This window comes from Hakea prostrata, chromosome 5 (assembly GCF_041222555.1).
Source record: "Hakea prostrata isolate BN-2017 chromosome 5, UWA_Hpros_2, whole genome shotgun sequence".
NCBI lineage: Eukaryota > Viridiplantae > Streptophyta > Magnoliopsida > Proteales > Proteaceae > Hakea > Hakea prostrata.
In genome coordinates this window covers 47,847,419-47,918,251 of record NC_142604.1, presented here as the reverse complement: position 1 = coordinate 47,918,251, position 70,833 = coordinate 47,847,419, and the positions used below count along the sequence as shown (strand labels likewise).

The 70,833-nt window shown below is 38.3% G+C and overlaps 5 protein-coding genes and 2 pseudogenes across 5 annotated transcripts; 1 reads left to right on the top strand and 6 right to left on the bottom strand.

Moving 5' to 3' along the window:
- Positions 1-515: 515 nt before the first annotated feature.
- Positions 516-3,684, bottom strand: LOC149016249 (putative inactive receptor kinase At5g67200). Its single transcript, XM_089157378.1, has 2 exons — positions 2,080-3,684; positions 516-1,969 (listed from the first exon to the last, which is right to left on the bottom strand). Exons 1-2 carry the CDS (start codon positions 3,464-3,466, stop codon positions 1,413-1,415), a joined length of 1,944 nt encoding a protein of 647 aa, XP_089013504.1. The 5' UTR covers positions 3,467-3,684; the 3' UTR covers positions 516-1,412.
- Positions 3,685-13,047: 9,363 nt separating this feature from the next.
- Positions 13,048-13,488, top strand: LOC149016248 (S-protein homolog 5-like). Its single transcript, XM_089156713.1, has one exon. It carries the CDS (start codon positions 13,048-13,050, stop codon positions 13,486-13,488), a length of 441 nt encoding a protein of 146 aa, XP_089012839.1.
- A 246-nt stretch (positions 13,489-13,734) lies between these two features.
- LOC149016247 (secreted RxLR effector protein 161 pseudogene) lies at positions 13,735-18,665 on the bottom strand (annotated as a pseudogene).
- A 7,246-nt stretch (positions 18,666-25,911) lies between these two features.
- LOC149016246 (F-box protein At3g07870-like) lies at positions 25,912-28,806 on the bottom strand. The gene is made up of 2 exons (XM_089156156.1): positions 27,308-28,806; positions 25,912-27,045 (listed from the first exon to the last, which is right to left on the bottom strand). Exons 1-2 carry the CDS (start codon positions 28,581-28,583, stop codon positions 26,999-27,001), a joined length of 1,323 nt encoding a protein of 440 aa, XP_089012282.1. The 5' UTR covers positions 28,584-28,806; the 3' UTR covers positions 25,912-26,998.
- A 3,838-nt stretch (positions 28,807-32,644) lies between these two features.
- On the bottom strand, positions 32,645-33,850 carry LOC149016245 (putative F-box protein At3g25750). Its single transcript, XM_089156712.1, has one exon. The coding sequence runs from the start codon at positions 33,848-33,850 to the stop codon at positions 32,645-32,647; it is 1,206 nt and encodes a 401-aa protein (XP_089012838.1).
- Positions 33,851-52,924: 19,074 nt separating this feature from the next.
- On the bottom strand, positions 52,925-54,051 carry LOC149016244 (eukaryotic translation initiation factor 3 subunit D pseudogene; annotated as a pseudogene).
- Positions 54,052-59,609: 5,558 nt separating this feature from the next.
- LOC149016243 (F-box protein At3g07870-like) lies at positions 59,610-63,964 on the bottom strand. Its single transcript, XM_089157100.1, has 3 exons — positions 62,709-63,964; positions 62,409-62,458; positions 59,610-59,638 (listed from the first exon to the last, which is right to left on the bottom strand). Exons 1-2 carry the CDS (start codon positions 63,910-63,912, stop codon positions 62,412-62,414), a joined length of 1,251 nt encoding a protein of 416 aa, XP_089013226.1. The 5' UTR covers positions 63,913-63,964; the 3' UTR covers positions 59,610-59,638; positions 62,409-62,411.
- Positions 63,965-70,833: the final 6,869 nt, after the last annotated feature.

The window sequence follows — 70,833 nt, the reverse complement described above, 5'->3', positions numbered from 1 at the left end:
ACTAGAGAAGAGCGAAATAAAGTGTTGGAGAAAAGGCGGGACCGGAGGGGGCTTTTTCTATTCCTTCACCCCACTATATTATCAACCTTTAATTTTGCTTGGTAAATGCGCATGACCGTCAAACAAGATTTCAGACCGTTAGATTCGAAATTTCGGTTGAAATTAAATTTTGACTGTTGAATTTGAACGGCCGAGACATAAATTTTGATTTCGGTCTAACGGCTCAAAATGCTTTCCTTAACCATCCTACGCATTAAATGCACAGGACTTAAGTAAAATCCATCAACTTGCATATTTATTTTTCTCACTCCACTTTTATTAAAGTCAACAAAGGTACGGTAAGAAATTATGAGATAAGAACCAGACTGAGATTAGCTTTGATTCATGATAAAGTTAGAGAGAATCATTAAAGGTGACATCACCATATTCAACTAAGGCCTTAAAATGTCAAGGTTTCAAGGACTGACTTGATTCAAATTGAGACAACTAAAAGAGCTGTAGAAAGACCTTATAACCAATCCATGCATATTTGTTTTAAAATAATTAATCAGTACCCTATCTAATTCCATGCAAAAAAACCATGATTTTTCATTTATTTTTCCACCCTTCCACGTAGACTAGGAGTGCCAGTGCCAGTGCCAAACCGGATGACCCAGCCCAAACCAACCCAACCCAAGGTCTTAAAAACCAGGTTTTGAGTTGGAGTATCACAACCTTGGAACTGAGCCATGCAGACAACTGAAAGAATTAAACCTGACACCCAAAACCCGCACCATACCAATCTATATCTATCCATACCAATAAAAACAGATATCAATCCTAGGACTTAAAGACATCTATGAGGTCACAAATTTTCCACAATCTTGTATTATTATTATGCATACTAAGGCAATTCCAAATTGGGTGAAAACCAACAACCAAGAAAAGAACCCATCCATTCATCACTCCACAAATCGTAACAAACTCATTCCTAATCTCATGGAGCTGGCAACCATGAAGATTCCTCCTACCAACAGGCAACAACCCATCCATTCTTTATTCATCGAATTAATGATATTGATTTGGTTCGGTATCTGGGATTCATAAATTGAATTATTCCAGTACAGATGCTCGGTCACAATCTAATGATTGAATTAACAGGAAGTCTCATACCTTAAATTTCAGAATTTTCACAAACACGTCATGCCTCCTCAATTGACTCGAGTTGAGTTGACTTCTTGACTCATTGAGTTGATCAGATTTGAGTTCAAGTTTTCCAGCAATTCTGCTTAAGCTTCGCTGATGGAAATCGATGGATAGCTCAGCATTACATTCCGTTATGCTCTTTAGTTTCTGTTTCAAACTATCGTCATTTAACTGTAGCTGTGTATTGAGGAGTTGCTAAAGCGAGATCGGAGAAGCATAAACGTTAATTAAGAAAAACCCAGTTGATGTTCGTCGTTGTCTTCCATAGCCACTGTTTCCTTGATTTCCTGAATCATCTTCAACACTTGCCACATAGTTGGTCTTTGTTCCGGTGAATTCTGACTACATGTCGCAGCCAACTCAGTAAGCATCGCTAGCCGGCTCTCTTCTCCACCACCATCTTCTTCCCTCGTCGAATTCACCCATATATGAAGTTCCGTTGGCATCATCAGGGGATGCTGTGAAGGAGGTTTCCCTGTGAGAAGCTCCAGCAAGAGAACACCAAAGGTGTAAACATCAGATTTTGGCGTGGCCACTTTAATTGACTTGCGAGTCTCAGGTGCTCTGTACCCGGTGAGGTCGACTTCATCATCTCCAAGCACAGCGAGACAGTAATCAGTGAGGCAAGCTTCGAAGTCGATGCCCAGAAGAACATTGGTGGATTTGAGGTTGCCATGGACCAGTCTTGATGCTTGGTGTATGTATGCCAGTCCCTGTGCCACATCTTCTGCTATCTTCAAGCACGATGTCCAGTGCAATGGCTTTGCTCTTGTTGATCTTGAACCTGCTCAGATGCGAAAACCCACTCAAAACATGCAAAATTTTCCCCCAATTTAAAAATCAAACCAGAAAATGAGTCACTCGGGATGAACAGAGCATGGAAGATTAGATTACCGTGGATGAGAGAGAAGAGGCTGCCGTTGGCTTGGTATTCATAGATGAGGAGTCTCTCTTCCTTGGCCTGGAAATAAGCTTTGAGAGGGACGAGATTTGGGTGGCGAAGCCCGCCGACCGATTCCATATGTTGCTCGAACGTCTCTGAGCTCGCGGTCGCCGTTTTCGCAGCGTCCAATCGCTTGACACTCACAATCATTTGATTATCAAGTACGGCCTTATACGTTGTTCCAATCGATCCTCTCCCAAGCAGCTCCGCCGAAGCCCGCATCAGCTGCTCTAGAGTATAGGCATGCGGCTCCCCTGCACAGAACATCAAGCACCCACTCTTACCAACTTGCATCTCTCGCATTTTCTTCACCTTTGCTTCGAATTCGTTCTCTTCTTCCACCCGCATTACGGCAGATGCGTCACCCGTAGCAGAAAAATCCGACGCTATAGCCGGTGTCGACACTTTCTGCTTCGATCGCTTCCTTATCGCCACTAAGAAGCAAACCATAGATCCAACGAGAACCAGAACCGCAATCGAGAATCCAACGACTACGGTTGTGTTCTTGCGCTTCTCTCGTGATGCAGGAGGTAGTATAAGCCCTTGAACCTGCTCGTTCTGCCCAAGTGCCTCCGGTGGCGGCGGCACCGCTGGTCCGAAAAATGGCAGACGCGGACGGCATTCTTGGTGCACGATCTCGCCGCAGAGCTCAGGATTAGCTGCAAATGAGTTGCGAAAGCGCGAGAAGGTGACGGTGACGGGGACGGCACCGGTGAGGTTGTTGGAGGAGACATTGAAGATTTGGAGAGAGGATTGATTGAGCGGAGGAACGGGACCGTAAAACCGGTTGCTATCAAGCCGGAGATAGTACAGTCGGTCGACAGAGGTCAATCCAAGAGGAAGAACTCCGGTGAGGTTGTTGAAGGAGAGATCTAGGGTTCGGAGACGATGAAGAGAGAGTAAAGGAAGGGGGAAGAAACCGGAGAAAGAGTTATGGTCGAGAAAAAGGGCTTTGAGGTTAGTGAGGTTGGAGAGATCTGGAATTGCACCTGAAAGAGAATTATTCTGAAGGCTGAGAACTCTGAGCTGATCGAGACGATTCAATGTGTTGGGAGCAAAGGAACCAGAGAGCTCAAAACCTTCAAGGACAAGACGAACAACTCTACCTTGAGCGCATGTGACCCCAGACCATTCGCAGTAATTTGAAGGCTTAACAAGCAAGAATGGAAGCTTTCCATCCAAATCAGCCTTGGATTTGAAAGAGAGAAGAGCTTGAGCATCAGTTGGAAACTGTGATTTCTTCGAAATCGGGATCGAAACAACCACAGTAGCTGCTACTAAGATGGATAGCAGAGGTAGTAAAATAACAGAAGCGAAGGAGACGGTCGAGGAAGACATGATTGAGAAAAGCTAGGTTTACATTAACTGCATTTGGGTTTCTCTCTCTAGAAAGCAGCAGAAACCAGAGATCGAGCTTTCTCTCTCTCCGTAGCTCAGTGGAGTTGTGTGAGCGAGAGTGAGAGTGAGAGTGAGAGCTAGAGCGAGAAGAGAGAGAACGAAATTATATGACAAGTAGCTGTCGCACTGCTCCGCAAAGCACAGTCATCGGTCATGTGAGCGAGGACAACTGTGAAGTTTTCAAAGGTGTAGTGGAAATGGTTCGACTCTAGAATATCGCGCTTCACGTGTGGGAAGAGGATTGGAATCTATGTGTCGGTGGGTTCCACTATTCTCTTTTTTTTATTTTTTTTATTTTTTTATTTTTTATATGAGAACAAAAAGAAAGAAAAACAAGTTACAGCTTGGCGAGGCCTAAGCCATGGAGTAGAAATAGGTCAAACTATCTTACTCGTAAAAATAGATCCTTCCTTGTCAGGGAATCGGCACAACTATTGCTTTCCTTATGAATATGGTGGATTACACATTCAATAAACTTAGCCCTGAGGTATATGATATCACTCATAATCGGTTTGACTTTCGGAGGGCTAGGATGGAGACAATCTTCTAGGTGACGGGTAAGTTCTTGGTTTTCAATTTCAAAATATTTGTCATGATATTTACGCAATCCATCATATTATCTCTCAAGGTCATAGCCAACCAACACCGATTGGGCAGAGGAAGTGCCAATAAACAATCACCCATTTTATTTTGAATAATAAAATTCAAACCACACCTATTACCATCCTTCTTCATGGCTGCATTACTTTGACCCAACAGTTGTTTGGGGGAGACCAATCTGATTGTCTCTCCGGTCTACTTGCCACCATTTTGGATTTGATAGGATTCACTTGCAGATGCTCTCCGTGATGCCTTATCGCACGTTCAATAACCTGTTGAAAAGTAGTGCATTTCCTGTCTGCCATAGCTCCTAGATAATGAATTCAGCCAAGGATGTCATTTCCTTCATCAAGCCACCATCTCCAAATCCAAGAGATATCCACAAATTAAGCCATTCATGGAGCTTAGCTTCCTCTCCCTGCAGAATAGTATATGAGAGTTGATACCCAAACCATGATGCTTTGGCGAATGGGCATGAGAGAAATATGTGATCAATTCTCTCCTTTTCTCTACCGCATCTTTGACATAATGGGTTGACTTGGATGTTTTTGTTGATCAGCCCCTCTGATGATGCTAAACCTCTCCCATAGATCCTCCATAAAAGTTGTCTAATCTTTGGTGGAGCATCTATCTTCCAGATATAATCCCATACACACTTATCAACTTGCTTTCATAATCCACTAGAAGATGAAGATGGCTTCTCCCTCAGCTTATTTTCTTTCTTCAAGATAAGCACTTTATAAGCCGATTTAAATGTGAATTGACAAATTCTGGTTGCTACCCAAAATAGAGAATTGGGTTGAGGGAACAAACTGAGTTGGATTTTTAAAACTTCATCAGATTTTTCCTTAGGGATCAAGGCCTTGATGATGTCTACCTTCCAACTTCTATTGATATGATCAATCAACTCCTCAACCCATTCAACATCACAATCATGGGGTTTATGTGACTTGAGTTTAAACATGGGAAGAGAAGGAATCCAATTAGAGTTCCAAATATTGATACTTGTACTGCATCCAATTTTCCAACATAGGCCCACTTTAAGGCCCTCTCTTCCTTTAATTACTCCCCTCCAAGCCCATGATGGATTTTGGCCCAATCTTGCATTCATGAAAGAATAATTAAGAAAATAAATGTTTTCATCACTGAGGCCCATAATGAATTTGGTTCCATCCATAGTTTCCACACAAGCTTGATTAACGGTGCTTGGTTTTAAGTATCCAAATCTTTGATATAAGTCTTCTTTTGATTTTGGTAAACTCATTCTATCTAATGAAATCCAATGTATGCCTTTCCCCTTCTCATTGTTACTCCAATAAAGTCGAGTTGCTACTTTCCACAATTCCCTATGAGTAGACTTAGGCATCTGGAAGTGCGAGGCTGCAAAATTGGGCATTGCAAAGGCCACTGATTTAAGGAGAACTTCTTTTCCTCCTTGTAACAATAATTTGTTCTTCCAACTTTGGAGTTTCCCCTCAACTTTATCTTAAAACTCTCTCAATACCTTGATCTTTTAGCAACCCAAATCTATTGGCAAATCTTAATATTTTGAATCTCTCTCTCTCTCCTCCATATGAAATCTTTAGAACTCTAGAAAACTATCTTCTGAATTTGACATGTGTGTTTGGGCTAAATATGATTCTAGACTTCTTCTGGTTGATTTTCTGTCCACTTGCCCCGTAATATGTATCCAAACAAACTTTAAGGTTGGTCACTGCTTATAGTTTGGCTTCTGAGAAGAGCAATCAATCATCTACAAGTATCATGTAAGTTAGCATCAGATCTCTTCCCCTAATTTTCACTCCCTCAATGCCTCCCATCTCTTGTGCCTTGTTGATGATACCCGAAAGAGCTTGAGAACACAAGGAGAAAATGGCCGGAGACAAGGAGTCACCTTGTCAGATACCTCTATTGGGCTTCACTTCTCCCTTTTTTATACCATCGATTAAAATGTTAAAATTTGCATTGTGATGCACCCCTCCACAAGAGACACCCATCTTTGATTGAATCCCATTTTTTGAAGTACTCTACCAAATATACACCCATTAAAGCCTACCGTAGGCTTTTTGCATATCCAACTTCATAGTTAGGTATTTCTTCTTCCCTTTAGTTTTCTTCTTCAAGAAATGATATACTTCATGGGCAACAAGGATATTATCATAAATTTGTTTTTTTTGCACAAATGCCAATTGGGTGGGCTCAATGATTAGATCCATACATTTCCCCAAATGTGTTGCAATAACCTTTGTGATGATTTTGACCACTACTTTGCATAAACTAATGAGACGATATTGTTCAAGAATCTCAGGAGAAGTGTTCTTCGTAATTAGGCAAATCAAAGTAGCATTTAAATCTTCAGTTATCACTCCTGTTTCAAAGAACTCAATAATACAGTTTAAGACATCACTTTGAACAATTTCCCAATGGGCTAGTAAAATATTGAAGGAAAGCCACTTGGCCCAAGTGATTTTGTGGGGCCCATAATATATATATATATATATATATATATATATATATATATATATATATATATATATTTCACTTCTTCAAGAGATGGGGCTTTTGATAACTCATCATCCCACTCAAGTAACACTACCGAATTAAGATTTTCTAACACCCAATCTAAGGCATCAAGGTCAACATCTTCTAATATAAATAACTTCTCAAAGTAGTTTTCAATAATGTAAAAATTTTCATCATCATGATCAACCCACTCACCTGAAGAATTTTTGAGTTGAAGAATACAGTTAGATAACCTCCTCTTTGAAGGTGGTGAAAGCCTTTGTTCTTATCACCGTGTTAGAGCCATTTAACCTTATAGCTTTTTGAGCCCAAAGAAGTTCTTCCTTCTCCAATTCAACATCTAGCAAATTAATGATCGCTTTTATTTTTATTTTGAGTACACAGCTAGACCAACCTCTTAGAGTTTATGAAGTTCTTTCTTGAGGTTCTTGATGTTTGTTTGAACATGGCCGAACACCTCACGATTCCATTTCTGAAGGGATTCCCTGTAGTTATCACATTTTTGAATTATTTGTTCTGCATTCTTCCCAGTTGATGGATATTGTCAAGCTCGAACCACCACATCTTTACACATCGGGTGCTTGGTCCACATTGCTTTAAAATGAAAAGGTTTAATCCCTTTTGCCCTTCCACCTTAGATATCCACCACAATTGGATTGTGATCCAACCCAATCACAAGTCTAGCAAAATTAATAGATCTATCCCAACGGATGTGAATGTTGGCATTGCCTCTTCTTTTGTTATTCCATGTGAATATTGGGCATTTTCCTCCTAGATCTGCCAAACCACAAGACTTAGTAAATCTTCTAAACTCACTTGAATCAACATGGTTTTTAGAATCACCTCAAAATTTCTCCACCCATGTCAAGTGGGAGTTGAAATCCCTTATACAGAGCCATGGTTTGTCTCTACCCTTTGCCAAATCCTCAATTTTCTCCAATACTTATAATCCTTATACGGTTGCCATATACACGTGATGAAGAATTCAATTTTCTGCAAATTCTTAACATGACAATTAATAATATTTTTATCATCAAATAATATATCAACCTTCACTTCTCTAGACCAAAAAAATGCACGACCATCCGAAGCTCCAACTGAATTGTCCAACCAAAGATCATCCATCTTAATCAATTTACTAACTTCATTCATCCTTTTAGCCTTAGCTTTTGTTTCCATAATGAATAGCATTTCAGGTTTCTCACTCTTGGCGAAGTTTTTCAAGCTGTAAATTGTCAAGGCACTTACCAAGCCGGTTCCAAAGAATCAGTGTAATAGTCATAATTTCCAGCAGGATAGATTTGGTTATCACCTTATGCTTAATTAGGATTTAACTAATCATCTTCCTGCCCAACAAAAGTTATGATCTAAGCTGTTGAAATTTTCAGGTTCAATTTTTTTTTTTAAATAATTGGTAATTATAGTTTAGGATTTTCGACACTCTTTGGAGTACAATCCAAAAGCCTTATGCCATGATATAAGAAATTAGCTATTCAAAGAAGACCATCGAGAGAAACTCTCGTGGAGATCTGAAAAGAAGGTGGCATAAACCACCAAGATTTAGTAAAAAAAACTGCCAATAATCTAACATATTTTGAAGTTTATTTATAAACCTATTGTAAAGTATTTTTATATGTATTAAAACCAAAAGATTACAAGTATTTATAGAAACTACAAATGATAAAAAAAATTATTGTAAACCTCTTTGCAAAGTTGCTTGAGTCAATAACTCATTAACACACTCTCTCAAGCGTAACAGGTCGAGAACCGTTAACTTGTCACGAAGCTGAAGAAAACGAGAGCAAAGAAAATCTCTTACAACATAAGAACTTGATGAGTGAAAAAAAAAACCACATATCTGTTTGGCTTCTTTGGCCTAATAAATGATTTGATTTTATTAGCGCAAATTCAATGTCAACACACACATGTCAAACACACACATGACACTCATCTGTTTGGCTTCTTAAAATTCATATTAACTAGGGCAGTTTTCTTCTAGAACTTATACTTAATGCGATTACAGTTGTGACCTTGAGCTCAAAAATCATTGAATTGACATATTTGCTAAAACCATAAAGTTACAGCCTTAAAAAAACAAAATGAAGCAAATGATATAAATTTATTTTTGGGCGCGCATGTATACATAGCACTGCATTGACTAGTGAAATGCTTACTCTGTTTGAATCATTAAATAAACATTGCCCATTTTTCTTTTTTACTTTTGTGAAATTTCATATTTTATTTTGACTGATAAATAATTTCATATCTCACTAATAGTTATCAAACAGGTTCAAGTCTCCCCTATGATTTGTGCCGTTCTCCCCTTGGAGGTTCAATTCTTTTGCGTGGGGAAGTTGCCATCCATTAACCAGAGAACAAAAGGCTTTGAAGCTGGGTCTGTTTCTGCCTCACCAAAGTAGAACAGAACTCTTCTCCCATTTTTCTCTTTCCCTTCTTCCTGAATTGCTATCAATCTCTTTTCTCTATTTTTCTAGGCTCCGGGCTGATGATCAGTCTGGATTTCATTGTTTGACCATTGTGCTCTCCCTCTTGGTTGGTGAAAGCTGATGTGTAGGCCGTGTGCTATCCGAGTCTGTGAACTCCTTCAATCTGTAATCTGTCTTCAATCTATCTTCCCTCGATAATGGCTGGTTGGTTCTCAATCCAACAACCTTGTGAGAAATCAGTTTAAGCTTGTTAGGAATGAGTTTGGCTAGCTGTAAACCTGTAAATGTAACTACTAACAGCAATAGGTCTTGAAGTCACCAAAATTAATCTTGATTTGTCCCTTAGGGATTAAGGCGAGGCTGGGAGTTTTATGGCCTGATTGGTTACTTGAGTCTGGAGATTTTAAAAATCTAGAGATTTCAAATCTATGGAGTCATAGTTCATAAAATTACCTGTTTGGCTAGCCTGAATATTTTGAATGAAATCTATAGACTCATCATGAAAATACATCTATAGAGTCATTGTTCAAATGTTTAGCGTTTTTATAATAGAGATTTCACCTCATACCCATAAATCTATAGATTTAGGTTTTTAGTGTAAAAAAGGTGAATCTTTAGATTTCATGAATCCAAAAATTCACACAACCAAACGGTATAAATCTCCCATTTATGAATCCAGATGTTTGAAAGGGCCTGGTTTGGTTACATGAATCCGAGATTTCAAATCTCTGGATTCATGAATCTGAAAATTATACCCGTTTGGTTGTAAAAATCTCTAGATTCATGAAATCTAGAGATTCACATTTTTACACTAAAAACGTAAATCTGTAGATTTATGGGTAAGGGGTGAAATCCAGAGATTTCAAAAAAATCTATACATTTGCACATTTACAAAAATCACGTCGATCAAATAGTTTTTTAGGATGAATCCACAGATTTCATTCCACAACCAAACATCTAATTTTATAAATTATAACTCCATAGATTTGAAATCTCTAAATATTTGAAATCTCCAGACTCATGTAACCAAACAGGCCCTAAATTCATGTAACTAAATAGAGCCTTAGGGCCTGCTTGGTTACATACTTACATGAATCCAGAGTTTTCAAATCTCTGGATTCATGAATCTGAAATTTATACCCGTTTGGTTGTGAAAATCTCTAGATTCATGAAATCTAGAGATTCATCTTTTTACACTAAAAACGTGAATCTGTAGATTTATGGGTATGGGGTGAAATCCAGAGATTTCATTGCTACTATAAAAGCACTAAATATTTGCGCATTCACAAAAATCACGTCGACCAAATAGTATTTTAGGATGAATCCGTAGATTTTATTCCACAACCAAACAGCTACTTTTATGAGTTATGACTCCATAGATTTAAAATCTATAGATTTGGGGTGAAATCCATAGATTTAAAATCTATAGATTTGAAATCTCCAGACTCATGTGGGCCTGTTTGGTTACATAAATCTAGAGATTTCAAATCTTTGGATTCATGAATCTGAGAATTATACCCGTTTGGTTGTAAAAATCTCTAGATTCATGAATTCTATAGATTCACCTTTTTACACTAAAAACGTGAATCTATAGATTTATGGGTAAGGGGTGAAATCCAGATATTTCAAAAAAGCTATGCATTTGCACATTCACAAAAATTAACGTCGATCAAATATTTTTTTAGGATGAATCCACATATTTCATTCCACAACCAAACACTTAATTTTATAAATTATGACTCCATAGATTTGGTCTTGCAAAATATCATCGAAATTTGCGAAATAACGAAATTTCGGTGATATTTCAAAAATTTCAGCGATATATTACAAATATCGCCGATATATTGGAATGATCTTGATTTTTTGCTATATTTTGGCTATTTCTCGAGATTTTTAGGCGATTTCTCTTACGATTCTATAGTGAAATCTTTAAGATCAATGGATAATCTTACCAATTTTGTCCCAATGATTTAAAACTCAAAAGACAATGTGCCACATGTGTATAGGAAGGAGAATCTGCATAAAATAATTTATGGAAATAATTCAAATTAGATAAACATTTTGTAGTAAAATCTTCAAAATTAATGAGCAATCTTATAAATTATATCATAGTGATTAAAGCATCAAAAACAATGTGCCAAATGTGGTTAGGGAATCGTATATACATGAAAGAATTTATAGAAACTATTTAAATTATGAATGGATTTTGTATAATAGAAACTTCAAGGTCAACGAATTATCTTTCCAATTATATTCGAATGATTTAGACTTCAGAATGTAACATATTAAATGTAATTAAGAAAGAGTATTTACATGGAAGAATTTATAAAAAAATAATTTAAAATTATTAAATATTGACATCAAATTGAGGTATATACTAAATTTAGGTACAAAATGACCAAAAATACCCTTGAAATATCGATATTTTGGCGAGATTTGTCATATCGCCTAGTTCGCTGGATTCGCACCTTACTTTCATTTGAAGGTTATTGAAGAAGTCCGAAATGCCCACACAAACTTCACTTCGGTAATACTCCCCAAGTCTTTTTAAAGAATAAGGCCTGAATCCATCAGTGCCAATTAGAGGATTATTTCTCTTCTTTTTTTACTTTAGCTGACTTTTGGATCCAAACTAATTTTTATTATCCGCTTTTATAATAATAATAAAAATAATAATAATAATAATAAATCGATGGTAATTTCCTACATCAAACAACAAGTTGAATTATTAATTCAAATTTCATTTCTTGCCTTGATATTATCGTTCCCAAATTTCATATTTATTTTGGGTAAATTTTGTTTATATTAAAATTACCAAAGATTCCGGAAGTGAACAAAAAATGATTTGGGTCTAGAATATCACGCTTCACATGTGAGAATATGGATAGTTGGATTGGAATCTATGTTCTGGTGGATCCCACCATTTCTTTAAGTTGGATTCAAGCACACGATGGTTGCCAATTACTACCGGTTCCATGCAATCAGCGGTCACTGTGATGGGTACTATTTTGTATTTTTGTGTGTGGGATGTTTCTACTTGCAACCACCCTAAGCAAGGAAAGTTATATCGCCTTTCGGTTCATGACTAATCGAAATCGAGACCAAAACTTGATATGCGATATATCTCGCTATTTCTCGCTGAATTTCTGAAACATATCGATATTTTGTATTTCTTATGATCTTAGGCGATTTCTTGCAAAATTTAGGCAATTTTTCTCGCGATTCTACAACAAAATCTATAGGATCAATGAACAATCTTACCAATTCTATCCCAATGATTCAAGACTCAAAAGGTAATGTGCTAAATGTGATTAGGGAGGAGAATTTACGTAGAATATTTTTGGAAATAATTCAAATCAGGAAGACAATTTATAATAAAATTTTCAAGATTAATGAGCAATCTTACCAATTATACTCTAGTGATTTAGGCTTTAAATGTCAACCTGCCAAATGTGATTAAGGAAGAGAATATAAATGAAATAATTTATGGAAATATTATGGAAAAAATATTATGGAAACAATTTAAATTATGAAGGGATTTTGTAATATAATCTTCAAAGTGAACGAATAATCATTAATTATGTCCGAATCATTTAGGCTCAAAAGATAACATATTAAATGTAGATATGAATTAAAATTTAAATGGAAGTGATTTATAGAAAATAATTCAAATTTACCAAAAATTGACATAAAATTAAAGTAGACATCAAATTTGGGCTCAAAATGACCAAAAATATCCCCTAAGATTCAGGGTTTAAATTTAATGGTTATTTACCGAATAAAAATAAAATTTGGTTAAAGAATCTTTTCCTGACAATCAGATTAATTAATTACAATTTCGTGAACTATATCTACCAATAAAACCATGCACGAAGTATATAAAATACCATTTGGTTGTTCTCTTCTACCAAAGCATACTTAGAGGAAGAAGAAGAAGCAAGCATATTGACAATGACCATGGTGAGCGTTTCTAGTGCCATTAGGAAACAACATCAAACTTCGAAGCTTGCCATCACCATTACAATGTTGATTGTGATGATGATGTCGTGCATGGTGAACGCTCAGAAGCATGTTCGCATAATGAATGAGTTGAGTGAAGGGTTGATACTGACAGCTCATTGCAAATCAGCAGATAATGATCTGGGTGTCCATCAGATCGCTTATAATTCAAATTACGAGTGGGCTTTCCACAACAATTTCCAGGATACGACACTTTTTTTTTGTGATTTATCTTGGAGAGATGGATATCTCAGTTTTACAGCTTTTGATGCGAAGAGAGATAAAACTCGATGTAGTCAGTGCTATTGGTCTGGAAAGACGGATGGGATCTATGCGGTGGATGACACTGATGGTCATGAAAGTTGGACATTTGCATGGGGACCGCCGAAGTAAGGGTAGTAGTACTTATTGTTGAATTTAAGTAGTAGTACTTATTGTTGAAGTTAAGTTTATACTATGTGACAAAAATAAATTGGCCCTAACCAGACAACTTTTTTCAAAATTCCTTTGAGTACCATCTAAAACACTCATGCCATTCATGCTTGAAAGGAATTGGTTTAACTTTATTTATTTATTAATTTTTTGAAACATATAGACATTATTATATTATATAAATTAAGAAAAAAAATACAACAGGATTTACATAAGATGAAACTTCTTTTCTCGAATGTAGAGGAACGCAACTAGAATCCATCTAAAAGATGAAACTAAGAAGGATTTCAAAGCAAAAACTGAAAAAAATTGAAAATTAGAAATGGGTATATTCATATTCAATAATCCCATAGAACTTAACGCATTCTAAAGCAAAAGCAAAAGATCCATTCGCAACATCTTTTTTGAGCTCTCTAGTATGATAATTGATAATTTTATCAAGGCAAATCCAAATGTGACTCACTCAATCTTCTTCGCGCGGCGAATGATTCCGACGTCACAGGGAATTGAACTTCTTCTATTCTTTATTTATTTTATATTATTTTTGGTAGAAAAAAAAAAAAAATAAATTCCAAGCGTTTTTTTTTTTCCTTTTTTTTTTTTTATCTTTTTTGTTAAACTTGTCCGAGTTATTTAATCATTTATTAAAACTACGGGGAGTGTGTGGGGGACCTGGACCAAACCTGCTGGGGCCGGTGCGGGGGATTGGTTTAACTTTATTTATTTATTAATTTTTTGAAACATATAGACATTATTATATTATATAAATTAAGAAAAAAAATACAACAGGATTTACATAAGATGAAATTCTTTTCCTTGGCCTCCCAGATGAAACTAAGAAGGGTTAAGCAAAACAAACATCCAAGGCCTTTGTTGGGGACAAACATCTAGACCTCATGGGAGTTTCTATGGAGTTATAATTTATAAAATTAAGTGTTTGGTTGGGGAATGACCTCCGGATTCATCCAAAAAGTATTTGACCGACGTTGTTTTGTGAATGGCAACTTATAGCTTTTTAGAGTTTCTCCACTAATCCACCATTGACAACTTCTTCTTTTTTCCCCAATAAAAATAAATCTATTTAGCAAAGGCCCTTAAGACAATCTCTTACAAACATGATCATGGGAATGAGCACACAAATTGCCCAACTTTTTTTAGCTGGGGGGCAATCAAGGAACAACTTATCGTCACAACATTTGGCAAATACTTTTCCCCGAAAATAAATCTATTCAGCAAAGGCCAAAGATTTTGGATAATGGGAATGGGCCAAAATGCCCAACTTTTACAATCAATGAACAACTTATTGCCAAAATTTGGCGAAATACGCCATTTGTGAGACATCGAAGGGGCGAACCAAAACCCCTGTACCAAAAGTCTCGCCATTTATCATGATATATCCGAAAATATTGATATTTTCATTTTTTTTCTTCAATTTTTATGCTATTTCTTGCAATTTTAAAGCAATTTTTTGTACGATTCTACAATAAAATCTTTAGGATCAATGGACAATCTTACCAATTCTATCCCAATAATTAAAGACTTAAAAGGTAATGTGCTAAATGTAAGTAAGAAGAGAATCTACATAGAATAATTTTTGGAATTATTCAAATTAAGAAGACATTTTATAGCAAAATCTTTAAAATTAATGAACAATCTTTACCAATTATATTTTAGTGATTTAGTCCTCAAAAGTCAACATACCAAATGTGATTAGGGAAGAGTATATACATGAAATAATTTATGGGAACAATTTAAATTATGAAGGGATTTTGTGATAGAAACTTCAGAGTGAAAGGGTAATCATTCAAATTATGTTCGAATGACTTAGGCCTCAGAAAGTAACATATTAAATGTGACTAGGCAAGAAAATTTAAATGGAAATATTTATAGGAAATAATTCAAATTTTACCACATGTGGCCAAATATACTGAACTTGGGGGCAAAGAATCAAATCGGGAATTTGCCCTTGCTCACGAAACTGGTGAACGAGCCTTTGGTCTCAACCCACTACTTGCCTAAAAGTTGTAAAATGAAAATTTGAAAAACATTATATTTTCATATTCTTAAAATTTTCCTTTAACATGAGGTAAATATGTTTTTTTCTTGGGCTATGAATTGCACAAAAGGTGAATAGATACAGAATGCACAAATGATTGCTCAATTGGCAACAATCAACACCTCTTTATGAAGTCGATGGGAGAAATTCCGGAATTGGATATCGCATTTTGTGAGCTTGGTCAAGTATTACTTATGAATTAAAACTCAAAAACAATTTAAATAAAGATACAATATTGCAGTGTATACCCGTGCCTTACACAACAGTGTTTGAAATGATTCATGCATGCTTGATCATGTTCACTTTTCTAAGAGAGCACCAATCTTTTCATGCAAGCCATGTCTTTGGCAAGTTCACATCCCCTAGTTCTGGATCTTATGCTTAACATTGTTGTGGTTGTGACCTCGAGCTCAAAAATCAAGGTCGAATGTCAACTATTGAATTAGCATATTTGCTAAAATCACACAATTACAGCCTTAAAAAGTACAAAGTTAGGAAGTAAAATGATATATATTTATTTTTGGATTCGCCATGCATACGTATAAACATATCATTGCATTGACCAAACGTTCTTACTCCCTAGCTTTGAATCATCAAAGAAAAGTGCATTTTTCTTTTCACTTTTGTGAAATCCCACATTTCATTTTTCTTTTGATAAAATAATTCTATATCTCATTATTAGTTAAAGATTAGAACATGTTTGATAACCCACCTAGAAACACTTTCTGGTGTTTCTTATTTTGGTGAATTTACTCAAGTGATGGAATTGGACATCACAGAAAATCCACTAAGTGGTTAATGTCAATGAGGTATGGTACTTGTGTCAATTCATCATATTAACACAATACCAACCAGAAATTAAGAAAGAACTTACTACAAAATCAAATTATTTAAATGATAATGCATCCGATACAATTAGTACATAAACATTCTGCTTAAGCTATAGTTCTTAGAACAATAAAAATGGACATTCTCAGATTCTCAATTAGACTTAGATTGTGAAGGTTTATGTACCTCTAGTAGATAATTACGCATTGGCTACATGGAGCCAAGCACCGAAAAATAGTGCTTGGGGTCTAAACAAAGGAGAAATAGACACAAGAAAAGAAAAAGTAAAATGACAAAACATAGAAAAAGAAGAACACATAATAAAAGGAGATGAAAATGAAGAGAAACAAGCTCAGCCCACAAAGTCAAGAGAGTCACAGTTAAATGGAGCTTTCTAAGAGCAAGCATAATGCCAAATAGATATATGATTAGTTTAAACTAAATTTGGTTAATTGGAGTCAGCTTATATAAATGCTAATCATGCAGAGAATATCGTTTGATAGGCATTTGGTTTAGGCGTTGCTCCGATAAGTGATAAGTTTCGAGAAAGTCGCTTGAGGTGGTACGACCACATTCAATGAAAACCTATAAATGCCCCCGTATAGAAAAGTGATATAATACAGATTAAAAGAACTAGAAGAGCTAAGGGCAGACCTAAGATAACCTTATAAGACGTGGTGATAAATGATATGTATAGCTTAGGCCGTATTTAACATAACCTGAAAAAAAAACTGATTTTGAAAGCCAGAATCTATGTAACCGGCCCGTTTAGTTAGTACAAGGTTTATATTGTTGTTGGAGTCAAGAATTTCTTGTTCTTCCATATAAATTATAATAAGTTAATCATGTAATAATAAAAAAGTGTCACAATGCATGTTAGACCCCCCCACAACAAAAAAAACAAGAAAAAGAAAAAAAAAAAAACAAAAAAAAAACTTTATTTTTTCTTTGCCCTCCACAACACACAACACACAACCCACCACCCCCCAACCTTAATGAAACAACACACCCAAAAAAACAAAAAAAAAAAAAAAACCATTATATTATTAAATAATAACAAAACACAAAACAAAAAAAAAAAAAAACAAAAAAAAAAAAAAAAAAAAAACAAAAAAACAAAAAAAAAAATAAACTTTCCTCCCAAACACAAATAATAATAAACAACAACCCCCCCCCGGGGGGCCTATTTTTTTATTCTTCAAAAAAAAAAAAAAATTTTTGTGTTTATATATTTTTCCTCCCCCCCCCCGTACCCCCCCCCCCCCCCTTAGCATACCCCTCCCTCTTAAGCCCCTGAAGAAAACCTTTCAATCCAAGCTCAAGCTTCAATGGAGATGCAATGGAGAAGAACACAAGAGAGAAGAAACCCTTTTCTTGCAAAACCACAAGAAGAAGAAGACTCCAAAAGCTCAATCCCGTTTTTGGACAAAAACCCCTTTAGAAGTCACTAGAAACTCACTTTTTCTCTCTCCATTTACCTCTCCCAAGGCCCTTTTAATGATACCAAACACCTACCCATGTTAAACACTAAGTGGGACCCACCAAATTCAAATTTCAATTCAAACAAAAGATAAAGTGATTTTCATTACTAAACCCAACAATCTCCACCTTGATGGAAATCACTTGTCAAATCATATTTCTTGAAACCAAGAGAAGATAGACTCCAATTCAACTTCTCTCCTTGGACAACCTTGGTAAGCATATCCGCTACATTCTCATTTGTTCCAACTTTTAACAATTGGATCCTTCCGTCTTCAATGACTTCTCGAATGTAATGATATTGAACCAATATATGCTTTGTCCTCTTGTGATGTACCGGGTTCTTGGCTAAGTAAATTGCACTCATATTATCACAAAACAAATGCATACCTTTTGACTCAATGCCAATCTCACCCATCAAACCTTGAAGCCACACCGCTTCTTTACAAGCTTCGGTTGCCGCTATATATTCCGCTTCGGTAGTTGATAATGCCACCGTCGCTTGAAGCTTTGACATCCAACTTATTGGACCATTTCCATACTTGAAAACATACCCCATTGTAGATCGCCCCTTATCACGATCATCACAATAACTAGCATCCACATAGCCTTGAATTTGCTCTCCACCTTTGCTAAATGTGATAGAGTAGTCACTTGTGCCTCTCAAATATCTAAGCACCCATTTTGCCGCCTCCCAATGCTTCTTTCCAGGATTTGCCATAAACCTACTTAATACACCAACCGCATGCGCAATATCCGGCCTAGTGCAGACCATTAGAAACATCAAGCTCCCAACTAAACTTGGATAAGGGTATCTAGACATCTTGGTCTTTTCATCTTCCGTATTTGGGCTATCATTGGAAAATAATTTGAAATGTGATCCCAATGGAGTTGAAACCGCCTTTTCTTTACACTTGCCAAACTTCTCAAGAATTTTCTTCACAAAAGACCTTTGTGAAAGTGATAAAGTCCCATTCATTCTATCTCTTTGAATCTCAACTCCAAGAATTTGTTTGGTTTGACCAAGATCCTTCATTTCAAACCTCTTGCTCAAGCACCCTTTGAGCTCTTCAATTTTAGCTTTATCCTTGGACACCAAGAGCATGCCATCCACATATAAAACTAAAATCACATATGAACCATCATCAAAGAACTTAATGTATAAACAATGATCATATTCATTTCTTTTGTAACCAATACTTAAAATAAAGGAGTCAAAAGTTTTGTACCATTGTCTTGAAGCTTGTTTAAGTCCATATAAGGACTTCCTCAACTTGCACACGAGCTTCCCTTTGCCTTTCTCAACAAATCCCTCTTTCTTTCTCTTCTTCTCCTTTCTTCAAAAAAACCACCTATAATATTACTTTTTTTTCACCCCTTTTTTCTCCCCCCCAGTCATGTATAGCAACAAGTCCAAGCACCAATCTTGTAATACCCCCCGTATTTCTAACCCGAGATCCGTATTCCAGGTCTGAGAACCCGAAGGTCTAGTCGGGTGAACTTGTGGAGTATCCGGATTGAAGCCCATGATCCATACCCAGGACCCATGGATATTAATCCTTTATCTCGAAGAGCTTCGCCTTGGCTGGAGTTGGAAATTCTGGAAGTCAGGTGTTGTTCAGAGATGTCCGGAATGAAGGTAAGATCTCCCCCATCTCTTATTTAGGGCTAGGTTGGCCTTGGGTATCAAGCCCCTAGTAAAAGCACCCTTGTATGGCAAATTACATGGGGGTGGTTACTAGTGGCGGTCGCTTAACCTAAGCGACCGGCCCAAGCGACCGCCAGATCTGTTTTAGGGGATTTTGCCCTACTTTGCCCCCAGACTTCTATAAAAGGTAACCTCCGTCTCATTAACGATTACTTTATTCGTGGTTGCTTATTTGGGAGTTTAGACGGTAGCGGGGAAGATCCGAAAGAGTCTCCGGAGATCCGACGATGACTTGGAAGATCAGTTCTCTTCTTCTCTGGCTTTCTGGTGTGAGGTATTGAACTAACCCTTCGTTCTTTACTCTCTTTTCTCCGTTAGTTTGGTTTTACCCTTTTTCCCTCGTCTCTGTGATTACCCCTTGGATATTTTTACCCTCTTTTTTAATCTACTTGAGATGGAATAACTGTAAACGGAACCCTACTTCCGTGAGATGGTTAATCCAATCAAGGAGAGGGTTATGGGTAATCTATTGATGATAGTGGATTATTTTCTCTCACCCTTTTGGCTTAGGGAGTGTTTAATTCGAGACTTAGGATGAGATTACTCGAAAACCGGATTGAAATCGAGTAATCAGAAGCCTGAGTTTCAGATTGAAACTCACTGTTTTTGGGGCGGTCACTAGTGGCGGTCGCTTAACCTAAGCGATCGGCACAAGCGACCGGCTGGTAAACAGTGACCAATTGGATTTCGGTTCTGATTCAAATTGATTTATGTGACTTATATATTCTAATAACCCTGTGTTTAGGTGATTACTGTTTAAAAGAAAAGTCTACTAATAGTTATTGGATTCCATTTTACGGATGTTTCAGTTATATGCAAGTAATGACAGTCTATCTTATCTATCTACATATACTTGAACATGTTAATCTGATAGTTGTTAGTCTTAATTTCTATTGTTATATGCTGCTGTAGTTGTATTTATTTCTAATATACTATTGCTGTTTGCTTTGATTTCATAATTACCTGGTGAATTGTGAATGTTATATGATTATGGTAATTGGTATATGGTTATGATAGTTGGGGTGTTCCTTTTGGGATATCTTGGTGATGATATCGTAAGGTCAGTAGAATGGGACACATGCCTGCTAATACCTTCAGCACTATCATGATTAATTGATGACATTGTTAGGATGAGTCTAGATTGCATGGCTAGGTACCCCACATGCTACTACCCTTTCGGTAGGGGGATTGAAACTGAGTAACCCGTGATGACAGTAAGGTGACTTGGTGGTCCACTGTTAGTCATATAAATGGTAGGGTTGCATATGTTAGGGTTGGGCTCATGGATGTCCAAGGACTGGACCAGGTGTCGTGAGGAATCATGAGAGCATCCGCCCCAATAATATGTGGATGGCCATAGGGTTAAGGAGTAGAGTCCAACAGAGGTAGCCAGTCCGTGAGGATTCTTACTCCTAGGTTGCGAAGGATACTGAACCGAGTTGGTTGGTGCCATAGGGGATGTATCTCGGACTTCATGTAGACATGTAACCATTATGACCTTGCATTGGATTAGAAACCCCGACATGCGCCGTACTCATTTCCAATGGTCGTGGTGAGAGAGTGTGGACTTAACCCCTAACCATGGTTTGTGAGCCAGTGTGGACTTTCCCTTTTTCCTTGGATCCCTACGAGAGGTAACCAGTCCTTGCCGGATCGAGTGATGAGACTTACCCGAGAGGAGGGCTGGTGTTTATCTTAAAGCATGTCAGCTATTAGAGACTTGCATAGTTAGAAATCATAGCATCATTCATGTTTTGCATTCATTCATATTACTGTTGTATCATGGCATTGTTGGATGATGGATGAGATATATGATTGTTTCTTACTGAGTTCTTTAAAACTCATTCCTTTATTCTTTGTATGTTTTTAGCCTATACAGAAGAAGGATTTGTATCTGAAGATGGGCTGGTTCCTTATGAAGGAACCATCCCGTTTGAAGAAGATGTGGCACCGCCATGGGAGATGGAAATAGCATGTGCGGGAGTTCTGCGGGTGCATGGAGTGCGCTTATCGCACCGGTTGATGGTCAGAGGCAAAAGGTGGTCAGGCAGTTCGCACAGAGACTGGAGAAGAATTGGAGAACCCCTCACCTTATTAAACTGGAGTCTAAGTTCATTGACTTAGAGAAACAAACTGGAAAGAAACTGATATAAATACTTTTGAATTATTCTGCTGCCCTCATTTTTGTTTTATCCTTTATTCTTTATTTCTTTCCTTTGATATTGGAGCATTTTGGGCTCCTGTAATTCATTTAATTCAGTTATTGAATATTCTTTGCTCATGAGTATCTGTATTTGTCTTAAATATTGTTGATAGACTAAAACCTTGGATCTTGTGACGGATCGCACCCACGGGTTGTCGGGCGGGTAACTGAGATCGACGGGTGGGGTGTGACAGAGTGGTATCAGAGCCTTGGTTTTACGAAGTCAATAATAATTAATACAAGTGTTAGATGAGCAATCTGAGTCATAGATCCAGAAGTGACTCAAAAGAATTAGAGTGAGTAATAGAACATCTTTCGTTAGAAACAAACTGATAAAGTAAGTGGATCTTATTTTGAATAACTTACAATAAGTCAAGTGAAATACATTCTCACATTGTAATTATCAAGAAAATGCATAAGAGACAATAATATAAGTGCAATAAACATAACTGTGTTTCATTAATAAAATAAAGCTTTACATAACTTGGAGCGTACTCTACGCTTTATAAAATGTTAGGAAATGAACATGTGCTGAATAAAAACTACAATAAACATATCTAAACCCTAAGGTCAGTACTGAATCAAAGTGAATCAAAACCTAGACCTATCTACTGATGTGGTGGTAGTGGTGGAGCTAGTCTCATCCGGCGGAGTATGTCAAGGCACTCGCTATCCGGCCCCTCATCTCTACCTGCCCCTCGCTCGAACCGGGTCCATCCGAGTGAACAGACCCCTAGCCCAAGGTGGTGCGACCTCCGTAGTATCCTGAGTCCCGGATGTGCCTCCTGTCTCGAACTGGGAAGGTGGTGGCGAGTCTGCATGATCATCATCATCAGTCTCTACATCCATGTCCTCCTGCTCGGTTGGCATCTCTGGTGAGTTTGGTCCGCCCGTTAAGTGCATCTGAGCGACCAATCTGTGCCCTATCGTACCGCCATGCCCAACTGGGACAGCCTCCTCTCCCTCGAAGTCAACCCCGAAGTGCTCAAAGATCTGTGTCAGAAGCCGCCCGTATCCAAGGTTTGCTCCCCCCGGATGTGTCACTCGGTAGATCATGGCATTTTGGATTATGTAAGCCAAGTCTATCTGGTAGCGAGTGTACACTTGAAAAGGTCATCATAGCCTTGCATGAGTGAAATCTCACTCGATGACCTGCCTTAGGCGACAAGTTTCGTGCTATGATCCTGGAGATGATCCCGCATGAGGGATACAGCTCGGTCACTGACTCTACCCCGCTGCACTCCTGTGGGCAAATGCTCGAGAAGACGAGAGCTCTCTCCTCCCAGTGTATGACATCGTCTGACTCAGCCCCCGGCTCGAACCATCTCCTGTAGCCGTGGATGTATGGCACGTTTAGGATGTGAGCCAGCTCCTCCGTGGGTGAAGCGTATGTCCGTGGTCTTCACCCGGCTCTCAATCACTAGCCTCGTGTCGTGCTCTCCATCCATCTCTCGTGGAAGGAAGGTCGGGTTGCTGTAGAATAACCCGACTAGCTTGGGATAGGCATCCTCGTTCAAAAACAAGGTACTTCTCCAACCCACACCCTCAAATCTACTCTCGATCCGGAACCGTGCTACCTCCTGCAAGTCACTCTGCGGTCGACCATACTCGATCGTACGATGACCGAAGTGGCCAAAGTATAGCTCCTGTGCCTCCAGTGATCTAAAGTAGTCTGGATGGACTGGGTCATGTGCGTCACCTCTACCTCGACCACGACCTCAGCCGCGAATGGGTACTCTCCTACCTCCGCGGGCAGCCATCTAGTGAGAAAATCTGTTTTTAGGCGAAAAAGATGCAAAATGAGAAGCCATGAGATGTCTAATAATTACCTATTTGTGTAAAAATGCATAGTGAACAGTAGATCTATGCCTAGACATGTTATGAGGCGTAAAAGAAACATTCTTGCACAAAAGAAAACCTAAAAATAGTTAACACATTGTAGTTCTATCATGCAAACCATGGAAATGAAGGGTTTCATGAGATGTTTACCTGTGTAGCGTGTATGCGTCGCGTGGGAAGTAGATCCGAAGCCAACGGAGTCTCCAAAATACCTTCCTAACCCTTTGCACGAAATCCCCAGAGCCCAAAATGCGTTTTGAGAAGTGTAGAAATGAAATGAGACCCAAAAACCGTATTTGAAAAGTTGCTGTCGCGCGTATTTTGGGGGCGGTCGCCATCGGCGGTCGATTGATTTAAGCGACCGGCTCAAGCGACATCGGTCCGATTCTTGTTGCACAAAATTTTGGATTTTGGCTCTGTTTTGTTGATTTTTGGAATTTGTGCTTGCTTGCTTCTTCGTTTGTGAATGTTGGCCATGTTGTGGAATAATTTTGACTTGTGGAATCTTTTCCAGACTTAATCATTAAGTGTTGCTAATCTCTCGAATTCTTTCGCGAGAATGGTTCAATTAAGGAATCGTGCTGTTAATGGTCAAGATGAAGAAGAAGGTAGTGGGAATCAGAACCGTGTTGAGATACCTACAGTAAACACTAGAACTGAGTCTCCCCAAGTTGAAATTCCTTCCACCAGTGGGAATCCTCCACTGGCACCGCAAGTAGTCTCTATTCGGGATGTGATGAACATTCTCGAGAAATATGATGCATCAGCAAAGATAATCGGTTTACTACTATGATGCAAGGTTTTGCGACTACTCGCCAGAATGCTCGGGCAGCTCTTAATCCTAATGGAGTCGGTACTTCATGCACTGGTACTGTTGTGGACGGTTTTGCCCCTGGACCACATGCAAGGTTGATGGAGCATTTCTTGAAGCTTCGGATCCTCGCTTTCTTGGTATTTCATCGGATGCATTGTTCCCTAACAAGTGGATCCGAGAGATGGAGAAAGCTTTTCGCAACCTCCATTGCAATGAAGCTCGAAAGATTCTTTGTGCAGAAGCGAGAGGCTGCAAGATGAAGCGGATGCATGGTGGAATGCTACCGGACCTATTTTGGAAGCTTCGCACCCGGTTCTTACTTGGGAAATTTTCAAGGATGCATTTTGCAAGAATTACTTTCCCGAGTCTCAGAGAGATGCTAAGGAAGCGGAGTTCATGGCACTCACGCAAGGACCTAGTATTGTTCGGAATACCGAAGAAGTTTGAAGAATTGTTCTACTTTGCCCCCGATGCTTTCAAAGGTGACCGTGAGAAGGCAAAGAAGTTCTTCAAAGGTTTGAGGCCGTCACCGAAGACTTACCCGGCAATTCATCCTATTGTGGATTATGCTTGAGATGGTACGAGAATGCGAAGAAGGTAGAAGATAATGAGAGATAGAATTATCTCGCTCCGGTGTCTGTTTCGAACAGAATCATTCGGGTGACCGTAACCGGAGATTCTCTAGGCCTGCTCCTTATACTGCCCCTTCATTTCAGCCTAGAGGAGCTAGCTCCAGTTTCAGCTCTGCTTCGAGCTATGGTTCTAGTGGTGCACCGGTGCATCCTGTTGCAGGTAGTCAGGGTACTGGACCGATCTATGCTAACCCTCGTCCAGTGGCTAATAACCAGAGGCCTGCATATCCTTCTTCAGAGCTCTCCTGTGTGGTAGGGATTTGATCTCGCTTTAACTGTGGGAAGCAGGGTCATTATTCTCGCAACTGCACTCAGAAGCCGAATTCTCAGGTGTCAGCTTTGAAGCCTGTTTCGAGTGAAATTAAAAGATTACATTATAGACGGTCAAGAGGATTAGAGAAGAAAAAATGGACTGAAAATAAGAAATAAATTAGCTTTCTAAGTGAAGCTAAAAGATTTACCATCTTGATCCTACAAATTAGAAAATTAACTTTTAGCCTGATGAATTTTTGTGCAAGATTGGAAATAATGAGTGTCCCAATCCCCTTTCAAAATATACTTAGCTCTAGACTTATGCATCCAAAAAATATTCCTCAGCTTTAAGTATCCAAGATAACTGAGAGCCTATAAAATAATATCTTGAGGATCACACCAGGGATTTAAATCTTTAGAAGAGGCAAGCTCAAACAAGGAATCTTTAAGACGCTCAATATAACAAAAAACATCCCTATTCCAGAACAAAGAGCTTTGAGAAAAGAAACTGATTGCCAACCAAAGACCTAGCATTACATTAAAAAAATAAAAATAAAAAATTTGCGGGTGAAAAGTCCAAGCCACCTGAAAATGGAATAGCTTTTAAAAGATCTACAACTATCACCAAGAGAAAGGTACAACAAATAGTGATCAAACCAAGAGCTATAAGCTAAGAAACAGTTGAGAAAGGAAACAAAGACCATCAAAAGGAAGAAAAAATAACTGGGTCCTTGACCCTTTAATTTCTTTTTTATTTGAAGCCAACGAACCCTACATCAAGCCCCACATCCACACTCCCAAGTCTTAGGATTGGACCACCAAAAACCCTTCTAACTTCATATACATGTTCTGTTCCCTAAACTGCCCTTGGGTCCAGATAAACCTGAATCTGAAAATCCCAACTCTGATTTTTGAGTTTCTAAAAGCCCAAAATAAACGGGGTACCTGTTGGCCAAGGCTTCTGCAAGAACAAAGTCCGGAGGGGCATTTTTCCTACAAGAAGCTTCCCTTTACACCTAGATTAATTAAAAATATAATGATCCACCAAACAAACTGGCTTAACAGTATAGGACATAAGTTCATGCATCATTGAAATCAAATTGGAACTAAGCACCCCCAAAAAAAACTCCTGTGGATTGATTCAAAGACCTCTTAATGCATATTTTTCGATTTAAAAGGAGCTGATATCACCAACCGCAAAATCTCAGCTAAGAAAGAAATCCAAAACCTTCCTCTGGTAAAAAAGATAGATAAGAAATCAAACCTTCATCCAATGCAAGTTGTCCCAATGAAAATAAAAATCCCATTAACAAATTATCCATGATCAGAAATCAATATAATCTTTAGAAGCCATGGAACTTTGAGAGAATGTTATGTATAAATTCTTCGAATTTGTACTACAGATCACTTAGATTCTCTGATAAATTATCCATGAAAAACAGAAATCAACATAACATTTAGAAACCATAGACTCCTGACAGAATGTTAGGGATATATTCTTCAAACAAAGAGAGAACACTATTGATAACTACAGATCATTTATATTCACAAGGATTGATGACAAAAAACTAATCATCTTTCTCATCAAAGAACATACAAACTCAACACAGAAAACTTTGCTTAAGAAGCCAAGTCAAGCCATCTGACAATTGCTCACCAACTAATTAGTCACATTTGCTTTGGCTTCAGCTGCTTCAATCTTCTCCCCTGCACAACAGAGTTGTAAGTTCTGTTCGATGTGGGTAGGGACAAAGTGACGTTTAATTTGTTATAATTATCTATAAGAATTCAAATCTACAAATGGAGTAACAGGATGATTAAGAAAATTGCAATGCATAATTCAACGAGTAAAATCAAATCAAATAAAATAAGATGCAGTAACAAAATGTTTATATATTAATTATATAAAAATCTGATGAAGACCTTCATAATGAAAGGGGGGGGGGGAATAAGCAAGCATATCACATACCTGTACTGATTTTTTGTTTTAGTGAGCGCAAACTCTCCACATAGAAACTGAACTGTGGTAAAGGCATTTCTCTACTACTATACATAAATTCCTTGCACCTTTTTCTCTGGAGACAGTAGTAGCCTACACCTTTCATATGTGTCTCAATTAGCACCTTTGTGTCATCTATGTCTCTAGGTGCATAGTAGTGAAAAGGGCTTCCCAAATCGTACCTAGGGTAGATCCCATGAAGATCAATACTGTATTCTTTTACCCAAGTACCACTAATATGATCATTACCACTTCCGCGGTAGTAATCTTTAAACATCAACATGTCCATTTTGGAATCTATAGTACATGAAAGGCACAGCAACCCTTTCAACTCCACCAATTTGGGTTGTTGATAAGGTTGACGCAAAGAGCAAAGATCAGGACAATCTTCAGGATGTGGGAGTAATCTGAATTCTTCGCTCTCAACGTCAAAAACAATGATTGTATTATCATCGTCAATCATATCCCCGTCGTAGACATCATCGTCGATTTCGGAATCATAGTCGACCATCCAGTGGATGGCTCCATTAACAAAAGCTGAAGGACTTGAAGAGGCAACATGAAATGGAGAAACCGCCACTTCTCTCCAAGCCCAAGAAGAAGACGAAGATGAACTAGTAGAGCCCCTTCCTGTTCCCAAATTAAAGACTTGACATTTCGTCTTGAATACAGAGACGTCAACCTCCAATCCTTCTTCTATCGGTTCCATGTCAGGACCAATCAAGCGAACTACTTTATATTCGTCAGTTGACTGAACATATCCCAACCCCACAAAAGTAGCGTAAAGCTGACAAGGAGATTTTGGCAATGTTATGAATTCATGTGTACTCGGATTACAAATTTGAACATTCTTACCGTCATTGATGCAAACCAGATCAAACCGAGTAGGTATAACCTCCGGGAAATGAGTCTTAAACTTGACCTTAAAATTGCTAATATAATTCCCTTTTTTGTCCATGGATTCTACGAACATGGAGTGAGGACCCTTCTTCCTTAGATTGGGTGGGCTTGGTGAGAATAAGAGAAGTGGTTTGGATTTGGAATGCTGAGAATGAAGTTGAAAGAAACGAGGATCATCAGAAATCAGATAAAGCCATCGTTTACAGACACACCTGAATCTCAAGAGGGTCTTCACGGGTAGCTTCGTAAGCACATTAATCAGAACATCTTCTGACTGAAACAACCGATGACGGCTCCTCGATTTTGGACGTCGTCTCTCAATCATCTTGTCCTCCACGGCTTCCATGTTTCATCTACCAAGAACTACCCAAGCACTTCGACACGACTCAAAGCAAATCAACTAAAAAGTAACTGAGAAAAACAGTCGCCTGTGAAGAATTGACGACGCCAACCAAGAAAAAGGAACGACGAATGAACTTACGACTTACGAACCCTAAACCAAAATCGAGATTTGAGCGGGATTTTGCTTTCTGGCGGGATTCTAGATCCAACGGCTCCAATGACTGTGATTTGAGTTTCTCCTTCCTGTGTATAGCGAATGCAAGCTTAAAATGGTAGCGGTTGTGAAATTGCTCTGCTTTGTTAAGACTCTTTTTCTTCCCATTGACTCAAATACTTCCTAGTACGGGACTAAGGCTGTCAATTCTGTATCGATACTGTGTACCGTTACCGAAACCACACTATTTCAAAATTTGGTATGCCACGGTACACAAATTTGGTTTTGAGTTCGGTATGGTACAGTTTTCTTTTTAGTTGACATACTGTCGTATGTATCGAAACTGTACCAAATTTAAAACCAAGAGTGAAATTGTAATTTTTCGTTATAAACCTTTGAGCTCTAATCCTAATCAATTGAATCCTGTTCTTTCGTGTTTGTTTTTGACTCTTGATTGTTCTGTACTTCTGTGTTCATCATCTATGAGTCTTGAGTGTTCTGTTTTGATTTCGAGTCTCTTTAGTGTTTTTCGTTTTTAGATTGGATCAGTTGTTTTTTCACTTAGGGTTAACATGTTCTTCTGCAGTTATTTTTTTCATATTTGATTCTATTGCTGCATTACATGTTTGTTTGTTTGTGCTTTTGAAATACTTTTGATGGTTAATCAATTCTGCAGTTAGTTTTTGATCTCTTCCTGGTTTGGTTGTGTTCTAGTTTTAGTCTACCTTCCAAGTCTCTTAATTTGTCAGTTATTATTGTTAAACTGGAGTTTGTCAAAATTGGATCTGATTTTCATTTTTTTCTTCAATATAATTCCTCTACCAGTTATTTTCAGCAAGATTTTTTAATCAGAATTTCACACTTGTGGTTGACGATGCTCACCTTTTCTCCCCCTCCACCTACCGCTGTTTCAGTCTTTGAGGGTTCTTCCAGTATCTCTTAGGCTCTTTTTGGATCAATTCTCATTCCATTATAGGTTTCATTATTAAGTTGTTTGGCATCATTACGTTTTTTTTATTTAAATAATGAAAATCTTCCAAAATCCATAATACTTTTGTCTTATGTTGGTGAGATTTCATTCTCTTCATTTATGCACGTTACTTAAAATTTCTACTAAAAAGTTCTTAAATTTTTGGTAGTGAGGTAAATAGTCAATACACTGTTTTATAAAATCATACTTTTCTCCTTTCACTGCTCACTATTATTACTAATAATTTTTATTTGACACCAAACTTATTTTCATTCCATAATTTAATTTTGACAAAATTCACCAAACCATTTTCATTCTTGACCAACAATGAATTCTTGTACTTATTTATTTTAAATATCTGGTGAGATTGATCCAAAGAGCCTTAACTACGGTATCATTAAAATTGTTGATCAATTAGGGATCTCCCAGTATTTCTACCTCCTGTTGTTTCTTTTGTCCTCTTCAATTAATGGAAATTAAAAGAATCCACAAGTTTCTTCATTCCCACAAAGTGAACTGATAAAGATTTTGCCAGGAATTTCCCTATTTTAAAAAGGAAACCTCGGCATCCTCTACTGGACACTTTAGAACCTCCATACCCAAGTCTCATTGAGAGTTTTTCATGGGTTCCACTTAAACCTGAATTTGTATATCCATATCCAATGAAGTATGAAGATGTAAATGCTTATTCACTTCATGGAGATGGAAAATATACATATCTGTGAAGGGCAAGGACGGGTGTGACACATGGTTATTGACTATTATGCTTCATTTATAGCCATTATGGAATGAAAAACATCTCTTATTGGTTCTGGAAACATCATTTTTGGGTTACCAGGCTATGACTCGTACACCTACTTCACTTAGAAACAAGAAAAACTAGGTTCTGTGAACCATAGTTTTTAACTGGAAGAGAGGGATCAAAGTCACCTCTTAGATGGAGGGAGGGAGGAGAGGGAGAAAGGAGGAGGAGCCAAGGGGAATGATCTGGCATACGTTATTGCGCATTACATCTGATGAACTTTTCAGGGCATTTGGTTGTCTGTGTTGGTCAACCAAATGACTAGTCCATGAAAACATAGGTTTGCTTGAGCTTCAAATTATGATTTACAGTCCAAATCCGTGTGCTAGACTTTTTTATTGTTTAAATATTTTCTCCTGTGGAGTAAAGGTTAGTCTGTTGCAGCTTTCACTCTAACAGTATGATGATTGATTTGATTTCTGTATGATTTTAGATGGATGAAAGCCAAAGAGGAAGAAAGTGAGAATGAGGGTGGGGATTGTGGGAATCATCTCTTTACAGAGATATCTTCTTATTCTTCTTTGCTTGAAATTTTAATTGGCTGAAGTACATGAATAATGTCAAGGCTTTCGAGCTGCAGCTCCTACTAAAAGTTCATTAAGAGTATTTGTATCGAGTTGCAAACATAGGAGGTGTATATGTAATTTGCTTTTTTTAATTTCATATATAAATAATCGTTCTTTTCTTCATAATTTTACAATAATTTGTAGTCATGATATTGCAGTTCTGGGCATCATATAGGGACATGAATTGCGCTATGAGCAGTTTGTGACTAGTCTCATAATGTCCTGTATTGGTGCCGCCGGATGGTGTAGACAGTTGGAGGCACCACACTGAATGAATGAGCAAAAGATGCTAGCATATGTACCTTCAGCATTCGTGTTGTCAAGTGATTAGTTGTGGCCTTTGGCTTTTACTGAGATTGGTTGTGTTATTTTTATTGATCAAACAATTGTATTATCATTCATCTGATTCCAACCCATGATTTTGTTTTAAATGTTTTAATGATCTTCTTGGTGTTGAAGCATTAGGGTAATTATAGCTGTAGCTAGCTATATAGAACTCTGCTTGTCCATCCGGCGGTGATGATCAAGATAAACGCATTTTAAAGGAGAGAGATGTCACTCAATACATTGTTGCTTGAATCCTTTGTAAATTCTGTTGTCTCGACTCTAGGCACTGATTTTGCATCCATCTTGATTCAATTGAGATAAGAATCCAAAATCTGCTATGCAAATTTAAGACTAGAAGGTTCAATGCGATTTCAAGTTCCAACCAAACATGCTGCCTTTTTTCCAACACAGAAAGACAGAAACATTAGGAAAGAGAACACCAAGAGGAACTGCACAGGCGAAAGAGAAGACTCATGACTGCTCTTTCTCTCTCTACATTTTCTTGTTACCTATATATATGCTATTACTATATCAGATGAACCAATTACCAATACAAACAGATTCTCATCTTTTTTGAAACAAAGGAAACTGGTATTAATTCACCATGCTCCAAGCAATACATGATATTAACTAATACATCAGATTGATCAACAATGATCTAGAAATTAATTAGACTCAGATTCAGGCATGATTGATATTGGGGTAGTAAAACAGAATCTGGTCACCCTCCACTATTTATCAATACTCGAAGCATCCACACTATTATTGACAAGAATCAAAGTTCTTGTGGCTCTAAAGGAGATAACTCACCTCCTATGTGTTGCCCATGTGGCTTTCCATAATCAGTAGTTTCTGAAATTAGTTTTGCATCATTCACAAACACTTTATTCTTTACCAATCTTAACAGGTAAGTCATCAAGGGAACTGACGCTTACTTGAAGGGTAGGAAGGTAAACAAATATGTTCAGGGCACCTAGAATGTCAATAAGAACCAGTCTAACGGTTCATTCATTCAGTCCAATGGTGCCTTAGAAAACACCAAACTTTCAGTTCAACAAAAAAAATTGTTTAAATAAATTACGAAAATTACAACAAGATGAAATAAAAAATCAGAGACTGGGTCGAAGACAAGAAAAATCGAACAACTCCAGTTCACTACCTAGCAAGATGTGGGTCAGTGTTAATATAATATAAGAAGAAAAAGTTGTAGCTAGCTATATAGCTAGCCTTTGTCGATATACACAGATTAAACTGGGCTTGGTGTAATCCAGATACGTTTCTCATCAAAGGGTCCTTGAGGATAGGCTGGCCATGGCTTAGGCTGCTTGTCTGCCAAATCGAACAGACGAAGAGTGTAGTCACAAGAAATTAAAAGTGGGATGTCAATATCAGCATCCTGGAAATATACACAGTTACCTTTACATTCAGGGAAGTCACGGGCAGAGAAATATGAAGGTGGACTCAGACTTGGAAAATACACATGGTCACCTAAGCTCTTCACTTCAGACCACTCGGCATGATCTATATTTCCTGTGCTGCTGCTGCTGTTCTTCTGCCAATCTAACTTGTGAAGTGAACACAACATTCCACTAAAGTCGTACCATTGAGTGATAACAAACAAGTCATCATTGTCAGATTCAACCAGAACCTGCAAATGGAAGTAACCATTTAAATTAAGACCATCTAAATGAAGATATGCCGGTCTCAGTATCTGCTTAATACTAGTCTTAATAGTGGTAGGATTTCCATGACCATCGTCAACTAGTACTGCTTCTCTTATACCAACTTTTCCGCCAGATTCTAGTGTAATGATTTGTTGCTTGTAGAATATGACATCGTAAATTATGTTCAAAAACTCTCCTTCAATAAAAGTCCATTTCTTATCTCCAAATTTGGAGATAAACAAGAGACAAGTATCGACCCAGACAATTGTCATGAAATCCGAGGAAGATGGGCTTGCTGATAGTACTACCTTATTAACACGAGCTTTATCTCCTCCCAAATAATATATATCCAATGATGGAAGGTCTATGCGGGCTTTGGTGAAAGGATTGAAGAGGCCGAGGGACAACTTCCCTTCGAAAATCAGCCAACCATAGCAGGATGTATGAAGAAAATCCTGATTACTCATCTCCAAGGGGAACTCAACGAAATAAGATTTATTTTCGACAATGCTGAAGAATTCATAGGTTCTTGCTCCTCCTCCTCCTTGTTTTGGATCAAAAGGAAACATCATTAAAAGAGGGAACTGGCGAGGGAGTTGGTTGGGAGTCTCTGGTAACGCTGATCGCCATGAAACGCAGACTGCTCGTAACCGAATACGATCTGCATAGAGGGTGAGGCGCTTTGCAATCCCGTCTAACAACTCTTCCGGAAGATCAGCCCAATTTCCCGATGCTGCTGCCGCCGTTTTTCTCTTTTTGGTACAACCGGCTGCTGCTGCTGCTGCCATTGCCAATTCCATATATATATATTTAATTCTTGCCGAAGATCGCTGCTTGGATATGATAGCCGGCCGCCAACACCTGCAGGAAGATTAATCTTTCGTAGACTGGAGATTAAATAATCAGGTTGGAGGTTTTTGACGATTCGGAAGTTAACGATCGATGTATCTCTGGAGGTTTTACGGTTGAGAAGAGTTTATATAGGGATGAGAAATAAGGAGGCGTAAATTAGAAATACCAATGTCGACATTGAGTACAATTCAGACTAGGAAACTTTAATTACTATTCAAAACTTAAATTACAAATCGATGTTCTAAACTAACACAGAATCCTATGGCGAAAGGAAAAAAAAGCTTACTTGGATATCAAGAAAGAGCAAATAAGGAGGCGTGAATTAGAAATACCAAGACATTGAGTACAATTCAGACTAGGAAACTGACGATAAGGATAATTAGCAATTCAAAATTCAAGACTCAAATTACAAATCGATGTTCTAAGAATCCTACGGGAAAAAAGAAAAAAAATTACTTGGGTATCAAGAAAGAAAAAAAGATTAATTTAACATGATTGGGTAATATCAAAAGAAGGGTAATAGAAAAGAAGGATTTTTTTACTGGTGACCTCTTTTAAGTGGGGTGAAACTCTAGATTCCCGCTTAGTGCAAAAAATTATCCGTTCCTCAATTTCAACAAATTCGTAATCCACAATTAGACATTCTATTAATCAAGTCTCACAATGAGTTTTCTAACCAGCCTTACCAAGAGCTCTAGGAACTTTGAATAGTTATCTGAACAACGAGTTACATTTATCCACCATTAGTGCTAATATTGGCATGTTTGGGGCGATCAACGAAATAACTGATTAGTCCTAGCATTGTAGGCCTCTCTTTTTTTGCCTCTGAAAAAGAGTTAAGAAAAACTCGTGGTAACCATTCAAGCCGGGACGTTTTATACTGTAAAATATAATAATATCACAAGATGAACTATAAAACTCGATTCAAGAAGCCCTTCCATCTCCACCAATTCACTAATTTCAAAAAGAGAACAAAGAAATTCAGTTTCATTATAAACTTGCTATCCGTGTTTCTACCTTCTCTATTTGATCTATTTTCTAACTCTTCTGAAAATACAGAGCTCTTGTTGATTTCTCATACTTCGAAACTAAGTTTCCTATCGATCAATTCTTGTTTTCCTTTTGATCACCATCCAAGAAACTCTCTTTTTACTTCTATACTACTTGATTGGTTAGATAGTCGGCAAAAATGGCTATACATATTCCGTTCAAACGATTGTTGGAATTGGAGGAAATGTTTGGCAAATCTAAATTCCGGCAAAAATGGCTATACATATTCCGTTCAAACGATTGTTGGAATTGGAGGTAATGCTTGGCAAATCTAAATTCTAGAATCCAATTCGTTAGATATTGATTTTGAATTTCTTTTGCCCTACTTGATTCATGAGCATGATTGTAAAACTAATGATTTTTGTACTTCCTGCAACAAGAAGTCGTAGATTTCTTTTATTCGATCAATTTAAAGAATGTACATACATTAAACTTTTTTATCCCAATCCTTGTTTGCAGAAAAAGTGATATCCTTCTTCTTTTTTGATCTCCAATATAAATTTTCTATATTTTTTTTTTCTCTCTCAATTTAATTGCCAACCAGTTACAACCTATCTTAAATATAATTATTAGCCCGCTTCCATTCCTTCTCGACTAATTTCAGATAACATTTTCATGACACACAAACTCCTCCATTATATCAAATCCCTAAAAAAATCCAAGAAAATATTCGTGGGAATGAAACTCGATATGAGGAAGGCCACGACAGAGTAGTTTGGAAATATATTTTTTTTGTATTTAATATATTTTCTCTATTTTATAATAATTTTTTATTATTTTTTTTCTAACCGATAATCTTAAATATATCAAAGGTAAGGTGTCAATTGCGTACCGAAACAGTTTAATCGTACCGAACCACGCCACCTAAAACCGTAAGGTGACGACAGGGATCCTTGTGGGTGTTATCTGATGAAGACATAAATGATGCTCGGGTTGCTTGAATAAGAAACTCCCGAGAACTCTGTTCTTCCAGGTGAAGAGATTATAGTGATTAGTCTTTTCTTTCTTCTTTTGTGAACATGTATGTCTAGATTAGAGTAGACAATGTGAGTTACTGCATGGCTTTAGTCTCTAAGAATCTGAATTATCATTTGAAAGGTGAAGCAAAATAAATATCTTATAATTAATATCCTTAAATATCTTACCGATTTCAGTATTTACGCGTAGTTATAGATGAGACCTATAATCAACTTGATACATGTGAAGTGCTTGTTTTTAGCTATGAAAAGTTTAGAGAGCTTTACAAAATTTCTTTTGTATTGTTAGTGTTGTGGGGAGCTAGAGTCCCGAGTCCCCATCTCGGGAGAGAAAGGCACCCCCGTGGGCGGGTGCATCTCATCCTTGAAGAAGGTCCCGAGGGCCTCATTCGGGAGAGATACCTCCCTCTTGGGCAGGCTCGTTTCTTCGTTGGAGAAGGTCCCGAGGGCCTCATTCGGGAGAGATACCTCCCTCTTGGGCAGGCTCGTTTCTTCGTTGGAGAAGGTCCCGAGGGCCTCATTCGGGAGAGATACCTCCCTCTTGGGCAGGCTCGTTTCTTCGTTGGAGAAGGTCTCGAGGGCCTCATTCGGGAGAGATACCTCCCTCTTGGGCAGGCTCGTTTCTTCGTTGGAGAAGTGCCACACTTGGGAAAAATATCCAACTCTAGCATTTCTCAGAAGACTCTCTTGACTAAGTCAAGAAGAGTTAGTTACTCATAAACACTCAGCATATCTATTCCGAGAATTGGGGAGGTGAGTCATCATAACGGCGATATCAGGTGCGACAAAGAAGGAGCCGTTATTCCACTACTCCACTCACTCCTCAACTATCGATCCGGAATCTAAGGAATCGCCGCCTCCAGGTAACTTCTATATAAACCTACCTCCAACATGGAGAAAGGGAACGAGAACTTTCATCTGAGTACTTACTCATTACGTTCTTGAGAACTCTCTCAAGAACCATTATTGTTACTTAGGCTGATTTGAGCGTCGGAGGCGGTTCCCCGGCCAAAACTAGGCCGGACCGTTCTTGCTTTCTTTGTGTGTGCAGGCATCCCAGTTATTCCAACTTGGTTGGAGAGCTCTTAAGGTGGTCATCTCAATATCCGGCTCTCGAAGAAGTTCTATACGCAACAATTTGGCGCCGTCTGTGGGAAACGTCACAAAAAGTCATGACGAGACGTACCACACCTCAGGTGACAAGTTCTCAAATTCTCACTCGAGCGAGAGAACGGGAGACAGAAAACGGACGTGTTGAAGAACAAACTCTCCCTTCTCTAGATCGACAAATTCCTATTCCAGAGGAAGGTCAAGAAGGAGTTCCGGAGAATCCCCCGTTAACTATTCCAACTCCATTTGGAGAAGGCGGTTCGAGTCAACCTCCAATTCCAGCGACCGTGGCCGATTTGCAGAATATGCAAAGAGAAGTCCAACAACAAATGTTGGAACTCCAAGGAGTTGTTCGAGGCTTAGTCCATCAGATCGGGGTACCATCCGGACCCCCCAGAAATTCCCAAGAGGGACGAAGGCGTGAAGCCGTCCGTCAGACTCGGGATAGGCAACGCCCGACAAATGAAGAAAGGAGAAATCCCAGAATACTAAGAAGGCCAGCCGAACGAGTTGGAGAAAGATCTCAAGGAGTGCATATTGAAGAGCCACGTCCCCGAGAGGATCGGTCGAGGGGAAGTGTGTTCCACCGTTTGGCTGGGCTTAGGCAAACTCAAGATTTACCTAGAAAGGGGCGCAGAAATGAAGGAGTTCGGGAGCAAGAAGGAGAAAGTCACGAAAGAGGCCATTCTAGATCTAATAACCCGAGAGGGTCGGTTAGTCAATATGGATCTTCTCATGGACCAACTTCCCAATATTCTGATCTCGGAAGTGTTCGGTCTCCGCAAGTGCGTCAAGAGGCGCATGGTCTCGGGAGAAGATTAGATGCCATGGAGAGACGACTTGATGATCGGGACCTCGATGACGACTATGATGTGGTTGATAGAGAACCCTTCTCAGAAGAAGTCATGAGAGCACCTCTTCCACCGAACTTTATCATGCCGACATTCACTCCCTTTGAAGGTAAGTCCAATCCTCGAGAACATATTAGTTATTTTAAATCGGTCATGGCTGTTATTGGCCGAGAAGATGAGCTATTATGCCGAACTTTCCCGGCATCTCTCAAAGGCCCGGCGATAAAATGGTTTTCTAGCCTACCGCCAAGATCAATCCAAAACTTTCGAGAACTCGGGAGAAAATTTATTGCCCGATTCCGAAGTTGTATCGGGAGTAAGAAGACAGCAGATAGTCTTTTTGCCATCAGGCAAAAACCAAATGAGTCCGTTCGGGACTTTCTTCTCAGATTCGATAAAGTGGCTATTGAAGTCGAAGAATTGGATGATACAGTAGCGTACAATGCGCTATGGAGTGGAATAACCCAAAGACGTTTGCTCGAGGTATTACTCCAAGACAAGCCGAGGACTTATGGAGCACTTCTCAAGAAATGCCAAAAACAAGCAACGGTTGCAGAAGTTATCGAAGCCCGAGAAGAGTCCACAAGAGGCGTAAAGGACAAGAAGAATAATGGAGAAAGAGGTCAGAATTCAAATGCTCGGGCAAGAGATGACAAAAAAGGAGTTTGGAAAGAAAGAGACTTTACACCTCTTAATACTAAGAGGTCAGAAATTCTATTACAGATCAGAAATAACGACAATTTGAAGTGGCCGGGCAAGATAAGAGCCCGACTCGAAGATAGGAATATGACAAAGTATTGCCGTTTCCACAAAGACTACGGCCACCATACGGATGAGTGCAGAAATCTAAAGATCGAGATCGAGAAGCTCATCCAGGCAGGGCAACTTGAAAAATATCTTCAGAAGAAGCGACAAGATCGAGAGAAGTCCCCACCTAGATCAACTAAAAGACTCAGATCCAAAAGTCCCGAGAGGGCAGATAAGAATCCCGAGAAGAAACCCGACACTCGGGAGTTTTCCCCCATTTACATCGTTTTGGGAAATCCGACGGAAGAATCCATTAAGAAGGCGAAGCAAAAGGCACGATTCTTTGGATCGATGCAATTGCCAAGAAAACGAAGAAATGACTTATGCCCAGATCCAATAACCTTCACCGACGAAGATCTCAAGGGCGTCACTTCTCCTCACGACGATGCTATAGTTATCAAAGTGAAATTGGCAAACCGAGAAGTTCACCGAGTTCTCGTGGACACGGGATCTTCCGCCGACTTACTATCTTATGAAGCATTTAAGAAATTGAAGTTTGAGGACGAGATGATGACTCCATGCGGGACTCACTTATATGGGTTCGCCGGGTCGTCCGCCATATCCGAAGGGACTATCCAATTGGACCTAAGGATCGGGACTTCCCCTCGGGATGCAGTCGTCCAAGCAACATTCATGGTGGTTCGGGACCTTTCAGCTTACAACGTTTTACTCGGGAGACCAACTCTTAACGCCTTAGGGGTGGTGGTTTCTCCAACACATATGAAGTTGAAGTTTCCAACCACAGCGGGAGTCGGGGAGTGCTCTTCGGATCAGCGACTCTCCAGACAATGTTATGTGAATTATCTTAAGAAAGTCAAAAAAGCCGAGAGATCGGGCAATACAATGAGTATTGAAATTCGGGATGACCGGGATGAAGAAGCTATGCAGAGAGCCGAACCAGTTGAAAAGCTTGAGCGAATTCAACTTCATCCGGATCTTCCCGAGAGAGGGACTATGATCGGGTCCGAACAACCTACGGAATTCAAGGAAGAGCTCACCGAGTTTCTCCAAAACAACCTAGATGTATTCGCATGGTCGGCCGAAGACATGCCCGGAATAGATCGAAGAATTGCAAAACATAGCTTATGGATAAGGGACGATGCAATTCCAATGATCCAAAAAAGAAGGAATTTTTCGCTCGAGAAACATGCTGCCATCCGGACCGAAGTGGAGAAACTAGAGCAATCGGTTTTATAAAACCCATAGAATGCCCAACTTGGTTGGCGAATGTAGTCATGGTGAAGAAAGCCAACGGCAAATGGAGAATGTGTACAGATTACACGGACTTGAATAAAGCATGCCCAAAGGATTGCTATCCACTTCCTCGGATCGACCTTTTGATCGACGCTACAGCAGGACATGAAGTATTGAGCTTCATGGACGCTTATTCGGGATATAATCAAATTATGATGAATCCCAAGGACGAGAAGGATACGGCCTTCATGACGGATCGAGAAAGTTACTTTTATAAAGTAATGCCATTCGGGTTGAAGAACGCTGGGGCCACTTATCAGAGAATGGTAAACAAAGTCTTCAAAGACCAAATAGGAAGAAATATGGAAGTATATGTGGATGATATGCTCATAAAGAGTATCGTCCGAAGAAGTCATCTGGAAGATCTTGAAGAAGTTTTTGATACTTTGAGAACATACCAGATGAGGCTAAATCCGGAGAAATGTGCTTTCGGAGTTTCTTCCGGAAAATCCCTTGGGTTTATGGTATCCCGAAGAGGAATTGAGGCAAACCCGGAGAAAATCAAAGCCTTGCTCGAGATGGAGTCACCAAGGACGGTTAGAGACATCCAATGTCTAACCGGAAGAGTAGCAGCCTTAAACAGATTTATCTCACGGTCGGGTGAGAAATGCTTGCCTTTTTTCAAAGCTCTTAAAGAGCTCGGGAAGGCAAAGGATACCTTATGGACCGATGAATGTCAGCAAGCGTTCGAGAAATTGAAGGAGAAGCTCGGGACTCCACCTCTCTTAGCCCGACCTTCAACGGGAGAACAATTATTCACATACTTAGCCATTTCTCCAGCGGCAGTAAGCGCGGTCTTAGTAAAAGAAGAAGATACTACAGAAACCAGACTTAGTCGGAAGAATGGTCACATGGGCTATTGAGTTGAGCGAGTATCAAATTGAGTATAGAACTCGTCCAGCCATAAAGGGACAAGTTCTGGCCGACTTCATTCTGGAGAATAGCATGCCTAGTTCGGGGAGTACAAAATTCACCCGGTCCAGAGTTATGGACTTTACATGTTGACGGCTCAAGCAACTCTTCGGGGAGTGGAGCAGGACTAATGCTTATCAGCCCGGATGGATTCACTATTCATTATGCTTTAAGATTCAACTTTAAAACCTCTAATAATGAGGCCGAGTATGAAGCCCTACTAGCAGGATTAAGACTTGCCCGAGCCTTAAGAGTCCGAGAATTGGAAGTCCGAAGCGACTCGCAGTTGATCGTGAATCAAGTTCGTGGCGTGTACGAGGCAAAGGATACAAGAATGGCAAATTACTTAGCCAAAATTGATGATTGTCGCCATTATTTCGATCATCTAGAGATAAAGCAAATTCCGAGAAAGGAAAATGAAGTAGCAGACGAGTTATCCAAGTTGGCTTTATCCAAATATTCGACCTTAGGCTCAGCCGTTTATATTGAACAGTTAGAAATTCCTAGCATTCGGGAGGCCGAGGCGATGGATATTGAAGAAGAGCTTAGTTGGATGAGCCCAATTATAGCATACTTGAAGAATGATATCCTTCCGGAAGACGTCAAGGAGGCTAAGGCAGTTAGAAATCAAGCAGCAAAGTTCACCATTATTGAAGAACAACTTTATAAAAGATCGGTCACACAGCCTCTTCTAAAGTGTGTTGGCCCTTCTCAAGCTCAATATGCCTTAGCCGAAGTACACGAAGGAATATGCGGAGCGCATATGGGAGGTCGTGCTTTAGCCCACAAAATAATACGCCAAGGCCTTTATTGGCCGACTATTCAGAAAGATGCCGTGGACTATGTCAGAAAATGCAAGCAAGTCGAAAGACCATTTGATTCTCAATAAAGTCTACGTCTCCATTTCTGACATCCTTTTTCTTGAAAAGAAAGTTATAGCGAAGAAGACACAAGCATTTCTTACAAAGAGCCCAGGAGAGTTCTTAACAAGTTTAAGAACCCAAGAGTGCTCTTCAAATCAACGAAGAACCCAAGAGAGTTCTTGACAAGTTCAAGAACCCAAGAGCGTTCTTAAGAAGAGCCCAGGAGAGTTCTTAACAAGCTTAAGAACCCAGGAGCGCTCTTCAAATCAACGAAGAACCCAAGAGAGTTCTTGACAAGTTCAAGAACCCAAGAGCGTTCTTAAGAAGAGCCCAAGAGAGTTCTTAACAAGCTTAAGAACCCAGGAGCGCTCTTCAAATCAACGAAGAACCCAAGAGAGTTCTTGACAAATTCAAGAACCCAAGAGCGTTCTTAAGAAGAGCCCAGGAGAGTTCTTAACAAGCTTAAGAACCCAAGAGCGCTCTTCAAATCAACGAAGAACCCAAGAGAGTTCTTGACAAATTCAAGAACCCAAGAGCGTTCTTAAGAAGAGCCCAGGAGAGTTCTTAACAAGCTTAAGAACCCAAGAGCGCTCTTCAAATCAACGAAGAACCCAAGAGAGTTCTTGACAAGTTCAAGAACCCAAGAGCGTTCTTAAGAAGAGCCCAGGAGAGTTCTTAACAAGCTTAAGAACCCAGGAGCGCTCTTCAAATCAACGAAGAACCCAAGAGAGTTCTTGACAAATTCAAGAACCCAAGAGCGTTCTTAAGAAGAGCCCAGGAGAGTTCTTAACAAGCTTAAGAACCCAAGAGCGCTCTTCAAATCAACGAAGAACCCAAGAGAGTTCTTGACAAGTTCAAGAACCCAAGAGCGTTCTTAAGAAGAGCCCAGGAGAGTTCTTAACAAGCTTAAGAACCCAAGAGCGCTCTTCAAATCAACGAAGAACCCAAGAGAGTTCTTGACAAGTTCAAGAACCCAAGAGCGTTCTTAAGAAGAGCCCAGGAGAGTTCTTAACAAGCTTAAGAACCCAGGAGCGCTCTTCAAATCAACGAAGAACCCAAGAGAGTTCAATGGCGTTACACTCGGGACCTCGCTCGGGTAGCCACTCGGGAGTTTTCCCCACCTCTCATGAAAGTCCAAGTGAGACTCTCATGAGATGGAATTATTCAATGGCGCTACACTCGGGACCTCGCTCGGGTAGCCACTCGGGAGTTTTCCCCACCTCTCATGAAAGTCCAAGTGAGACTCTCATGAGATGGAATTATTCAATGGCGTTACACTCGGGACCTCGCTCCGGTAGCCACTGGAGTTTTCCCCACCTCTTATGAAAGTCCAAGTGAGACTCTCATGAGATGGAATTATTCAATGGCGTTACACTCGGGACCTCGCTCGGATAGCCACTGGGGAGTTTTCCCCACCTCTTATGAAAGTCCAAGTGAGACTCTCATGAGATGGAATTATTCAATGGCGTTACACTCGGGACCTCGCTCGGGTAGCCACTCGGGAGTTTTCCCCACCTCTTATGAAAGTCCAAGTGAGACTCTCATGAGATGGAATTATTCAATGGCGTTACACTCGGGACCTCGCTCGGGTAGCCACTCGGGAGTTTTCCCCACCTCTTATGAAAATCCAAGTGAGACTCTCATGAGATGGAATTTCTAAGGCGTCACACTTGGGACCTCACTCGGGTAGTCACCCTTAATAAAGGCAATGGCATCTCTCGGAGAACCAGGCTGGGGGCTTCTCGACTCGACGAGACTTTAGAGAAATGATGGCTATCATTCAAGACGACGCATTGGAATTTCTTCAAAAGAAAAAACCTTCAAAGAGGTATGAGAAAAGCATTCCATACACTCGAGAAACCGATCGCACGGAATGGGGGGGCTCTGTTGTGGGGAGCTAGAGTCCCGAGTCCCCATCTCGGGAGAGAAAGGCACCCCCGTGGGCGGGTGCATCTCATCCTTGAAGAAGGTCCCGAGGGCCTCATTCGGGAGAGATACCTCCCTCTTGGGCAGGCTCGTTTCTTCGTTGGAGAAGGTCCCGAGGGCCTCATTCGGGAGAGATACCTCCCTCTTGGGCAGGCTCGTTTCTTCGTTGGAGAAGGTCTCGAGGGCCTCATTCGGGAGAGATACCTCCCTCTTGGGCAGGCTCGTTTCTTCGTTGGAGAAGTGCCACACTTGGGAAAAATATCCAACTCTAGCATTTCTCAGAAGACTCTCTTGACTAAGTCAAGAAGAGTTAGTTACTCATAAACACTCAGCATATCTATTCCGAGAATTGGGGAGGTGAGTCATCATAACGGCGATATCAGGTGCGACAAAGAAGGAGCCGTTATTCCACTACTCCACTCACTCCTCAACTATCGATCCGGAATCTAAGGAATCGCCGCCTCCAGGTAACTTCTATATAAACCTACCTCCAACATGGAGAAAGGGAACGAGAACTTTCATCTGAGTACTTACTCATTACGTTCTTGAGAACTCTCTCAAGAACCATTATTGTTACTTAGGCTGATTTGAGCGTCGGAGGCGGTTCCCCGGCCAAAACTAGGCCGGACCGTTCTTGCTTTCTTTGTGTGTGCAGGCATCCCAGTTATTCCAACTTGGTTGGAGAGCTCTTAAGGTGGTCATCTCAATATCCGGCTCTCGAAGAAGTTCTATACGCAACAGTTAAGCTTTTCATCAATCAAATGCATGGCCGCAGCATGATGAGTACAATATGTTAAAGCATGAAACAAGTTCTATTTGTTGGATGTTCTTTTCATATAGCATGCTTTTGGCTTCCAAGTCTTTGCTTTTGAAGACAACTACAAAATAGTATTGTTTGATACATGAGCTTATGTTCTAAGGTTTTTTGGGCGTGACCTATTTTGGGCATGACCCTACCTTTAGCCTAGATGACCCTGTCTATTGCATGTATGACAGTTTGGTCACTTTCCGCTCCTTGGTTCGGTTCGAACCTTGTGTCTTCATGTAGTTGTGTCTGATTTTTCTTTTCTTTGTGTGTCTGTACTTTATTTAGTTCTTTGAATGAAGTGTTGTTTACCAAAAAAATACATGAGCTGGGTAGCAATTGGGGGTTGGGTTATATTCAGTTTATGAAACCTAACATAGCTCAATCTAGAATTGTATCGAGCTAGGTTCATGCAATTGATAGCACACAGCCGTACATTGATTCTTTGGTTTAATTTCTTTTTGGTTGAATTCTTTGCTTTAATTGAATTCACCCAACTGGGGAAGCTTCGTGAACCAGAATTCAAACTCTGATTAGAACTCTCAACTAAAATAAGATTTCAGTACCAAGTTCCACAAGATGAAGAGTCATAGTGGAAGGGTGGAGCTCCCACATTGTGAGATAAAGGTAAGGACCTATGGAGATCAATTGAATTCTGTTCAAATATTAGCATCGCCCAAAAAACAGAGAACAACAAACACATAATATAATCTCATTTATTTATTTTGGAGTATTTATGTGCATAAAACTAATTGTATGAATCTTGGTTGGTAAAGTATAAGTAGTTGTTCAAAGGTTCATCTAACATTGTTAGGTTATACATCTATTAAATGATTATAGTAGTCTATTTCATATTTGTTTTGTATAGTTGATCTATTAATCTACCATGATGATACTTTTTTTTATTTTTGTTAGATGGCAGAATCACAATCCCAATCAACATAACCAAAGGAAAGGGACACGGCAGGTAGTCGAAGCCCTAGTCCCACTTGTTCCTATAGACCTTGGTCACCCACTATAAATGTGGGAAAGGTGGTGACAATGGTCTTAGACCAACAAAATTTGCAGAAAATCGAAAAAAAGTTTAATAAATGACACCCTAGTTCTACTCATCCACTATGAGGTGCTTACATGGTTCGGAAATGAAATTGCCACAAGTCAGGATGCGGCTCACCCAGCTAACATAGGCTTCGACGATACAGACTTGGTTGACATGATACTAGGGACTGATGGAGAGGGAAGTGCTCAACGAACCCCGAGTGGTCAAAGGTCCACATCTCGAGGTAGGCCAGCATCATAGGCTCGGATTTTGCTTCGGTCCTGCGCATTTAATGTCATGACGATTCAGCCAGCCGTCCAATCACATCAAAAAGATCGTGAGCGTTGATGATTGTAAGAGTTGTTAAGTGAACAAATCGTTTGGTTTTTGGAGCTGACGAACCGAACCGAGCCGGACCGCTCCTCTCTCCTCAGTCCTCAGGCCTCAGTTAATGTCTCCTCTTATTTAGTTTCCTCATTCGTCATTTCCATTAATGGACTGTGGTAAACTCATATGCCTCACCGTACGCTTCCCCACTTTACAAAACCTCCACAAAACCCATAGAAGAAAATCAACGATCTAAAGGAAGGGGGAAAAAAAGAAAAAAGAAAGAAGAGTTGGATATACCGTGATTTAGATTCATGTTCATACCTGTAACCTGTTGAGTTCTTCGTCTACTTTTTGTGCAGAGACTGCAACTAAGGATTGGTGTGATTGTGAGGCTTCTTTTATTTGTGGTGTCAGAGGATTTGATGGAGGTCTCCCAGGTGGGGCTGCGCACTGTGGGAATTGTTCGAATTTGCACTGTTGGGGCCAATCCCTGAGCGTGGAATCTTCCCCTGTTCAGGATATTCGGAATAGATGGAGCTACTGCAATTGGAGCAGCAACAGTTCTGAAGGTGGAAGTTCTTATCTGGGCTCCTTGGCCACAGTGATGGGTCAACGAAAACGGTCACCTAAGCTCTTCACTTCAGACCACTCGGCATCACCTATATTTCCTCTGCTGTTCTCGTGCCAATCTAACTTGTGAAGTGAACACTTGGTTCTTCTTGTAGCATGTTCGACCAGCTGAGTAATAATAAACAAGTCATCATCATATTCAACCAGAACCCGCAAATAGACCTCAACCCCAAAGTAATGAAGACGCGGCTGCGGTATCTGCTTAATACTAGTCTTAATAATGGTAGGATTTCCATGACCATCATCCACTAGTACTACTTCTCTTATCACAACTTCTCCCTCAAATATTAGTGTAATGATTTGTTGCTTGAAGAATATGATATCGTGTATCTCCCAATATGCAAATCGTCGATCTTCAATTAAAGTCCATCTCTTATCTCCAAATTTGGAGATTAACAATTGATAAGGAAAATCGAGCCAGACAATTGTCATGAAATCAGAGGAAGATGGGCTTGCTGATAGTACTACCTTAGTAACACGAGCATTACGTCCTCTAGGATGGAAGTTCTATGCAGGCTTTGGTGAAAGGATTGTAGAGGCCGAGGGACGACTTCTCTTGGAAAATCAGCCAACCATAGCAAGATGTAGGAAGAAAATTCTTATTATCCATCTCCAAGGGGAAGTCCAGGAAATAGGATTTCTTTTCGACAATGCTGAAGAATTCATAGGTTGTTGCTGTTTCTCATTTTTTTGGATCCCTAGAAAAAATCATTAAAAGAGGGAACTGGCGAGGGAGTTGGTTGGGAGTCTCTGGTAATGCTGATCGCCATGAAACCCAGACCGCTCGTAACCGAATACGATCGGCATAGAGGGTGAGGCGCTTTGCAATCTCGTCTAACAACTCTTCTGGAAGATCAGTCCAATTTCCTGCTGATGCTGCTGCCATTGCCAATGCCATGTATTTATTTAATACTTGCCGAAGATCGCTACTTGGATATGATAGCCGCCAACGCCTGCAGGAAGATTAATCTTTCTTCAACTGTAGATTGAATCAGGTTGGAGGTTTTTGACGATTCGGAAGTTACGATGTATCTCTGATTTTTTTTTGAAGGTTCAAGAGGTTTTCGGTTGAGAAGAGCTTATACAGGGATGAGAATAAGGAGGCGTAATTAGATATACCAATGTCCACATTGAGTACAATTCAGACTAGGAAATTAAAGTACAATTTAAAATTCAAAACTTAAATTACAAATCGATGTTCTAAACTATTGGGGTAATCGTATTACAAATTCTTTAAACGTACAAAAATGAAATTGCAATACAATTGAGAGATGAAGAGCTTTAGCAAATCCGAAGAGCTTGTAGTTGTAACCGAACGAACCACCGATCGATGAGGTTGAGTCGCACCTTGAGTGCTGTTTTTAAGGTAATTGATGCACCCTACTACCAAGGGTTCTTCGCACCACCACCTCCAAGATAAAGCAACCTCCAACTAGAAAAAGATGTAGTTCTTCTAGTCCTTTCAAGGAGTCAAAAGCTAGAGCACAACACTTAGACAACTCAAGAAAGAAATGAACTTTGTAAAACAAATAATGTGAGTGAGGGGTGTCTCTATTTTCACATAATATGCAAGGAAGGGTTGGGTTTATATATGCCCAAACCACACCTCCTCACATGGGGAGAATCAATTCTCCACTAATGGAGAATCAATGGTTTGTCCCTCCTCCACTAATGTGAATAAAACCCCTTGACCTAACCTCCCCACTACTTGGGGAAGTAATTCTCATATTCACTTCTTTGGAATGAAACTTTAACCCATTCAAAGACCTTAACCCCCACTCATGGTAATGGCCATGAATGGTCATGAAGTTAAAATGAGAAATGAAGGTCAAGAGTTAGAATTTGAGTAATTCCACCATTCAAGTTAGCCCACTTCATCACCATGATCAAAACCTTTAAGACCCATGACCAATATCATGAAGAACCTCATAATCAAGGTCATGAAGGGCCTCCTTTACTCATGGTGCCTCATTACCACCCTTACCTCAAGGGTCCCACACACAAAACAATTAAATAAAAGAAATGCAAAAGTTAATTTTGAAACTTAATATATAGATAATATATATTTTAATAAAAAAACCTAACATAAACTAACACAGAATCCTACGGAAAAAGGCTTACTTGGGTATCAAGAAAGAAAAAAAAAATTTAATTCAGCATGATTGGATAGTATAAAATAATTTTTTTTTTACGGGTGACTCCTTTTTAAGTGGGGTGAAACTCTACATTCCCCCTTGGTGCAAAAAATTACCCGTTCCTCAATTTCAATAAATTTAAAATTTACTTATCACCCACAATTAGACATTCTATCAATCAAGCCTACCAATGAGTTTTACAACCAGCCTTACCAAGAGTTCTAAGAACTTTGAATAGTTGTTTGAACAACGAGTTACATTTATACACCATTAGTGCTTTTTTTTTTTTTGTGGGATGAAAAAAAAAAAAAAACCATCAATATTTTTGTGTTTTTTTTTTTTTTTTTTTCAAAAAAAAAAAAAAAACCCCCCAGCAAAACACCCCCCCCCCCCCCCCGCGTTTTTTTTTAAAAAAAAAAAAAAACACACAAAAAACTCTATTTTAAACCCCGTCCCCAACCCCCCAAAAATTCCTCCTTGCACATTATATTTTTATTGGAATGACCCTCGTGCAAGAAATGATGCATTAGTCTTCTAACACTTCTTTTCAAAACTAGACATTATATTCTAATAATTTTAATTAAACAGTACCTAATGTAGTGCAAAATCAACAAAGCCGCAACAAAATTAGTCCTCTTTCCCCTTTTGCCCAGATAATAGGGGCACAACTAAGCTCTCTGGCAAAAATATATGCAGACTAGTCCAAGCTCACCAACTGTAGAGCTTCCCACTTGTTCCTACAATCTTTCAGTATCTTGATCCTGAGGTCCAGAACCCATAACAAAGCAGTTAGATAAATGAACAAGAAATGCAGGAAAAGCGTAATACAAAAAAAAAAAAAATTAATTCAATATCAGCCAACATAGAAGCTCAAGAGAAGTTTGCATCCATCTAATTACCACTACTAATGTTTTTGTACTGAGAAGCAAAAACACTTCCTGAAGTTTCTGATCTGAGAAACAGTTTCACAGGGGTTTGATTGCAGTGGTTCAAGAAACATCTCCGGTACACAAATGGGCCTGTTCTCTGCAAACAATTTCTAATTTTACCTACAGTTACAATATTAGTCATTGGTAGCTTTTAACCCTACTAATTCTCATTGCATTTCATATAATGTCTAGCCAATTGGTAAATACGTTAATTGGACAAACAAATTACTTTCTACAGAAGAAGAAAAAATTTTATGCCATTTCCAGCCAGAGGCTTTATCCAAGGTTCAATTATAAATTGGTTATCCCTTTTGGCCTTGGAGTTTTGGTCTAAACCAGTACCAGTGGAATTCCTTCTCCAAGAACTTGCGAAATCTCCACCTAGTACTAAATATGAAGTGGTTCTGGAAGAGAAAACAAGAAGCCTATACTTCTTGAACTCTTCTTCCTTGAAGAGTGACACTATATCCCCTATGTTAATAGAACAAACTCCTTGAGTACCGAGTTTAAACAAGTGTAATTATGTTAATGTCTACAGGTCTAAAGATTGGAAGTGCCCACAGTGTCTACCAAAAAAAAAACAAAAAAAGTGCCCACAGTGAATCTATCTAGGGTATTCAACCTAGAGTAATTGCAAGTTAAGGATTCCTGAACTTCTCCACTTTACAGCATTTAGTATTCAATCTAATAAAAAATATATATCTAAAATTTGGGTAGATGCATCATGTATGCAATTTCGGATGGGGGTTATTGTGATGTTTGATTCTTTTTTCCAGCTCTCTCTTCCATTTATATTATTGCTTGTTTCAAAGAGGTTACATATATTGTTGCATCTGAAGGAGGGTTCGACTCCTCTTCTTGAAGGGGCTCTCCCAATGAGCTATAGGATTTAACCATTTGGAATACTTTAATCCAAAAGCCAGAGTAAATTCAATGAATGCCCTTAGATTAGAATTCTTACACGTGACAATCATTTGTCACTCATTGGGAGATATCCTCCAAGAAGAGGATCCAAACCCTCCGAAGGATGGTTACCTGAGATCTCTAAGAATGGATTCTAGTGTTCATATGCAATATGGAATTGGTTCCAAAAGTAATTATGAACACTTCATAGGGTGTTCTAGAATTCAGGTACAAGAACATATCCATAAACAGAAACAGGTATCCTATTAACTGAATAAGTTTACTGTACATTTGTTAAAAAAACAGGGAACTGGCAAAGGTAAGGACCACGGATAAGTATACACTATAGGTTTTGTTTATGGGTGAAACAAATTCAATAGAACAAGTGACATTGAAGGGTGGGAGGATGAGAGAGAGAGAGAGAGAGAGAGAGAGAGAGAGAGAGAGAGAAGCAAAAGGAGGAGGACGAATACCTGAAATGGCAGAAGGGAAACACCAATCTGCTAGCTGGGGGAGTTGTCGGACTGGAGTAGAGCCCTCATGCTATAGATTATGGATAACCCAAGGCCTTCAAAGGTTTCCAATGCAGAAGATGGATTTGATCAATAGGCTTCAAGACGAGGGTGTAAGAGAAGTGTTTTGAAGAGCCTCATTTTATATTTAGATGTGAAATCACCATTAGTCCTCATCCACTACAGATGAAAATGTAGTCTTCAGAGGCCCGATTGGCACAATTGGGCAATCTTAACTGCATTAAACAGACCCGTGAAGAATCCACATGCTCCTATCCAGGAAAAGCCTTGTTTTAAAACTACTATTGGCGTAAAACTACAAGGATTTACAACATCAAGACTCAAGATAAAGGCCAAACAACAAGGTATGGTGCAGATCCAGCCCCATATTGAGCTCTTTTTTCCTAGGATTAGGAGAAAAGAAAAAAATAACAATGTGGAAAACAGGACAGGGATTCTCCATAGTGACACAATAGACGAATAAAAAGGCATGTAGCGCAGCTTAGTAGCATATTTGTTTTGGGCACAAAATGTCACCGGACGTATTATTTAATTAATCCTTACAGAGGCTGATGCATGCTTTAATTAATCCCGATTAGATTTGATGGGGGAGTCCATGTAAGGGTTTAATTATAAAACCCAAGACCTATTAGAACTTCTATTTCAAGAAGGTCCAATCTCATTTTAAGTACAAGTCCAATTAGGACTTCAACGTTGGAAGGATCATGTCCCTATATCATCACATACTCGGACTCCCTTGAACCCTAAGACCTAGGCACCACATATTTTTTTTGGGGGGGGGGGGCGGGGGGGGGGCCCCCCCCCCCCCCCCCCCCCCCCCCTTTTAAAAAATTTTTCCCGGCCCCCCCCGACCCCAAGACCAGGCACCGCATATCTTCTAGTTTTCCCATCCAAATCCAATCAACGTTGGAAGGATCATGTCCCTATATCATCACATACTCTCACTACAAGTTTTATCCCATTCTAACACCCATAGACCCTAGTTCCCTATCTCTAACATATTCACCTAATATTTGAAAATCCACCCATAGCCCATAACAAAAAGTTGAAGCAATCCTTCATTGGAGTGAAAAGAAAAAAAGGTTGGTTTTGATACGATCTTGGAAGAACTGGGCCTCATTCAATTGATGCTACATCAAGGTTTCAAATAATATAGTCTATCCAAGGACCTGCCTACCTCCAAGCAGGTGGAACTGTGGGAGTGCGAAGAGGGGGACGGGGGGTGGGGTGAGACCTTACTAACATCCCAAGTTGAATCTTCAAGAATTCATAACATAGAAAGGGGGGGCATCCTTTTGTTTAAATATCTCCAAATCTGAAACCCCATCGTCCTTGGTTTCCATCACAGCTATATATAACACTAGAAAGTGAAACCATATCCTCAGAGTCGCCTCATAACACAAGAAAATATGGTGTCAACTGTCAATAATGATATATTTCAATCCTGACTCCTATGAATGGAGAAAGGGTCACAAAGTATCAAGCATAAAGCACCTTGTCATAGCATTTTTTATTTATTTATTATTAATTTTTTTTGGGTGGCAAAAATCATCACATTTCATTTATATGTAAAAACAACATTGCAATTTTTATGGAATAAATGAAGTATTCCTTCTTTTTCCCAGATGCATGTCATGAAATGAAGTGTAATATCATTTTCAATCCTAACAGCTGCAATAAGCCACACTAGTACAAATCATTCAACAAGAATGCAACTGAGCGTTGAATCTCTAGAGCAGAACAAAATTACACTGAAACTGCAAACTTAATTGAAAGGAAAATACATCCTTATGTGTTCCTATATAAATAATACTGCAAAACATGACTTCGTTCATTGAAGAGCAACAACAAAAAGTTTTTCCGACCAACTGAAAATTAAATGGCAAGGCAAGAAGCACAAGACCATGTGACATGTTGGCATTGAGCAATAATCTTTACAGAAAAAAATATTACCTGTTAGACTTGGGCTTCAATCTTCTCCTCCTCCACATTGTTAGCAGATACCAAGGCCTCCCCCCATTAGCATCCTCCTCAGCCATCGGCTGCACCTGTTCCTCCTCGGGCAATGGGTCTTCCTCGTTATCATTTTCAAACGCATCTGCAGGAACCTCATATATCCTAACTTGCAGCTTCGATGGATCTTTCACCAGAACATACTTTCCCTCATCCAACTTCATGCACAAATCCACAATGGACTTGACAATTCCCCACATGTTAGAAGTGTTCAAATTAATCTGGGTGGCAAACTCCCTCGGCTTATACCCAGCCACAGTTAAGATAACATCTCGAGGATGAACCCTAGAAACATAACCCACCTTCATCATGTCTGCACTTGCCAGCAGTGATTGGACAGTCCACTTAGCCAGTTTGTTGGCATTGTTCTTCAGCTCTGTAGCCAATACCGCCCCTCTTTGCGTCTCGAGCTTCTGCCTCCAATCAACTCCCGGATACTTGGGATCGAATTCATTAAGGGCATTCAAGGTCATGAAGGCCTGTTGGCCTTTCACATCTGTGGCACCCTCAAGCTCACACCAAGCAACAAGGTACATATCATCATCAAGCTTCCACCTACGGTAACGATAAGCAACACAAGCGACCTCTTCTCCCTCAGCAGCAAAAGGATTGGGTTCCTCAAATGCAACCTTATTACCATCCCTAACCAAAACCTGCTGCGAGAAATTCTGGTTAATGTAAGCGGCTTCAACACTCAAAGCATAAGCAGAATTGATATCTTCCTTAGCTTCGGGCAAGGGCTCCTGCGACGTCTCGTTAACGGACTAACCGATCAAGTTGAGAACCATCACGCTTATCAAAGAACAACTTGTTCGCAACACGCTGAATCACAATATCCCAAGAATAAACCAATCTGGCAGCGCACATCAAAGTAGAAAGAATTGTGTCAGTGGCAAAGACAGTGGCTTTATCCTCATTGGCGAGACGACGGATGGATGATGGGATCGGGATCGTCTGTAGTGGTAATCTTGAAGAAGTTGCTATTTTTAAAGCGCTCCAAGCGCTTCTTGTTCTTTGGATTGACACGATCATCATATGTTTCGGTCGTAAAATTCGAGAGCGCCACAGAAGAGGAGATTTAAACATTGACGATTTAATTAATACACATGCAAATTGAACAGAAACAATAATAGATTCTAATCTTTAAATATACACAGTCTTCTTTATATATATTTTTTTCCCTGTAGGTAATTGCAATGGAATCCTCACATGGATCTCAACAAGGTAATAATCCAATGAATGATCCCATCCACACGAAGGAAATAATCCAATTGCTGTGCGATCTTCCGATCCATTTGATGGTTCTTGGAGAAATCAAGCGCACATCTACCCCATACAACATTTCCGTGACAGGATTAGGTCAGAATGTGTAGATAGAGACACTAACACTTATCTTGCAGATCAGAACCAGCAATTGAAAATCTTCACCCTGCAAAAAACTTCATTGAAATCCAAAATAGGGAGCAGATGGGTTTTTGTTGCCTAAAACGAGCACAAAAGAATGACACCTGAAAAATGCTAGCTGAAATGACTAAGATTAAAACTCTAATCTGAGTCCAAGGTTAAATAGATCTAATTTTCTCCCCGCCCAAATATACCCGATTTAGCAAGAAACTCGCCACTGGAGGTTTCCTCGACATTGAATAAAATTGACCAAGTGGCCTTTTTACCATCACTGAGTCATTCTGTAGTCTAAAACAAGCAACAACTTCCTAGGATGATTTCTCTGTTCTAAAACTGAGCCACAACTCTTGTAATAATAACTCTCATTCGATCTCTACAACAAAAGAGGAAATGCTTCCCCTTAATCTAATTTAATGCTGAAGGAAACAGACACAGTAGATGCAGATAATAGATACTCGAATTAGAAGAAAAAAAATTACCTAAAGTTTGTTTTTAATATATGTTGGTAGATTTCAATTTGCTCCAGCATCTTATGCTTATTCTTTTAAGAAAGATAATTGGGGAAAAAAAAACCATAAAAATCATAATAGCCACAAAAACTCTTAGTTATCTATGTAGATTTTGTATGATTATTTATTGTTCTCAATCATGCATAATGTGCTAACGAACAAAGTAGTTCTAATTCACTAAAAAAAATGAAATGAAATGAGGTACTCTTAAAACTCTCATGTGATTCACATTTTTAATAAACAGCACAATTTAATTTTTTTAAAAATAACCATAAAAATTATATATAGAAAATAGTATATATATATATATATATATATTATATATATATTTCAAACTATAAAAGATTTTTTTTTTAAAATTGTATGACTTGGAATGAATTTATCTAGTTGAAAATTGGTTCATCTAATTTTGAAAAGTATTACCAAATGTTTTATATAGTTAATATAAGTAGAGCTTTGCCCCTAGGCTGAGGGAATTCGAACTTTGATCTCCTATGAAGGAAGCATTGTTCTTTTGCCAACTGAACCACCTTCGGGGTCGATTTACTTTTCTTGTATATGCTATTGTTAAACTCTCGAATCTCTACCCTAAGCTTCATCGATCAAGTGGTGTGGATGTAAACTAATTAGTAAAAGATTGAATAATTATTACTACCCCCTTGTATTATAGTTTTAATTATTAATCAAATTTTGTTCTTTATGAAATTATTATTGTCTCCCTCATTTCATTTCTCTCTTTCTCATTTTTGTGTTATTCTTTTTATTTGATTTTATATTCTCTGTTTCTTTATTTCTTCTGCAATTTTTGTTATTTAATTTTGTATTGTGATTTGTGAATAAAATATTTATAGTTAGTAAGATAACTAACCCATTAGTTTGCATCTCTTACCTAAAAAAATTTGGTTTACATCTCCTGCCAAAGAAAATTTTGGCTTGCATTTAACTTTTTAGTGTTGAAGTCATGTGTATATAATTTTTTTTGTATTGTTGCTTTAATTTACCTATATTTTGTCAAAAAAAAAAATATCATCATCAATAATTTTTAAAAAAATCTTCAAATATGTGTGGTTCCCATGAAAAATATGTGGGCCTATTCCTTAATATAATAAAACAATTTAGAGGTGGGACCATCAATGGGTCTTATAAGGGCCCACAAAATATGTGTGGCAAAAAAGCATTAGTGCTTCCCCAATAGGAAGGTTATCTGGCTTTCATTCTTCGGCCCCCCACTATTGAATCCTGGGTCCGCCCCTGAAATGCCCCTTGTATTATAACTTAATTATTATTTCATCCCTTATACTTTCTTAAGTTACCAACCCAGCCTTAAACTTTTTCTCAAATTACTAATATCTCCAGTCATTCAACTCTATTAATTAATTGATGACATGACAATTTTGTATTCTTCAAAAGACCCAAAATAACCTTGAGGTTTTTTATATTTATTTACCCTTTACGTCGTCTCATCGGGATCCGGCTCTTTGAAATCCAAAACGACTAGAATATAATGGCATAATAATATTCCATAAGATTTTTCTAAATATATTGCCTTTTGATTTCTTGATTCTAACAAAAGTCTAGCACTCAAAGCTGGTCTGCCACACACAATTGCTGACCCCAAGATCAAGTCAAAGTGGAATCGATAACCAACTTCTAATTAGGATAATTAACAATAAAGCTCAATTCTACATTCAGATTGTATTGTACCAAGTACCCAAAATATCTAGGTGTTGTCCCGTATAGTTTTAATTTTCAAAACTCTGTATGTTCCTAGGAGATCAGTTGTACTTGCAGGTCACCTAACTCAAAAGGCACACTCTTTGGCGGATGAGAGAGGGTTTAGCCTCTTTCCACTACGGTTAGAGTTCAGTTCGGCTTAGTCTTTTATTCATCTTGAATAAACTTACTAATTATCCTGGAAAAAAAATTAAAGCAAAAGGCAAAAATGAGCATTGCATATTAAATAATATTTAGAGCAAATTGCACTAGCACCCCTAAAACAAAGGCCTTAAAGCACTGACACCCCACTTTATATTTAAAAAGCATAAAGACCCTAAAATTATATTTTCATTAGATATATTTGTCTAATTTGTCATTGGAAACCTTTCAAACATTGTTTATTATAAGGATATTTTTGAAAATAAACAATGAGTTAACTATTTTTAGTGATAAATTTAACAAATATATCCATTGAAAATCTAATTTTTGAGTCTCTCTGCTTTTTAAACATAAAGTGGGGTGTCAATGCAATTTACTCTAATATTTAATACACTTTCCATATTCACCTAAAAGATCTATACCTAGAGAAGGACCCATTGAACAGACCTTTGTTTTACCAACAGAAGAAATAAAAAAGAGAATAGACCTTTGCTTTATTACCAAAAAACAGTAGACCTTTTTCAAAAAAAAAGGGAAAGGTAATTTTTTTTGGAACCGCTTCAGTGTAATTATGTTATTTTTAATTCAATTAAATGATATTTTGCATTTATCTTCTTGATAGTATTTAAAAATAATTAATTAAAAGCACGATTTCAGTTTCATTTTGATGTATTTGTCTTCCCTGCCGTTTTCTTTAGTCAATTTTTCTTCTTTCAAAAACATTGTTGGAGCATAAAATTGGATCAGCAGGAAGCATCTGTCTAGATCTAACGATTCCAAAAATAAATTTGGATAGTGATCTGCTAATTGGATTATGAATTCAAAATTTGGGGTCACCACATCCAACCTGTTTTCATATCCCAACTGCATCAGTTAATGAGGCAAGACTTGGCTGGGAAAAGGGAAACATAAACTAGAGGAACCAAGGTATACGTACATGTTTACCCCAAAAAAGAAGAGAAATATACACATAACAAGTTCTACTAATGCCACAATTGATACCACGAATTCTACAGGTTTTACCTCCCTAACAATTTCAAGAATTCAACAACATATACAACAAAAAAAAAAAATGCCAGCCTTCAAAAACACAGCTTTTAGCATTTTTCGTAAATTGGGAAGGAGAAAGAACTGGTAATCAAAGAAAGGAGGAGAATAAGCATTTGTTATTATTGGTCACCTTTTTGGATCTCTCTAATCACCAGCTCCTCCAACCAAAACTGAAGAAATTTGACTGTCCTTGCTATCCTTGCTATCCTTCCCACCATTAGAACCATTTCCATTTCGATGACCTGCCAATTCTTTGGTCTCTGTAGAAGATAGAGATGGCGAAGGGGGGAGAGAGAGGGTCCCAAGTCTTCCTCAATTGGAAGGGTGCGATTTGAACCCTCCAAAGCAACACCAAGAACAATATTTTCTTTTAAAGCAGCATGGGATATTGGAGGGGGTGCAACTGATGACCTTTTAGTTTCTTGCTTCACTGATGAGTTGGTTGCAGCTGCACCTAAACCTGCCTTCTTAGATTGCTGCTTGTCTGAGTTGGTTCGGACTAAACTTTCTGATGCTGAAGCCGGAACTTTTTGGTCAGTTTTCGATGTTGCTGCACTACTAGGTTCAACCTTGGGCGTTGGCATCGATGAAGCCTTATCATCTGCATTAGAATTAGACATGGATGAAATTGCAACCTTAGAATCTATGTTGGAGTCGGAAGCTGTCACCCCAACCTTAGTATCTGCCTTGGACCCGGAAGTTGACGTTGCCTCAACCATAGCATCGTCCTTGATCTCAGATGTTGATGATGCAACCACCTTAGAATCACGTTCGTCATTCAAAGGCACCGAACGAGTTCTTTTATCATCACTGCCACCAACTCTTTTTGGAGGCTCTATCAATAGGAGTGGCCGGTTAGTAGCTGGTCCAAGGCGATGGCCGAAGATTGTATCCCCAAAATGGAGGCCTTAAAGCACTGATACCCCACTTTATGTTTAAAAAGCACAAAGACCCCAAAATTAAATTTTCATTGGATATTTGTCAAATTTATCACTGAAAACTATTAAATCACTGTCTATTTTAAAAAATATCCCTATAATAAACAATGTTTGAAAGGTTTTTAGTGATAAATTGGACAAATGTATCCAATGAAAATCTAATTTGGGGGTCTCTGTGCTTTTTAAATATAAAATAAGGTGTCAATGTTTTAAGGCTTCTATTTTGGGGTGCCAATGCAATTTGGTCAAATTGTAATATTGTATAAGTGGGAAAGAGCGAGAGGTACCACCATACATTGCTTCAATCTAATAAAAAAAATATATCCAAAATTTGGGCTGATGCATCATGTATTCAATTTCGGATGGGGCTTATTGTGATGTTGATTGTTTTTTCCAGCTCTCTCTATCATTTATATTATTGCTTGTTTCAAATAGGTTACATATATTATTGCATCTGAAGGAGGGTTCGGCTCCTCTCCTTGAAGTGGCTCTCCCAATGAGCTATAGGATTTAACCATTTGGAATACTTTAATCATGTTGTATTACCAAGAACAGTAAGCTCTGTGCATAGTCCACAAGTGAAAAAGTGCTGTCCAACATCATTGGTGATAATTGCAAGAGCTGTTGCACTAGATGTAAAGGTCTGGGGATACTGGGTTTAGGTAACAAAAAGTTCCAACTAGGAAAATCTGATATAATCTGCATAATCTTCAAGCCTAACTTTGCAGACGTTCAAAGCCCTTCATGAACTGCAGCCAACAAAATGTCAACCAACTGTCCTCATCCCAGATAACTGACACTAGCCATTGCGTAAAATATTAAAAAAAAAAACAAAAAAAAAAAAAAACAGCCCCCAGTAGTTGCCCAATGCAGTGGAATTCCTGCAAGAAGAGATGGATCAAAATTAACTGCCAAGGTGGAGTGGGGACTAAAGTTAAGCAAAGCTTCGCAGGATCACTACAAGCAAAAAGATCAGGATCAAAATGCAAATGTTATTCGCTTGATAAAACCCTACATGGGATAGTCTGTAGAAACTTCTCTGCATCGGTTTGCCATTAGCAAACAAGGTCTTATTTCTCTGTTTCCAAATATAATAGCAAGTGGTCGTAACAATGGCAAAACTTCAGTTCAGAGAAATATGATCCAGTTATACAAATACAAATTTCAAAACAAGGATGTGAACAAGATTTAACTGTTAATAATTCAGGTCAAATCCAAGAGGACCAGCAGCACAGATTCTCTTGATCCAATGGCAACTAAAGAAAAGATGCAAAATGGTCTCAGCATCCAATTACAAAATGAACAAGAGGGGTCAACATTACTCCATCGTGCAACAACAGACTTGACAGGAACCCAGCCACCGAGATTCTCCAAAATAATACCTTCAATCTTGGAAAACCCTCTAGTTTCCAAATAAATTTACCCCACCATGCCTCCAACTTAGAGAAATGAATAAGAATAACCAAGGATTTATCCTGAGTCTTGGTAGAAAACCGACCATTAGAAACTACAGAAAACTTGCAAAAATATTGAGAATCAGATACAGGCATTCTAGAAATAGCATTAGCAAAATGAAGAGGAAAAACAAGAACCAAATTATCAGTCACAATAATGGTTACAAATGAAAGTGGATACAAGATCGGAATGGTTAGAATTGGAAAGACTCAAAGGAAGAGTTCTAGTAGGGATATTGGGAATCCAAGGATCAGTCCAAACACAACTAGAAGTACCATCTACAGTAACCCTAGTAACTCTATCCCTGAGTAAGTGAAAGACTATCCAAACACATGATCCTCTCTTCTTTTGAGTTTAAGGATATGTTGAAAAATAAATAAATAAAAGTGAGAGAGAAAGAAGAAGAAGAACGAGGAACATATTTTCCCCTCAAAACCCTGGCCCAAATGGATTCAAGTAAAATTTGCAAAAACCAAGTGCACTATGAGTGATGGCAAGAGAAGGACCATACCTAATAAGAGCCGTGTGTTTTTCTTACCAATATTTGCATTCCAAAAACCACTAGCATTAAAGTCCAACTTAGAACGTACTTGTTTTGGAAGCATAAAAAAAACCATAACGAGGATGCAATTGAAGATAAGACATACGCCCTGTAAAACTAAGACAAGCTAGATTTCCATGTATCAACTTTAGCAAAGACTTTATCAATCAAAAAATTAAATCATGTAAGCAAGAATTAGTAGAGAAGAGGAATGTTCCCAGGTACTTCGAGGGTCCATGAAAGGAATACCTATTGTTTTACAAATATAACCATAAGATTTTGAGAGACATTAGTACTGAAAAACACCCCAATCATCTGAAAATTTGATCTTCTATCCTAATAATGCTGAGAACAGATCCAAGACAGCTTTAGTAGATAGGAAATCCTCCTACAAATACTCTACAAAAAATAAAAATGTCATCTCCAAACAAAAGGTGAGTAATCTCCAGTGCTTGCCGAGCCACCTTAATTCCTGAAGCATCGAAGTTCATGCTAAACTCCGAGAATTCAGGAAAGAACCAACAAAAAACACCATTCTAATGGTCATAGGCTTTAGATAAGTCAATTTTAATAGCAGCATACCCCCACCTTTCCCTTTTTCTTACTCTTAAGAAAATGGAAAATCTTATGCACAATAGTAACATTATCAGTCATCTATTTGCCAGGTAAAAAAGCACCTGAAGAGGAAGAGAAAACAATGCAAAAAATGCTTGAGACAATTAGCAAGGATTTTTGCCAAAACCTTATAGACCATATTACATAAGCTAATTGGTCAAAAATCAGAAACATGGGAAGCATAATCAGACTTTGGAATGGAACACGGTAGGATATGATCCATTCTAGGGGTAAGTAACAAGAAAAGAAAAGATATTAGAATTCACAAGGTTCCAAATTTTTTGAAAGATAATAGATTGAAAACCATCTGGACCAGGGGATTCAAAAGTATCCATACCAAAAAGAGCTGTCTTAATTTCTGAAACCGAAGGAATAGAAATAAGCCTAGAAACATCATGAGTGGCAATACACAGCCCAATAAGGCAGTCAACATATAGACAGTCAACAGGATTAGAGAAGAACAAATAGACTGAAAATAAGAAATAAATAAATTAGCTTTCTAAGTGAAGCTAAAAGATAGAAATCTGACGCCTTTCTCGGGTAAAAAAAGATAGATAACAGATGAAACCATTATCCAATGCAAGTTGTCCCAATGAAAATACAAATCTCATTAACAAATTATCCATGAAAATCAGGAATCAAATCCCATTAACAAATTATCTATGAAAATCAGAAATCAATATAATCTTTAGAAGCCATGGACCTTTGAGAGAATGTTGCATATAGACTCTTCGAATGTGTACTTCTACAGATTACTTAAGATTCATAAAGAGTGACGATGACAAACCAATCATCCTTCTTTAATAAATTATGCATGAAAAATAGAAATCAACATAACATTTAGAAACCATAGACCCCTGACAGAATGTTAGGGATATATTCTACAAACAAACAGAGAACACTATTGATAACTACAGATCATTTATATTCACAAGGATTGACGATGAAAAACTAATCATCTTTCTCATCAAAGAACATACAAACTCAACCCAGAAAACTTTGCTTAAGAAGACAAGTCAAACCATCTAACAATTGCTCACCAATTAATTAGTCACATTTGCTTTGGCTTCAGCTGCTTCAATCTTCTCCCCTGCACAATAGAGTTGTAAGTTCTGTTCAATGTGGGTAGGGACAAAGTAACGTTTAATTTGTTATAATTATCCATAAGAATTCAAATCTACAAATGGAGTAACAGGATGATTAAGAACATTGCAATGCAAAATTCAATGAATCGAATCAAATCAAATCAGATGCAGCAACAAAAATTTTATATATTAACTATGTAAAATCTGATGAAGATCCTCATAATGAAAGGGGGATATAAAAAGTATATCACATACCTGTACTGATTTTTCGTTTTATTAAGCGCAAACTCTCCACATAGAAACTGAACTGTGGTTGTGGCATTTCTCTACTTCTATGCATAAATTCCTTGAACTTTTTTCTTTGGAGACAGTAGTAGCCTCCACCTATCATATGTATCTCAATTAGAACCTTTGTGTCATCTATGTCTCTAGGTGCATAGTAGTGAAAAGGGCTTGCTCCCAAATTATACCTAGGGGAGATCCCATCAAGATCAATACTGTATTCTTTCACCCAAGTACCACTAATATGATCATTACCACTTCCGCGGTAGTAATCTTTAAACATCCACATGTCCATTTTGGAACCTATAGTACATGAAAGGCATAGCAACCCTTTCAGCTCCACCAAATTGAGTTGTTGGTGGGGTGCTCGCAAGGAAAAAATATCAGGCCAATCTGGAGGATATGGGAGTAATCTGAATTCTTCGCTCTCAACGTCAAAGGCAGTGATCATATACCCGGAATCATAGTAGACCATCCAGTGGATGGCTCCATTAACAAAAGCTGTAGGACTTGAAGGGGCAACATGAAATGGAGAATCCGCCACTTCTCTCCAAGTCCAAGAAGAAGACGAAGATGAACTAGTAGAGCCCCTTCCTGTTCCCAAATTAAAAACTTGACATTTAGTGTTGAATACAGAGACGTCAACCTCCCATTCTATCGGTTCCGTGTCAAGATCAATCAAGCAAACTACTTTATATTCGTCAGTTGACTGAACATATCCCAAGCCCACAGAAGTGGCATAAAGCTGACAAGGAGATTCCGGCAACGTTATGAATTCATGTGTACTCGGATTACAAATATGAACATTCTCACTGTCTTTGATGCAAACCAGATCAAACCGAGTAGGTATAACCTCCGGGTAATGAGTCTTAACCTCAAAGCTGCTTACATAATGCCCTTTTTTGTCCATGGATCTTACCAACATGGGGTGAGGACCCCTCTTCCTTGGATTGGGTAGGCCTGGTGAGACTAAGAGGAAAGGTTTGGATTTGGAATGCTGAGAATGAAGTTGAAAGAAATAAGGATCATCAGATATCAGATGACGCCATCGTTTACAGACGCACCTAAATCTCAACAGGGTCTTCACGGATAGCTTCGAAAGCACATTAATCAGAACATCTTCTGACTGAGAGAACCGATGATGACTCCTCGATTTTGGACATCGTCTATTAATCATCTTCTCCTCCTCCACCGCTTGAAGTAAATCAACTAAAATGTAACTGAGAAAAACAGTCGCCTGTGAAGAATTGACGACGCCAACCAAGAAAAAAAGGAACGACGAGAACTTACGAACCCTAACCAAAATCCAGATTTGAGCGGGACAAATGATGCAAACTATGAAACCATGAATACTCAGTCTCTCAATTTTCAGAATAACTTAAGAGTGCGTGCTTATGATCATGATAACGTGTCTTTATATAGTTTTCTTATTGGTTACTGGTGGAATTCTTATTCCTGAGTTGTATCAGGAATAGACCTCTTTTAGGTTAGTTGAACTCCGTTCAAATTGTAATGACTGAGTTTGATCCGGATTCCTCCTCTTTCCTCTTGTGACTCGGTTTGGCATGAATCATGGTAATATGGTTGAACCAAATATTCGACCAAACCAAGATTCCACGATCAAACCCCGGTTCAACAAGTCCGACCACAACACCTGGCAGCAAAGGGAACCCTCTTCCTCTTTCTCTCCTCTCCCATCCTTCTAAACTCTGTCATTTCTCCAAATCTAAGTTGGGATTCTGTTGCTCTCTCTTATTAAGTGTGTCAATTGGTACGGTTTTGGTAATTCGGTATGGTACCAACTTTAAATATCGAAAACTAGAACCGTACCATACCGAATTTAAACGGTACGGTATGATTTCGATATTTAAAAAACCGGTTCGGATAATTTTGGGTATTAAATTGGTAGAAAAACGGTTTAAATACGGTATCTAGTGCAGTACAGTTTTGGTACGGATAAACTTATGCCACTATTGTTATTAGTTCATTAAGATCCTGATGAAGTCGTGATCATCCAATCAATAGAATTTGAAATTAATAGAAATAAAGCAAGTAAATTTAATTAATAAAGACAAAACAAGTAAATTTAAGAAGAGGAGTGAATGATAAAACAAAGAAATAAAATAGGGAATTAGGAATAGAGTAAAGGTAAAGTGTTTTAATTGTAAAATTACAATTTATATCCCTTAATTTGGTACGGTTCCAGTTCGGTACGGTTTCGGTACATACCGACAAGATGAGTACCTAAAACCAGAACCGTACCGAAGAAATTCGGTTTCGGTACGGTACGATACTGTGCAGTTTTAGACGGTGCGGTTCGGTACAGTTTAACGGTTTCAGTACGCAATTGACACATTTATCTCTTATGTCCTTCCCTCTCACTTTGTAGGGGAAATTTCTGATATCCCCTCATCCCATTCAAAGGATTATTGGAAAAGCAATCTTTCCTCTTCTAAGCAAATACTCCACTAAAGCCTTTCAGCATTTGTCCCCTCAACCTCTTGTCAAACCTTCTATTAAGAAGTGGTGGCGCTTTCTATGAAGGCATGCACCCATTCTTTTCAGATATTAACCTTTTCTTTTGGAGACTTCTTCAATAAGGCCTGACTTTTCGAATCCAGATCATCACCCGTTGGGTGTGCTCCCCGGGTTTTACAAAATCGGTGGGCCCCCTAATATATATTCCATCACCCACCCCCGCTCTTGTGGGAGATCCGGACTCGACTTTTCGTGGCTGATTCTGGTCTCTGCTCTTTATGCCTTCAACCAAAGAATCTTATTGACACCTTTTCATTGATTGCTCAGGGGCACTACACGTATGGTTCTCTAGCCCCTTTGGCTTTTGATACTTTTTTTTTTTTAACTCTTAAAGGGTCCTGCTTCAGTGATGCGCAAGATTGTGCCTATGGTCGACATCGAAATTTCAACCTTCAGTTTTGACCGTCCTTTTTGCATGAGTGGGTTTTCATTTTTTTGCGAAATGGACAGTCAAGATTTCGGTCTCAACCATAGGTTGTAGGCAGGCAAAATTAGGATTCAACATTGAGGGGCCGAAGATCTTGCTTTGGGTGGGGGTGCCCTTTTGGCCGGGGTGCGGGTCCACCTGGGGTGGCGTCTCTGTTTTCTTTTTTAATTTTTTTTTTTATTATTGTATTTTTTTATTTTTTTTGTTTTTTTTTTTTTTTTTTTTTTTTATTTTTTTTTTTTTTTTTTTTTTTATTTAAGTAATTTTAATTATTAAATAATATTATAAAATTAAAAAAAATATTAATTATATATTTTTTTTTTTTTTTTTTTTTTTTTTTTTTTTTTTTTTTTTTTTTTTTTTTTTTTTTTTTTTTTTTTTTTTTTTTTTTTTTTTTTTTTTTTTTTTTTTTTTTTTTTTTTTTTTTTTTTTTTTTTTTTTTTTTTTTTTTTTTTATTTTTTTTCTATTTTAATAAAGACGTGTCCCTTTCTTTTTTCAATTTTTTCTTTTTTTCCTTTTTCGTCCTTCTTATTTTTCCAAATACCAATAATGTTGTACTATTTGTTATTTCTTTAGTTATTTTTGCAAAGATAATTTGGACATTTTAGTCATGAATTATTATTAATTTATCATTAATTTTAACCCTCACATAATTTATCTCTCGATTTCTCTCTCGACCTCTTTCAATCTCTCTCAAAGTCTGTCGCTCTTTATATCCCTCTCCCTCTCCAACTCTCTCTGAATCTCTCTCTAAATCACCACTCTCTCTGACGACCTCTCTCAATCTCTCTCAAAGTCTGTCTCTCTATATCCCTCTCCCTCTCGAACTCTCTCTGAATCCCTCTTGATCTCTCTGAATCTATGTATTTGTTCTCTCATTGCAGAAAGATAATCAGTAGTCCGAACGATGGTGAGAAGAAGGATAATGGGGGAAGAAGGAAAATGGATCAATAATGGGGTTTTGAAGGTCGACATGCATTGCGAAGGATGTGCCAAGAAAATAAAGCGGGTTGTCAAGTGTTTTCAAGGTATGCAATCGATTTGATCTCTCTTGTATATTTTTGAATTCTCCTCAATCAATAGGAATCAAGTACTTCAGAAAATCATGATAACGATTGGTGGAACAATTCCTTTTTCCTGGATTCCTTCATAATCTTAGTGGGGTGTTTCTCTTCAATAACAAACTATCAGGTTCAATACCTTCATCACTTGGTAGGTGTCATTTGCTTAAGACCCTTGATTATACCTTCCTTTTTGAGGATGGATGATAATGGTGGTTTTGAAGGTCGACATGCATTTCGAAGGATGTGCCAAGAAAATAAATCTCTCTTGTATATTTTTGAATTCCCCTCAGGTATTATTTGTGGATGAATGAAAATTGGAAAACTTGAAATGACGAAGTCAAACTTCAAAATCTCATGGTTCGGTACTCATCTCTGACCATGCTTTGTTTAAGCAAAAGGTACTCCACCCCTCTCTTTCTCTCAAATTCAAAATTCAAATTCAATTTAAATCGCTTTGGTTATCTATTCTCCCTTAAACTCTATTCCTCTTCTATAGTTTTCTACATTTATTCTTGTTGGATTTTGACTGCTTCATGCTGTGTTTCAGCAAAATGGCGGTTAGGTACGCCTCCCTCTCTGGAGTTCAAAATTCAATTTACATCTCTCTAGGTCCTTATTGTCTCTTTTAACTCTGTTCGTCTTCAAAATCAGATTGTGCTTCCCAAAGTGACCACCAATGATTGTCTATTGTGGAATTGTTGGTAAAAAAGAATAATCAGAAGAAGAAGAAGAGTCTATCATGCCTCTCATTGGTTGTTCTATTGTCCGCATCAATCTTCCAATCTATCTCATATGAAGAGTTGGATGGGATTCAAATCATTCAAGCTGAATACCGTAATTTTATTGATACTAATCGGATCTTGCAGAGTTGGAATGACAATGACAATGGAAATTGTTCGGGAACTTGGATAGGAATCAAGTGCTTCAGAGGACAGCTTATATCAATCGAGCCCCCTAGGAAAGGACAGTTTATATCTTCTAGCATTTAGTCCTGCTCTCCCACCTCTTTCTTTTCCTTTCATAATTTCTCAATTCGAATTAAGTTTTCGTCTAAGAACTATTTGAATATTCGGAGTTGGAGATCAAACTATATATTTTAATTGTTGGATTATACTTTTTAATTAAAATTTCCCATTCTAGAATATTTTCAGTTCGCTATTTGTTCTACCCTTCTCGATGTAACACTAAATGCATTGGTTCATTGCAGCACAACTCACATGATTACGAGAGAGAGTCTTCACTGAATAGGGATAAGGAAGAGAAAAAGGGAGGGATAAGGACAGACGATAGGAGGGGATCTGTGGGCCGTGATCCACCCTTGGGAGCGGGTGACGAGGAGCGCTCAGATAAGAAGATGATGATGATCATCACCGAACCCGAGATTATGAAAGTATGATTTTTGAACCATGTTCCACTCCACGGTGTTGATAGCTACTATAGTGACTAAATTGGTGGTTTTTTAACCTTTTTTTTTTTAAGGACTCTGTGCCTTGTTCCCTGTCCCTCCTTTTTGTGTTCTTTATTTACACCTAAATTGACTTCTATTGTGGTTTGCTCTACTATAACCCGTACACAAGTGCATGTGGTTTTAATTTTGATCCTTAAGTTTTCTCATCTCCACTCAACAAAAGCCTTAGCCGGTCTTAAAACTTTTGGGTGCTGTATCAATGCTTTATAGCAGATGATTGGGTTTGTGAGATGCTTCTTATCTTGGTTACGCATGTGGTTACATGCTTCAACTCCCCCCACAAGATGCTAGATTTTCTTTTTTCTCATATGTTTATCTCCCTTTCTGGTTGGGTTGAGGATTCCTAATATGAACACAACTCCTAATAGAAGTCAAACAGTAGTATTATATAAAAGCTTGACCATGGAAGAAGAATAGTATTTTATTTCTAGAGTACGTTTAGCTTTGACAAATTTGAAGACATAAATTTAAAGACAAACTTTTCGGATTAGTATGATCCATTCGTTCCCCTTACATTCATGCAATTTGCAATTCTCATGTTGAAATTTAGTTAATCTTACTGGTCATCTTGTTTTCTTCTCTAAAAGTTGTTTTGTTTTATTTACTTTTACTATGTCCGATCACTCCAATGAACCGAGTTACTTTTAAGAAAACCCGATGAAATCGATGAAATTCAAAATTGAATTTTATTTCTTATTTTGAGATAAAAAGGGAAAATAGAGATAGAAAGGAAGAACCATTTAAACTACTCATATAACCTCTTTCACTTACATGTTCTTCATCTGTCAACACCTTCTTGATTTTGGAATCATATTTCAAATCTTGCTGTTGATCATCTTTGTTTAAAATCCATCTTTTTCCTCACTTGCTGTTCACCATAGAGTCTCACGAGTGACGGCTCTGAAACCATCTCTTGGAAGAAAGGGGTGTGAACATCAGCCACCATTAGAAAGACAGAGAGAGAGAGAGAGAGAGAGAGAGAGAGAGAGAGAGAGAGAGAGAGAGAGAGAGAGGCCCGTTGCCACTAACAACGTTGCTTCTCTTTCTCATAATAGCCGAGTCTCATAGAAGGGAGGAGAGCCTCCTATATTTTTCTCTCTCATTGGCCTGCTTTGCCTGTCTTACTCTGTTTTTATTTATATATTTTTTATTTTATTTTTTTTTTTTTCTTCCCTTCTTTTGGACTCTATTTTTCGGTAGGTTAACCAATGATGTTAGCTCCTTATTAACTACATAATTTTATTCACAACATAATATCAAATAACAAAATTACAAAGATAGATAGAGATATAAATCATAAGATAATAGTTTTTGGTTCCTATTTGGGGAGATTTTTTTCCAAAATTTTCTTAACCCGTTTGTGAGATTGGAAGTGATTAAGATGTTGGGTTGGGGTTATTTCTATTGGAATGGCTTTTGATAATATCTAATAGATTTTTTCAAATTTCTTTTCCCCTTTATAAGGGGATATGGAAAATAAAGAATAGAGAGAATATGGATTAGTTAGTTTTTATAGATGCTTTTCCTTTTTTACCTTTAAAATTGTTCTCATATTGAGAGCCATAGTTATTTCTTAGATTATTATTTATTTATATAATATATATATTTTTTTAATCTTGCCCACCCCATTTGTCGCCTCCTTGGCTGCGTATTCCTTTTTGATCCCCAGCCACCGTCTCTTGCTGATGTTTGATTTTTTGTCATCATTTCAAATACATAAAAATTTTCTTAGTTGGTTCTTTTACGTTTTTATAGTCTCTTGTTACTATTTATGGGATGCCATCAAATCCTCATTAGACATGAGAAAATCTCTCCTGATTTTCATTTTTTTTGAACCAATCTCTCCTAATTCTATCCTCAGAAAATTCTCTTTTGGCTTAACTCTTTAAACTCTCTCCACTAGCAATTTTCTCCTGAACCCCTTTACTCGCTACCACTGGTAACTATGATGCATCTATTAATGTTAGTTAGCCATAGGATTCCAACCTCGTATTCCTTTCTCTACATGGCCATCATGTTCAACTTTTAAGTTTGAACTGGTTGTTATGTTCTGGTTTATAATTCATTTAGTTTGAATTGGGCAACCGTTGGATTACTTAATACCACTGACACATCTTAGAGGGATTGTGGATGTTACAGGATGTGATCCTTGGCCTACTTTTGTCCTGTTTTGTGTGGGTTCGTGGTCGACTCATGCCTCATTTGAGGATGGTTTTTTCTGGTATATCAACGGCTTCCATCAACCTTGTTGTATGGAGACTTCGTTTCTCCTTTTTTTTTTTTCTAGGCATTTTAGGGTTTCTTTTTGATAAAAAGGTTGTATTACTAATTGTTCTTAAGTATAGCTTTATCTCCGAGCGGAAATTTCCATGTCCCTACTATCTTATCTCTAAACTCGGCTCTCCAATCATTTTTTCTCGAAATATTTATACTATTGTATTCTCCAATGCTTGCGTTTTGCTTGGGTGCTGTGTAATTAATGCACAACACCTATAGCCTATGATCGAAATCGAACCAAGGGTCGAGATATTGATTTCAACTATTCCTTCCAAAGTTTTTCTACACTTTCAAATCTCACCTCTTTTTTTTACTTTTTGTTG

Excerpts from the sequence above, each read along its gene's own strand:
- LOC149016249 (XM_089157378.1), bottom strand. The coding sequence starts at position 3,466 with ATGTCTTCCTCGACCGTCTCCTTCGCTTCTGTTATTTTACTACCTCTG. Across the intron at positions 1,970-2,079 it reads CCTCTTCTCTCTCATCCACG|GTTCAAGATCAACAAGAGCA; the intron begins GTAATCTAATCT and ends GCATCTGAGCAG.
- LOC149016246 (XM_089156156.1), bottom strand. The coding sequence starts at position 28,583 with ATGGAAGCCGTGGAGGACAAGATGATTGAGAGACGACGTCCAAAATCG. Across the intron at positions 27,046-27,307 it reads AAAACAAAAAATCAGTACAG|GGGAGAAGATTGAAGCAGCT; the intron begins GTATGTGATATG and ends TCTGTTGTGCAG.
- LOC149016243 (XM_089157100.1), bottom strand. The coding sequence starts at position 63,912 with ATGATTAATAGACGATGTCCAAAATCGAGGAGTCATCATCGGTTCTCT. Across the intron at positions 62,459-62,708 it reads AAAACGAAAAATCAGTACAG|GGGAGAAGATTGAAGCAGCT; the intron begins GTATGTGATATA and ends TCTATTGTGCAG.
- LOC149016248 (XM_089156713.1), top strand. The coding sequence starts at position 13,048 with ATGACCATGGTGAGCGTTTCTAGTGCCATTAGGAAACAACATCAAACT.
- LOC149016245 (XM_089156712.1), bottom strand. The coding sequence starts at position 33,850 with ATGGCAGCAGCAGCAGCAGCCGGTTGTACCAAAAAGAGAAAAACGGCG.